Below are 67,447 nucleotides of genomic sequence, written 5' to 3' on the forward strand. Positions count from 1 at the left end.
TTGGAAATGTTCAGCATGACAACCTCCAAATCAGAAGCGAAGACAACAAAAATTTGGTTTTGAGTCCACAGGCTCAGTTCAGCCTGCACATGGGCTTGTTGGCCTTTTCAATGATCTAAAACTTTATAGTAATGGCCAACATTGTATCTCTGAATAACTATTTCAATTTACTAAATGTTTGAAAAGTTTCAAAGAACAGTGAATGGATGGACAGCAGGAGACACCCCTGCACACTTGTCAGAATGGCCAAGTCCAGAGTCTGACCACACCAATTGCTGGCAAGGACGCGAAGCCATGGAACTCTTGTTTATCTTCAGCCACCTGGGAAGATAGTCCGTGGTTTCTTCCAAGATTAAACACATTCTTACTCTCATCCAGCAATTGTGTGCCTGCTTATTAACCAACCAACTGGGAAATGTATGTCCCTACATATGAACGTATGTAGCAGTTTTATAATCTCCAAAACCAGAGGCAACCTGGATGCCCTTTGTGCTAGTCAGCTTTGCATCCTATGACCAAATACCTGAGAAAATCAACTCTGAGGGAGAAAAGATTCATTTTTGTCTCATGGTCTCAGAGGTTTAGTCCATGGTTGCTTGGTGTTGAAGAAGTACATTGTGACTGGGCACATCTACATGGTAGAGAAGGCTGGTTTACCTCAGGATGACTGGGAAGTGACCAGAGAGGAAGAGGAGGTGCTAGTGATGCATCTCTTCCCCCTCCAGGCCCCACCTCCTGAAGGTTCCACCAATTCCCAATGGTACCACAGGCTGGAGACCAAGCCTTCTACACATACACCTTTGGAGGACATGCAGGATTCAAACTATAGCCCATCTTTGATGGATGAGCAGGTAAATAAACTGTGACATAGCCATACAATGGACTGTTATTCAGTCATAAAAGAAATCACCTTTTCACCATAGAAAGACACAGATAAATCTTTCTGTGTGTGGGGGCGGGGTCTGGATTTGAACCCAGAGCCTCATGTATTTCAGGCAAGCACTTTACCGCTGAGCGACATCCTCAGCCCCATACCCCATACCCCATACCTCTTAAAGCCAGTTTGATAAAGTCACATACTGTAAGGTTCCAATCGTAGAACATCCTGGAAAAGGGAAAATTGTACAGAACGTTAACAGATCACTGGTTGCCCGCTGGAGTGGGGAAGTGCCATTGAATAGGTAAAGGTCAGGGAATTTTTTTTAAGGGAGTGAAATTGCATATGGGCCTGTAATGGTTAAGAGAAGACAATAAGCATCTGTCAGTGAGTGAACTCTAATACATGCGAATGTTGAAGAATCATCTAGGAGGTTGGTGGACCCCAGGATGCAGTATGGAGTATGACCAAATAATCATAAATGTACAAGGGAACCTCACCAAGGCAGGTGGGGAACAGGGGCTGGCCTGGAAATGAGTAGAATCTGGAGGCTGAAGGAGGAGGAACAGCACCTGCGCAGGGGGGTTTCGCTGACACAATGTTATTTGTAGGCCTGTAGCTCAATGATGCCGAGACCAGTACACATGTGCGCCGGTGTTGAACAACCCAGCGAATAGAAGCTGGGTGGTGGGAGTCAGGTTTCTCCCATTGGCATGAAAAGCTACAGATAAGCAAGGGGAGAAGCTCGAAGGATCCATGTGAAATGGATCGGAGTTGGAGGCATCGTGTGAACTCCCGTGTAGCTTAATATAGATCCAGTGGCTTTCATTCAGAAATCTTCATGAATATATAAATGGGGTAGTATACACACCCACGTCTCCTCGGTCCATCAGCTGAGAAGATGGAGATGCAAGCAGCACCCCCAGCCCAGAAGCAACAAGCAACTTGGGCTGTGGCCAGACCTTGGTTTTCTAATACCATTCTCCAGAAATATGAACCCCAGTAAAAATGGTAGGAAATACAGAAGAGAAGCCTGGAGCGTCTAGCAAGACCAGGAAGTAAGAAAGTGCTAAAAGAAACAAATACATATACAGTGTCTGGGAGGACAGAGGGCTACAGGAGTCAGCTGAAGAGCAGCTGAGGGGCAGCTAACTTTTTTTTTTTTTAATATTTTTTAATTGTACATGGACCCAATATCTTCATTTATTTATTTTTAGGTGGTGCTGGGGATTGAACCCAGTGTCTCACACATGCTAGGCAAGTGCTCTGCCGCTGAGCCACAACCCCAGCCCAGCTAACCATTTTTATACAAATTATTTTGTTTGATTGTCATATATTTATTAACGTATTAATGGATTTCAGCATGATATTTCCACAAATGCATATGGCACACACTGATTAAATCAGTCTAACATTGTTTTTTCCTCTCCTCATTTCTTTTTCTCCTCTTTTTTCTATCAGGGATTGCACACAGGGTACTTAGCCACTGAGCCACATCCCAGGCCATTTTATTTTTTATTTTGAACCAGGGTCTCACTAAATTGCTGAGGGCCTCACTAAGTTGCTGAGACTGGTCTTGAATTTGCAATCCTTTTGTCTCAGCCTCCTGAGTTGCTGGGATTACAGGTGTGCACCCTGCGCCCAGCTCCTCCTCATCTCTTTATGTTGGATCTTCTTAGACTCTATGGTGGGTTAGCATGAGCTAAAGCCATGCAAATGTGCTGCAGAACATCAAACTCGTTCCTTTTATTCTGTCTAACTGTGCTTGGTACCCATGATCCTCTCCCCCACAGGATATCTGTCTTTTTCTCTATCTACCTATTCATCTACTGATTGATAAACAGATGTCTGTCTGTCTTTCCTATTTGTTCTCTTCCTCTGGAGAACCCTGAATAAATACATAGAGGATGCTAAATGTGGGGTACACAGGCAAGTCTGCACCATCTTCACAATGATTCCCTGAGCCTGAAGCTATTCTTAAATACAACAAGTGGACATAATATGCGACCTGGATGATGGTTACACCCAAGGGGACATACACTCAGCTGTACATTTAAGATTTACACATCTACTGAATGCACGCTACTCTTAAAATACTTACAGTGGATTTAATGTAAACCTCTGAATTTACAGAGTCTGGAAATCAGCTTGGATAGCTTGGGCCTGCTCTTGCTGGCAATGGCCAGTGGGAAGGGGCACTTGGCTCATCCTGGTCAGCCTGCTTGCTGTTCCTTGCCTGGCCCTGATCCTTGCTCCAGCTGTTGTCTGTTGGGACCTTCTGGAATAAAGCCCTTTTGGGAGGCAGGTATGAGGGTACTTCCAGTGCAGCAGACATACTGAACCAGATGAAGACCACCCCAGGGACCTCTGTGGCCCAACCACAGGGCCTGCCAGCTGAGCCTGAGTGGGCTGTGCTCTCCCCTGACTCCTATCCATCACTACCTCCAGTCCTGCAGGGACATCATCTTGGGCAGTGATACCATCTGTGCCAGCTGTGAGGCTCCCCGAGAAGCCACTGGCCAGGGCAACTCACGCTTGTCCCCAGGCTGCCAGCTTGGCAGGAGGGATTGCCTAATTGAGGATTAAGGATTAATTGGGATCTACCAGGCGAGTGGTGCTAGGGCAGCTGCAGCCAGTCCTGGCACCTCAGCAACCGTGCTCTGGGCTGGGCAGGGCACTGGTGGCTGGCTGCCTGCTCTGGCCCAGGGCCTTGGTGTCAGCACCAGGGTGCTGAGAGCTCCCAGCCTTTGATCGAAGGTTAGGGCTTGTCCTCCCTCCCAGCACCAGGTCTTTCCTGCAGCTGGAAGAGGCAGAGATCCGTCCTGGGTATACCCTCACCTGACCTGTCCTAGGCTAAGACTTGTCCCAGGGCCCCTCCCGGGTTGGCATTGTGGCTTTAGAGTCCCTGGGCCTGGATCCTTCATCATCACTGTGTGTCCCTCATGCTCTTGGAGCCCTCTGGACCAGGCAATGGAGCTGGGTTAGCCTGGGCACAATGAGGGGGTGGGTCATGGCCAGGTCCTGAACAGGATGTGGCAAAGATAAGTAGGACAGAACAATGCAGCAGAGTGTGGAGAGAGAGGGCGGTGGGGCTGCAGGACTCCTAACAAGACACTTAGGCGAGATGCTGTGATTTGGAATGTGGATTCCAAAACTCACATTGAAACTGAATCCCCAGTGCAACAGCATCAGGAGGAGGGCCCTACAGGAGGCCATTAGCCCAGAAGCCTCTGCCTGGTGGATGAGATTAGGTCTGCAGGGGACTGGGTAGGCATTTTGCCCCTTCTGCTCTTCCCCACCTGAGGATATAGTGTTCAGCACCCCCAGAGGAAGCAGCGCCCAGGCGCCATCCTGGAGCAGGTAGAGCCAATATGCCTGGGCTTTGACCTCAGACTTCCCAGCTCCAGAACCATGAGCGCTGCCTTCATGCTGTTTATAAAGTGCCCATCTAAGGGATTTTGTTACAGCAGCAGGAATGGACAAAGACGCCTGGCCTCTCAGCTGCCTCAGTTGGGAAGGTATGGCTTTGAAGTCTGGGGCAGGCTTGAAGTGAGGTGCGTATGTGGATCCCCCAGAGGCAGAGCTGAGAGGAACTGGGGCTGTGAGGAAGGGCAAGGCGGGGGTAAGCGAGCTTGCTCACTCCTGAAGCCAAAGGCCAAGTTCTGGAGGGGCCTCTGAGCATGGTCTGCCCCAGGCTGCTGCAGGAGTACTGGGATTGAGCTTGGGAAGAGCCCTGCCGCTGGAGCCCCGCTCGGGATAAGCGGAAGACACTGGAGGCCAACACACACCTGACCTGCACAAGCAGTCCCATGATCCAGAGAGGAGGGAGAGAGGGTCCCCACCCGCCTGCCGCTCACAATCAAGGGGGCTTGTGGCCCAAGAGGACAGCCCAGGCCTCAGCTCTTCGGGGCCAAACACTGGGCCCCCCCCCCCCGGATAAGCAAGCAAGGGGTCAGAGCCATCTCCCTGGCTTGAAGAGGCTTTATTGTCAGGGAAACATGGGGTGAGGGCCGAAGACAGACAAGGGCACGCACAGGCAGGAGCCTGGCACAGCTGTCCACATGGGCTTCAAGGAACCCGCTGGCAGGCAGAGGCTGAGGTCCTCGCGTCCTGTCTGCTTCCTGCAGCTTCTGCACAGGCTCAGCGAGACATCATTCGCACAAATTCTGCCAGGGCAAAGCCAAGGTTTTAGGTCCATCCTCCGACCCCACTGAGGGTGAGGCCAACAAGCCTGCCTTGGGGTGGGCCAGAGTGGGATTCCTGGATCAGATGGGGAATAAGCCTTAGGACCAGGAACAGGGAACTTTGTCTTATGGACAAAAAAGTTCTTGCAACTGAACCTTTTTTCATTTTTGCTCTGGCCACTAAGAAACTCAGGAGCAACTTTGGAGAGTGCTTTTATTTTTATTTTTCTTTGGTGGTGGTGCTGGGGATTGAACCCAGGGCCTTGATGCATACAAGGCAAGTCCTCTACCAGCTGAGCTACATCCCCAGCCCCTGGAGGCTGCATTTCTACATAGTAATGTTCCTTGGCTTCTGATTATTATGCAAGCTTTGTTTTTCCTTTATATGGAAAGTATCGGGTTCAAGATGCGCTGCCCAGATTCCAGTGTTGGCTCCCTTGTTTCTTTGGCTAAGCTCCCAGGCTTTCCTGAGAGCTGACTCTCCTGCCTAGGGGATAACAGTGAGTCCCTTCCTCCTGGGCTCTCAGTAATGATTGACTAGGAGGGACAAGGGTGTGCTCAGCGCAGGGTCTGGCACATGTGATGACACTCCCTTTGTCCTTGATCTCTTAAGAACCTTCCAGGGCCTGCGCTGCTAAGTGTATCAGGCGGTACCTTCAAAGTCCACCAGGCCATCCCCGTTGAGGTCGATGTCCTGCAGGATTTCGTCCACCTCCCGCTGGCTGAGGCGCTCCCCCAGCAGGACCTTGAGGGCCGCCCGGAGCTCCCCCACGCTGATGCACCCGTCCCCGTTGGTGTCGAACTGTTGCGGCGTTGGTCATGGCATGGGGTCACCAACTGGGTCTGCCCTGCTCAGCCCCCGACTCGCGCAGCCCCCCAGCCCCAGGCCCACCTCCCGGAAGGCGTCCCGGAGCTCCCGGACGCCAATCATGTCTGCCGTCTCTGCCAGCAGCTTGGGGCCCATCAGCTCCACAAAGTCCTCGAAGTCCACTTTCCCGCCACCTGGGGGTCACACCCACCTGCTAGAGACCCCAGCCTCTGCCCCCAGCCCTCATCCCAGCCTCAGAAATGGGTCCTTCCCCCCTCTGTTTCCTGGGCATCAGCCTCTAACTGAGGCATGGATTTGGCCAGGAGGAAGAGGAGAGCCACTCTTTAGAGCTCCCTGGACGCTCCTTGCTCCTCCATTTCCTGACGTCGCTCAGGTCTTGGCGCCATGAGCCGCTCTGGGGCCTCACAGTGTCTCCCTCTCTGTGGAGGGCAGCCCTGGCCTTGCCCCACCTCTCTTGGAGGATGGTGGATTTGGGGGAGGCAGAATGCTTGCTTCGAGAACAACCTAGCCCCTGGGCCCTGGGGACAGCCTGCACGGTCACCTCAGTGCCTGGCCACCAGCTTTCCTGATCCTGGCAGGGTTTCTGGAGAACTAGGGATGGGACGGTTTGAAGCACGTACTGATTTGCTGCGAGATCTCGATGAGCTCCATCTCGGTGGGCATGTAGCCCAGGGTCCGCATGCAGGCACCCAGCTCCCGGTAGCCGATGTAGCCGTCCCGGTCTCGGTCAAACTCCTGGAAGGCAGCCTGCAGCTCTGCCGGGCAGGGTGGGGTTAGTCCCTCCTTCGCTCCCGCTGCATCCTAGCCTGGATCAGCCCCTTCTCCTCCCCTGGTCCAATCGTCCCCTCCTTCCAAATGTCAGTTCCCACTTGCTGCCTCAGGAACTTTGCACAAGCTGTTAAAAATTTGTTCTTTCAGTGAATATTTAAGGAGCATCTTCTATATGCCAGGGTCTGCTCTGGGCACTGGGGATGTAGCAGTGAATAAAAAAAGAAAGGAAGTGCCAGGCATGGTGGCGCACACCTGTAATCCCAGCCACTTGGGAGGCTGAGGCAGGAGGATCACAAGTTCAAGACCAGCCTCAGCAACTTAGAGAAACCCTGTCTCAAATTAAAAAAATTAAAAAAGGCCAGGGATATAGCTCAGTAGTAAAGTACCATGGGTTCAATCCCCAGTACCAAAAAAGAAAAAAATTAAATAAAAGTTTTACAGGACTGGGGGGTGTAGGTCAGTGGTTGAGAAAAGGAAGGAGAAAGGAAGAAGCAGACAGACTCCTGATCTCAGGGGGCCTCATTCTGGAACACTCTCTGCTCCAAATCCCAGGCTGCCATGTTTTCCAGAGCCCAGCACAGGCTGGGCCCATGGGGTCACCCAGAGGTGTTAGCAGAGTGGACGAGACCAGAGAGCTGACGGCTAGAGGGGGGTCCGCCTGCCACCCCTCCCTGCTCAGTCTACCCCCACTTCCTCAGACCTGTCCCCCTGGCCTCCCTCCTGCTCCTGGCTCCTCCTGGAGACTGCTGAGGTCCCCACCTGGTGCCCCGGCCTGTGCACCCCCAGCCCCCTCCCCTCTCAAACCTTTACCTTCAATCTCCTCGGGTCGCAGCTCCCGGTCCTGGAGAACACAGATGGGTTAGGCGTTCCCTGGACCACCCAGCGGCTGCTCCTTTCCTTCCTGTCCCTGGGGTGCCCACCCAGCCCACCCCACAGCATACCCAGGGGCCTCCTGGTGCCCTCTCCCTGCCACCAACCCAGGTTGTACCTAGTGCCTCCCTAGATCACCACCCCATTTGGGGGCTCCTTTGGGCAGAGGTGCATCAGGTAGAGGCTCTGGTGTGACCCTGCTGGCATCAGTGTCACTGTGTCTTGTTCTCGGCCTGGCCACTCTACTGGCTTACCCCTGAATGGGTCACCTTTCCTTCCTCCTCCTCCTCCTCTCTTTTTCTCTCAGTCCTGGGGATGGAACCCAGGGCCTGGCACAAGCCAAGCAAATGCTCACCACCGAGATGTTCCCTGCCTCCGGGGGCTGCTTCTCTGGGTCCCCACACCTGCCGCCCTCCGGTGTCCCAGCTCTTCTCTGTTCCTGGAGCCCCCTCTGCCCTCACCCCACCCCTGGAGTGCCATGTGTTTGCTTTGATGTCACCCTGCGTCCTCTCTCTCCCGTTCAAAGCCAAGGGCGTTGGGCTGGCGGCTGCGGCCGTACATACGAGTTGGGTGGCGGCGATGCTGGGCCGAAGGAAGATGCAGGCTGGCCCCACCAGGCTGCCGAGCACCGAGTAGCCCTGGGCACTGCCGGGCTCCTCTGGACTGGAGCCAGGGCCAGGCTGGGAGCTCCCTAGCGGGAAGCCAGGCCACTGCCAGGGGTCCTGCAGCGGAGCCGGCCATGAGCTGGGGCAGTGGCCTGGTGGCTCCTCCCCAAGCCTCGAGTCCGCCTCTGGAACCCAGCGCCAGGCAGTGGGCAGGGGCCCAGGGCACGCAGGAGCCTCGCCCTTCCACCCTCTTGTCTGGGCAGGTCTGTCCCCAGCTGTTCAGCTGGGCAGACTGAGGCCCAGGAAAGGCAAGGGACTTGGCCAGGGTCACTGGGGAAATGAGACCCGGGTGCCAGCTCTGGGCCACGCTGGCCATGTCCGGCTAGTGGAGAGCAGGGCCGCAGCAGGAGCCAGCAGCCCGTGGGGGCCACCCGGAGTGGGCCAAGCCTGGGGTCGTCCAGGAGAAAATGACACTTGAGGGTGGCGAGCCAATGTCCCCTCCTTCCCCACCTTTCACTCCAGCCCGCCCCACGGACCCTTGCCCGCCACCTGCGCCCTCAGGGCCACCCCGGCGCCTGGCCCGGCTTCTCCCCCTAGGTCTCCTACCTTAGGCCCCCGGCGCCGGGGCCGCTTGGCACAGTTTCCCATGGGCCCCTGAACCATGCCGGGGCTGTGTCCCGGCGGGAGCTGCCGTTCCTGCCAGCCTTAGCCGCTCCCAGCGACAGCCGAGAGCACCGAGGGATTTTCCCAGGGTTTTGTGGGGAAGATGGGGCGGGTGGGCAGGCGGGGGGCCTGGGCCCGGGGCTTGGGTCCTAATCCAGGATTATCTCTGAGCATCTCCAAGGCAGGGGGGCCACTTGGGGCCTAAGGCCCCCTGGAAGGCGCAGCCTGGCTCTGCTGGCCCTGAGGGTCTTCCCGAGCCCCCTCTCCTCCCACCTGCCCCTGACCTCTCCCATCAGGAGAAGCTTCATGTCTTTGGGGGTCTGGGAGGAGGAAGCGGGCTCCCAGGTGCCCAGTGTCCGGGCACCCTCTCCCTCAGGACAGTAGCTAAATCCCACCAGCTCTCAGAGAGAGGAGGCCACTTTGGCCCAGCCCAGGAAGCCCCCATCCCAGCTGCAGGGGCCACTGTTTCCTCAGACAGCCTCTGGCCTGCCTGCCTTCGTGCCCGTCTCCTGGGTCAGCCCTGGCCCTTGTCCCCGGGCTGAAGGGGCTGAGTGCTGGGGGTGGCCGCTCAGTGAGGACAGAGGTGGGGAGAGGCTCCCCAGGCCTCTTCTGGCCTCCTGACTCCTCTGGCCATGTGGGTCCTGGTCTCTTCCTGGCCCTGCCCTTGGGTCTGTTCTACAGGGATCCCCCTTGAGGCTTAGGGTCCCTGTGCTCCCTCAGTCAAGGACGGTACCCCCTTACCTGCCCGTAGGCCGCCTGCACCTGAGCCTCAAGCTCCTGGAGGAGCGCCCTCCTGCTGGCTGCTGGGCTGGCAGGGGCCTGGCTGGGCCCTGCAGTGCCTGCAGTGGGGCTGGGGTCCTCCGAAGGGGTGCTGCTGTCTGCCGGGCCCTGGGGCAGGTCCATGACCTGGGGCTTGGCACCTCCTCTGGGCCTTGCTGTCTCCTTGTCCTGTGGGTGGGTGGCTCAGTGGCTTCCCCAGTGTCCTCCCTCTGTGGCTAGTTGAGCCCAGGCCTTGGAGGCCCCGGCTCCCTCCCTGGCCCTGGTGGCCTGGCACAAGTCCTCCTGGACCTCCTGCCTTCTTCCACGTTGCCGACCCCCAGGCCTCAGGTGGGCTTCTGGCTGCCCCCGGGGCTCCACCCAGGCCCTGCAGACCTGGGTCCGTGCCTTCCCATCTGATATGGCTTCCTTCTCCCACAGGTCCTGCGTCCACCCCTCTGGCCCGGGGTCCCCAGTTCTGTGTCCCACTCACCCTCCACCCCAGCCCCTGCCACCGTCTCTGTGTCTCCCCCGAGTCTTGGTGGCCTCCACCCGCTGCTGGCCACAGCCTCCTGCTCCTCCAGGGGAAGAGTGCAGGGCTGGCAGCCCCTCGGCCTCCTGTGCCCTGCGCCCGCCCTGCTCACTCACCACTTGGACCTGCCTGCTCCTCGACTCCCAGAATGAGGTCAGCTGTCCTGCCCTGCCCTTCTGCAGCCCTTCATGATTTATTCACCTGCCCCTGCACCAGCCTTTGTCGGAGGGAACCAGATCCCTCCTGCTGCCTGCCACCTCAGCTGGGGGCTCTGCCTCTCTCGGCCTGGTTGGCCATCCGTTCATGGTTCCCTCTGCAGTGTCTGAGGCCCTATGGGATCCTGCCCTGGGCCAGCCGCTAGGGCCACATGCTAAACCCCTCCTGTCCTGAGGACCTTGCTCTCAGGCACGTCTCTCACAGAGAGGGCCACCTAGGAGCCTCCATACATTTGCGACACTGGCCCGCCCCTCAGGGAGGCACTGGGGAGGAGGCGAGGGGTGGGGGATCCTCTAGGTGTCCACCTCCAGTGTCTGTCCCGGCCTGGTCCTGGGTAAGTGCTGAGGTCAACCATGAACTTCGGTGTCTCAGGTGCTGGAATCGTCAGGGCACGTTGGGTGGAGGCCCTCAGGACAGCAAGAGGAGTTAGTGGCATCTGGAGAGAGCAGGAAGGAGTGGCTAGAGGTCAGAGGACATGTCAGAGGGGTCGAGCCTTCAGCCAGGGTCCGCTGAGTACCCTCCCGGGTGCTTTGTGCCTCCTGGGTGCTGGGAGCCAGTCCCTGCTTCTGTAACCTCCCCCTGGTGGAGATACACACTGGGCAAAGCGGGTCACCATAGCTGGGGAGGTGCAGTCAGGGGTCTCACAGCTGTCAGGAGGGAGACCTTGCTGTGACTGGCGGCTGAGAGGGTGATGGGGTGATCGACAAAGGGAGAGGGGTGGCCGTGCAGGCAGAGGTACAGCCCCCACGCGCCCTCCAGCCCCGCTGGCCAGGGGTGGGAAGAATTCTGTGATCATTCACATGGACTCAGCCTTTCACCCCCTTGGCCCCCCTGCACCTGGAGACAGGGGTGCACGGTCCCCCCAGCAGCAGCACCCCGTAAACACGCCTCAGGTTACAGGACGGAGCGGCAGGCCTGGGTTCTCCCAGGCGCTCGCTGTGTCACCTGGGAAAGCTATGTCACCTCTGCAAGCCTTGGTTTCCTTATCTGAATGATGGTGGTTGACTAGTGTCTGCCTCTGAGAAGGTGGGAAGTGGTGGGAAATGCCTGTCCCCAAGAAGGACCCATAGTCACCGGGTGGTGGCTGGTCGGAGGATGGCAAGTAGTAAGAGTTTTCAATCCCAGAGCAAAGGCACTGACTCCAGGGGAGGAGGAAGTTGGCTTGGAAATGCCTCTTGGCTTGTGTTCATCATTCAGTGTCCTGGAGTGTCCATCTTGGGGACCTCCACTTCCTTGCCTGAAAGGACTTAGCCACACTGGGGTCCCAGTTCTGGTGTGCAGGACAGGGGGCTCAGTGGTTGGACTGATGGGAGGGGGGTGCATGAGGAGTGTGTGAAGGACAGTTCCCTGGTAGATGGTCCTGGGATTGGGGGGCATGGGCTTCATGGGCTGGTGTGTGAATGGCTGGTTATTGGAAGGATGGATGATTAAACAGATGGATGGGTAGATGGACAGATAGATGGAAAGGTAAATGGATGGACAGATGGTTGGATGGTTGGGTAGGTGGAGGATAAATGGATGGGAAAATGCATAGATGGATGGATCAAGGATTTGATTGGCCAACTGGTTAGCAGTTGGCTGGCTGAATGATTTGATTGGCTAACTGGCTGATGATGGATGGATGGATGATTTGATTGGCTAACTGGCTGGTGATGGATGGATGGATGATTTGATTGGCTAACTGGTTGGTGATGGATGGATGGATGATTGCACAGATAGATGGCTGGGTGGATGTTTGGTTAGATGAATGGCTAGATGGGTGGGAAGGCAGAGGATGAGTAGGTGGGTAAGGAGGTGGATGTTTGGATGCACTAGTGGTTGAACATTTTTCTTAAAGTATTTTTTCATTATAGGTGAGCATAATATCTTTATTTTATTATTATGTGGTGCTGAGGATCGAACCCAGTGCCTCATGCATGCTAGGTGAGCGCTCTTCCACTGAGCCACGGCCCCAGCCTGTGGTTGAGCATTTGATTGCTGGGTGGATGATCATTGGGTGAATGGACAGACAGATGAATGGAAGTGGCTAGATGACTGGGTGGGTATACTGCAGGTGAAGGTCTTATATTCTTCATCAAGAGAGTCCCTTAGTATTCTGTGTGGTATCCCAGCAACTGGGGAGGCTGAGGCAGGAGGATCCCAAGTTTGAGGTCAGCCTCTGCAACTTATCGAGGCCCTAAGCAACTTAGCAAAACCCTGTCTCAAAATAAAAAATAAAAGGCTAGGGATGGAGCCTAGTGGAAAAGCACCCTTGGTTCCTGGTTTCAATCTTCAGTACAAAAAAAAATATATATATATATATATATATATATATATATCCCTTAGAGTAGAAAAGAGTCCCTCAGAGTAGAGACCATGTCCTCCCCCCTTGGATGTCTCCGATGGTGTCAGCCCATTCATTGCAGGACCCATGGTATGAACGGAGACCACGTCTGTCTCTCCCTCACTCTGAACTGCGGTTGCTCTGATGGCAAAGGGGGCGCCTTCTCCTCCACTCTGTTCCCCACAAGCCAAACCCAGAGCTTGGCGCCTGGTAAGCTGCACACAGAGGATGACAGAGGTCCCCCTTCACATCCCCTATGACAGCTGAAGCCAGCCAGCCAGAGGATGGTGAGCGTTGGGGAGGGTGTAGTGGGATCCTCCAATGGTATGGCTGCCACGCAGAGTCGGGCGGTGCCTCAGATGGAGTGACCGTGCCACCCAGCAAGTCCACTCCAAAGTGTGGACACATGGGAAATGAAGACCCAGGCTCACGGGGAGTAACTGTGTGTCATTGTTCCTAGAAGCGTGATGCATGGTGGCCAGAGAGGGAAACCACCTGAGTGTCCATCGATGGGGGAATGAATAAACCAAGTGCTAGGTCCATACGATGGAATCGTTTGGGGCCATAAAAGCCTAGAAGCCCAGACACAGCCACACCAGGGATGGACCTCAAAAATGTTGTGCTAAGTGAAAGATGCCCGTCACAAAAGTCCAAATGCTGTATGATTCTGTCCACATGACGCGTCCAATATAGGCAAATCCATGGACGCAGAAAGGGGATTAGCGGTTGCCAGGAGCTGGTGGGAGGGAGGAGGAGGAGAGACCGCTAATGGGTGCAGGGTTTCTTTTTAGGCATGGTGAAACATTCTGGAATTAGATAGTGGGGACACAATTACACAATGCTGAATTACTAACCCCACAGAGTGTACATTGTATAAGAGTGAATTTTACATAACAAGGCTGCTTACGTATGTAAAGCCCACCAAAAACAGGTGCCAATGTACGCATGGATTGGAGGTTGGAGATGGGCAGTGGGAGATGCCTGGTCTGTTGACCTGGGACCCAGAAGAGGGGGCCCAGGGCAGTCACAGAGCCATACCACAGCCTGGGCCTGTGAAGCCAGAGGACTGTGGATAAAGGAAACCAGCTACCTGAGTGCCACAGCAGAGAGCAGAGCCATTCTGAGGGATAGCCTGCACAGGTGTCTGGCTTGACAAGGACTATAGAGGGTGTCTTGCTGAATCAGTCAGCTTTCCATTTCTATAACAAACAACCTGAAATACATCAAGTTAAAAAGAGGAAAGGTTTTTTGGCTCCTAGTCTCACCACGATCACGTGGTCCCATTGCCTTTGGACCTGGGATGAGATAGATGGTTTATCATGGTGGGAGAATGTGGAGGAAACTGCTCATCTCATGGACAGAAAGCAGAGAGAGGGAGAGGAAGGGGGTGTGATCCCCGGAGCCCCTTCAAGGGCCCGCCCCTGTGACCTAACTTCCTCCCACTAGACTCCACCTCTTAAAGGCTCCACCACTTCCTTCCTCCAGCAGCACAGACAGCAGCCTAGTCTAAGACCCACAGGCTTTTGGGGGACACTTGTCCATGTCATTGCACCTGCTCTCCTAGTGATGCTTCTGCACAGCGGGAGGGTGTGTGTGGACGAGAGCAGCTGAGGGGAGCCGAGCCTTGGTACCCTCCTTTGTATAAGGGGGACAGGATTCCCTCCCTCCCAGGGTTTTCCTGGAGATAAAATGAGATCATTTGTGTGAAAGCTCTGTAAGCGGCTCCATGCCGGGCAGATGTTCCCCCAGCTGTGAGTGGGATGAGAGCCCAGCTCAGCCACCGCCTCCTCCACCCGGCCCCGCCCCAGACAGCTACGCTCCAGTCGGGCTGGGGAAGTGCTACAACCCTGCGCCCTGGCTGCAGGGGGCGCCCCTGCATGGGGTGGGGCTCTGGGCTCTGGGCTCGGGGAGGGAGGCTCCCTCCCTGGGGCTCTGGCAGGATGTGCCTGGAGAGCCTGCGGGAAGGGGGCAGCCAGGGGGACACCAGGCAGGGGAGCCAGGGGGCAGGATGGAGCCCTTCCAGGCCCAGGAGGCCCTGCCTGTGTCCCCAGCCCGGCCTCTGTGGGAGGCGAGTGGCACACTGGGACTCAGCAGGACCACACAGGGGAGGGAAAAGGAGGCTTTGCTCAGCCTTCCTGAGTTCTTAGTAGGGAGCCCCCCCCAAACACACACACACCAGTACCTGGCACCCCCCCACCACCAGCATAAAGCAGGAGATGCCAGAGAAAGGCAGGACGCAGGGCTGTCTCCGCCTGCGGCAGGGATGGGGGCACAGGAAGGCGACACAAGGCAGGAAACTAATGAAGCAGGTTGGTCTGCAGGTTCCTGGGCGGATGAGTTTTCTCCAAGAAAGGAGAATTTACATCCTGCCTTTAGGGAGAAAGGAGGGTGAGATAAAGAGCTTTTCCTGTGCTTGCTGCTTCTCAATTGCCTTCAGCTCAACAGTAATTTTATGTCACAGAGGCACATACGGGGGTAACACATTCGAGTTTCCTTCTACCATAGGGTCTCAAAGAGGAAAGAATGAGGGCTAAGAGTGAGGTCCCTGGAGTCAGCCAGATCAGGCCAGCTGTGTGACCTTGTGCACAGCAGTCAACCTCTCTGTGCTTCAGTTTCCTCTTCTATAAAGTGTATGTCAAGTTCTCAGTCTTCAGTCCCTAAGTATTTGCTCTTGTCCCAGAGATAGGATGGGAAAATGGATGTTTATTTGTTGAAATTGCATTCATTTCTGCAAGAAGCATTTACTGAGCATCTATTATGTGCTGGTGCTGGGGATCTAGGGGTGTGCAGGGTACTCAGTCCTGTCCCCATGTGGCCATGAAGAGCTGTGACATGTGTGTGAGGCTGTGTGGTTGCCTCTGGCAAAGCCACTGCCCTGCTGGCAGGGTACACCCTCAGGTGGGCAGGTGGGCCTGTGGCCTGCCTGGCCCTGTTGATGCCACACCCAGCACTTCTTTGCCTGGGACCTGCCGCACCCGGCTCCCAAACCCGGCCTGTGGCTGGGGTGGAGCCAGGGGTGGAAACAAGGCCTCTGGTCCACTGCCCACTTCCTGCGGCACTTGCCCTGCCCTGTCCATGGGTGAGCAGGGTCTGCCCGGGGCGGGTAGGCCCAGGCAGAGCCACCCTCCATTGCTGGGCCTGGTCCCCGTCTCCCTGCCCTGGGCCCTGCAGCCAGAGGGGCCTCATTGCTGAGCTTTCCCTGTTCCCCGAGCCACCCCTCCCGGAGGTGCAGCCCCAGCTCCCTCAGGGGACCGAGGCCCAGGGAGGGCTGTTCTGGCCTCAGTGGCCCCGGGACCCTGGGTGGGGTCCTGGCCTCCTCTTTTCTCCAGCTCCTTCCCTTCCCAAGCTGGGGTTCCGTCCTGTCTCCACTCCCCCCGGGCTGCCGTGAGGCAGGGCCTCTGTGCTGTCCCTATGCCCTGTCTTGTCCCTCCACCCGGGCATGGCCTACTGCTGCCCTGCTGGGGCCAGAGCTGGAAGGAGGGGTGACCTTGGATACCTGGCCACAGGCCTGCTCAGAGACTCGTCTGTGAGTGACCACACCTTGGTGGGCCTGCGCTGGGCCTCAGGAGTGACCAGGGTGGCAGTAGCCTGGCTCGGCGCCCCTCACAGACCATGCTAGGTCCCAGCTGTGCAGGCAGCTCCCCAAGTTCCAGAGCGGGGACCTCACTCCTGGGTCACCTGGGCTGCTCCTTCAGTGAGTCCTGTGGCCTGGGGTGGCCCCGTCCAGAAGGATTCCTGCAGGTGCTGGCACCACCTCCTGGGGCCTCATGTCCTGAGGCCTGAGCTGCAGCTCCCCAAATCCTGCCCAACTGGAGAGTGGCCAGGTGCCCCGGAGAAGGCCCAGGGCCTGGGTTCCAGAGGGCCGTGGGGTACGGGGTAGGGCCTGCCGTCCCACCCTGGCAGAGCTGTGCCGTGCCGTGGGTCTGCAGTGCCCAGTATGCAGACGGCCACCAGCCCCTGGAGTGCGCAGTGCGGGTGAGGCCGGGGGCTTCCGAGTCGACCCCCTGCCCCTTGCTTCCCGCTCTGGCCACATGCGAAGCTGGAAGGCCCAGGCTCACGGCGGGCAGGCAGGTGGCCTTGTTTCAGGAGTGGCAGGAACTGGCTTCAGGAGAGACCTGACCCTTCTCGGCAATTAGGAAAGGGGTGTCTGGGGAAGCCCAGGGTCTAAGAGGGTGTGGCAACCAGGGAGAGGGCACAGGGCAGTGGTGGGAGCACCCAGGACCTGGGCCACCCCAACTTCTGCAGAACCTGAAGCGAACAGAGGCCGGGGGAGAACAGAGGCGCAGGGGGAGAACAGAGGCTGGGAGAGAACAGAGGCCGGGGGAGAACAGAGGCCCCGGGGAGAACAGAGGCCGGGGGAGAACAGAGGCCCAGGGGGAGAACAGAGGCCTGCCTCCTCCTCTCGTGCCTCATGCTGGCCGTGACACATATGGACGCCAGCCTTCATGTCCGAATCTGTCTGGGTCCCCACAGACACCCAGCCTCCAGCCAAGGGAGGCACACACCTGAGCTTCGGTTCTCCTTTGCGGGGACAGGCCTGGGGGACAGTTGTGAAACAGGCACGGCTTTGGCTGGATATAGGCCCGTGGGCCTGCAGACTGCTAGTAGCCAGGGTGGGCAGAAAAGTGCCCCCAGAGCAATGGACCAGAGGGGCCTGCCCAGCCAGGCCTGAGGCCTTTGGGCTTCAGGGGAGAGGATAGAACCTGAGTCCACTGCCTGGCCACTGGCCTAGAGCTCTGTGACAAAGACCTGCGAGAAGTGGCACTGGTGGCCGTGGTGGAGGACAGGCTGGAGGAGCCCATTAGGCACTGCGTCCACCTTCTCCATAACCACGTGAGCAGGGGCTGTAGGCTGGTGCGGACGGTCGGGTGTCACCTTGGTCAGTCTTGGTCAGTCTGCTCCCAGCTGAAATCACTCCTGTTGGTAGGAGGCGGGAAGGCCCAGTGTGTGCAGGAGCGTCCAGGACACCTGAACTTTGAAACCCTGCTGGCCCAGAACCTGGGGGGCCAGGGCTTCTTGTGGCTGCCCAGGTGAGCGCTGGGTCTGGCCCCTCCCAGCCTGTCCTGGGTCCATTTCTCAGAAGGGCAAACGGAGGTCTGGAGTGGGCCAGTTCACCAGAGCAGAGCCAGAGCTAGGGAGCGGCCAGTGTCCTGTCCCTGAAGCCGCCACACCCCCTCCTCACTCGGTTCAAGCCCCTCGTGCCCCTGCCCTGCAGACGCCCTCGCCGACCGCAGCCTGCTGGCCCTGGCTGGCTGGAGGACCCCGGCTCTCAGCGCCTGGCCCAAGGCCTTCCTGGCCTCTGTGCTCCTCAGCGTGCGGTTCTGCCCGGCCTCCCCTGGGAGAGGGGTGCCCTGGGGAACCCTCAGAAACAGTGAAAGGAAGCCCTGCTGTGGCCATGGAGGAGCTGGGGACCCTCCGCCCTTTCCTGGCTTTCCTGGGGAGGGCGAGGCAGGGTGGGTGGGCCACTCTGCAGGAGAGAGAGCACAAAGCCCCGGACCCCTGGTCGCACCCAGGGCTGCCTTCAGGACAGGGGTCATGGTCTGAGCAACACGGCAGCGACCTGGACCTGAGAAGAGACGGAACAGCTGGGCCGTGGGAGGGTCCATCCAGGGCCAACACAGCCACCGGAACACTCCCACAGCTCGTGCTGCCGGTTCTCACGGGTCACCCACAGTCACAGACACGTGGACACACAGCCGGTGTGCAGCCGGCCAGCAGGCCGCGGGTGTGAGAAGCCCGGGACAGCCTGGAGCCCGGGGTGCCTCCTGCTGCTCGGGGGCCCCCGGGGATTGAGGGGCTCCCTCAGCTCAAAGGATCCTCACCCTAGCCCTGAGGGACCCTGCTCCTGCCCAGTCCCAGCCCCAGCCTGTTCTGTCTCTCCTGAGCACCTCCTGCCGAGTCCTTGCGCCTGCCTGACATTGTTGGTGGTGAGATGAGGAGGACTGGAGGGGACAGGAGGGGTAGGTAAATGGCCTAACGATCGACCAGAGATCCGAGGCTTTGGCCACATTCCAGAGAGAGGCCAGTCCTGTCCCGCGGAATCCCAGGCACACATCATTGTTCCCAAGGTCACGCCTGCGTGACAAGCTGCTCCAAGTTCCAGTTGACTGCATACGACCTTCTGAGGATGACACTATCACCGTCAACTTGGTCCTTGTCCCTGAAGCCAATCTAGCAGCGAGGACATGGTTTTGAGAAAAAGGAAAAAGAAGTTTTTCTTGCTTTGCCAGCACAGGAGGAGCACAGGGGCCTCCTGTGCTGGAGGCTGCGGTTCTGCCCATGGAGGGGAACAGGGTCTAGGCGTGACTCAAAGGCTGCCTTTCGCGTGTGCTCGGTTGGAGTGCGAATTCACCTGTTAATCTGGGAGAAGGTCGTTTCTGAGACCTTCTGCTGCCGTCCCCAAAGTCTGAATCCCTTGGGTCCTGTGTTGGGTGTGCGCTCAGGGACAGGTAGCTGCCTAGGATGGGCAAGAAAGGTGACCCCGTTTCCCCTGAGACCAGGGAGGGGGAGGGATTAGGCAGGAGCCGGGAGAGAGGAAGAGAAAGAAACGTGTCATTTTAGAAATAAGTCGCAGTGGCAGAGCAGCAAGAGTGATATTCAAACATAAAGTGGACACTGGTCCAGCCCCAGGCCAGGAGGGGCAGCGTGACCCCAGTACACGGGCGTCTGCCCCCTTCACCCAGTGCAGACTGACTCCCACCAAATGGTCAGTTGCACGGCGCACAGGGTCCAAGGAGTGTGGCCAAGGAGTGGGGACACTGCAACCCCCTCCCCAGTTGTGATCTTTTCTGATACCAAGTAACTGCAGAAGGTCCAACGCGGTTACTCTCCCTAGTTACGTGGTGGCGGGAGGTCAAGAGAAAGGCTGGGCTTCCAGACAATTGGGGTGGGGATGGTTCTTCTTCTTTTTTTTTTTTTTTTGTACCAGGGATTGAACTCAGGGGCACTCAACCACTGAGCCACATCCCCAGCCCGATTTTCCATTTTATTTAGAGACAGGGTCTCACTGAGTTGCTCAGGGCCTTGTTTTTGCTGAGGCTGGCTTTGAACTCGAGATCCTCCTGTCTCAGCCTCCAGAGCCGCTGAGGTTACAGGCGTGTGCCACCACACCCAGTGGATGGCTCATATTTCAAGGGGGAAACATTTAAAGACAGGGCCTGGACTTGCTCCCTGGCTGGGGAGGTGGGGCGTCTGGTGACCAGGAGAGCCACTGGTCAGCAGGAGCTCCTGGCCCTCCCAGCAACTGTTTAGGAAGGATGGGGCGGGGGGGGGGGGGCGGTTCAAGGGGCTGGCCTCAGTTCACCCAAGGGTTTGTCCTTTCGTGGCGGAGCCCAGACTGTGAGGTAAATGGTGCATCCAGACTCCGGGGTAGATCCAAGGCTGCTTTCAATACTTTTATTTATTTTGTGGGGTGCTGAGGACTGAACCCAGTGCCTCACACGTGCCAGGCAAGTGCTCTGCCACCGAGCCCCAGCGCCCCCAAGGCTGCTTTCAACCTGGGATCAGGGCTCAGACCTGGGACCAGGGCTCAGCCTAGGGCTCAGGGCTCACTGTGGCCCCTGCTCCTCAGTGGAACCATCGGGCAGGGGAGCTGCCGGAATCTGGCGCCAGCTCTCCCAGCCTCACCTCCAACGGCAGCTATTCGGTGGCCCCCTCCCCCTGTGAGTGACCTGAGGGCTTGTCCCTCTTCCAATGGCCGGGCGGCCACTGGTGCCGAGCACCTTCTGCGGGCCAGTCTCTGTTTTACAGACGAGCTGCCGTTTGCAGCAGACGGACAGCAAGCAGGCATTCTTTCCCAAACCGCCCCACAAAATTCTCTCGGTTATGTCCTGGGAGCTGAAGTGGCCAAAATGGCAGTTTAAGACATCAATATTAGTTAAATAGTAAACATCCCGACCCGAACGAAGTCGGAGCCACAGGCATTTCTGAAGCAGAAGCACAGGTCATGTCCAACCTCTTGCTCGCGGGCGAGTGAGCTGGCCACCAGGGGCTCGTCTCCCCCTAGGGGATGGCTGGTCCCCGAGGATGGCCTGGTGCGTCTCTGGGAGTTGTTTTTGGCAGTGACCCCACACTTGAGCTCCAGACCTTCCCACTGGACACTCGGAACAGAGCGAGGGAGGGGCTCCTTGCCTTTCCTGCGGGGACCCTGGCCCCAGGCAGGAGCTCACGAGCTTCCCGGGCGCTTCTCGGGGGCCTGTCCTTCTGAGCAGCAACTGGGAGGAAATCAAGTGAAGGCTGCGGCCGCCCATCAGCTGTGCCTGAACTGGGTTCTGGTTTCCAAGCGTTGAGAAGGTGGTGGCCTCGCGGAGGTTTGAGGCGGTACTTTTAGTGAGTCTTCAGGGAGATCTAGCGACCAGGCCACTCTGGTGGAAAGTTACCATTTTGAGACTTTGAAGCAGCTGTTTTTTCCTGCTGTTCCAAAAATAGGGCTACTGCGACCTTTGACTCATAAATCCAGCCAAGCCACAGTTGCACGCACAGCTGGGACGGCTGCCCGGCTCCGGCCTGGCAGTCTTGGGTATCTCTCCCTCCCAGCTCACCAGTTCCCAGCATCCCGCTCGGGTACCGGGTCCTACCCTCCAGACACAGGCACTGACATGTGACCCAAGGCCGGCCAATCACAGAGCCTCAGTTCTGGCCACGGTGATTGGGCCAAGGGGCCAGCACCTGATTGGAGATGGACTAATCCGAGTCCATCCTTGACCCTCCCAAACATAGGAGGCCAGAGGCCAGGAGCTCCCACTAGGGCCCGAGCTTCCATTCTGGCCAAGAGGCTGTGAAATGGGGTTTCAAGCAGTCGTTGACGTTGGTTATGGTGGAGAGAGAGAGAGCGTACTTTTAGGTCCCTGGGACCAGTCCCTGAGAGGCCAGCTCTGCCCCATCCTCCCCCTGGTTTGTTTACAGGAGCCATAGCTGCTCCTTACTGCAGTTGAGGTTCTGTGCTCTCAGCTGAAAGAGACTGTGATAGGCTGGAAATATGTCTACAGACAGTTTCCCCCTCAAAGTCTAGAGCCTCATGCCCCACCCTTTGAGGTGGGGACAGACCTAGAGACCCCCCTCTAACCGCAAGTGTGTAGAAGTGATGACGACACCCAGGACCAGGCTGGGAGAGGCCTTGTGGCCGCCGTCTTGCCCACTCTCTCCAATCATGTGTTTTGGAAGGCAGCCGCCATGTCATGAGGATGCTCAAGCTACCTGTGGAGGGGTCAAGGTGAGGAGGACCTGAGGTTTCTGCCAGAGCCAGCACTGAATGGCCATCCACGTGAGTGCGCCATCTTGGAAGCCCCAGTCAAGTCTTTGGGTGAGGGACGCTCTGGCCACTCTCTTGATGGCCACATCATGGGAAATTCCAGCAAGAACCACTCAGCTAAACCCCTCTGCAACTTCTGACTCGGAAACAGAGGTGATAAATCCTCATTGTTTCAAGATGCTTGGTTTTGTAGTTGGCTATGCAGCCACCGATGATGCAGACAGCACCAACCTAACAACTAGACCTACAAGTTTGCAACTTTGTAAGGATGGGAAAGCATACCTGCATGTCTGTTCTGCCTTTCGCTTTCAGGACAACATTTAATAAATTACATGAGCTGGTCAACACTTCATTATGAACTAGGCTCCTGTTCGATGGTTTTGCCCAGCGGTCAGCTAACGTGAAGTGTTATGAGCACATTTGATGCAGGCTGTGCTGTGATGTTTGGAGATTGGGTGGGATAAATGCATTTTCAACCTGTGATGGGTCGTTGGGGTACGACCCTGTGGTAATCCAAGGAGCGTCCTTGTGGAGTCACAACCAGCCATTGCCGTCAAGCTGTAGTCTGGGGAAGAAGGTGCGTGGTTTGCTGGGCTGAGGTTTAGCGACCTGAGCTTTTTCGGGGTCTGGTTTCCGGGGTTGAGTCCTGCCGTCCTCTCTGTTGTCCTGGGCAGAGCTTGCCAGCTTGGGGTGAAGGCGTATCCTCCACTCAGGAGTCTTTCTTTGATGTTCCCTGGGGTCCCTATTGTCAACCCAGTGAGGCCAGAGAAGCAACGCTGAAAATCCCAATAGTGTTCCATCGAAGTTCACTCCTATCAAGACGGTAGTGAGGAGAGTGGATGCTGAGCTTGACTCCAGGTCTCAGCTTGGCCCTGGGGTCTTTTTTAAAATTCGTTCTTTTTAGTTATACATGACAGTAGAGTGTATCTTGCCATATCCTACATACCTGGAGTATAACTGCCCCTTCTTGTGGTTGTAACATGACGTGGAGTTTCACTGGTCATGTAATCACATATGAACTTAGAGAAGTCATGCCCAGTGCATTCCACTGTCTTTCCTATTCCCATCCCCTCTCCCTTCCCTTCATTCCCCTTAGTCTGATCCAATGAACTTATATCTCCCATCTCTATCAGAGAGAACATTCACCTTTGGTTTTTGGGGATTGGCTTATTTCACTTAGCACAATAATCTCTCATTCTATCCATTTATCAGCAAATGCCATGATTTCGTTCTTCTTTTTTTAAAATATTTTTTTAATTGCGTTGGACATAATACCTTTATTTATTTATTTTTATGTGGTGCTTAGGATCGAACCCAGGCATGTGCTAGGCAAGCGCTGTACTGCTGAGCCATAATCGCAACCTAATTTTGTTCTTAATGGCTGAGTAATATTCCGTTGTGTGTATGTATATATATAATATATATATTATATATATATATAAAGAAAATGTGGTATGTATGTGTATACATACCACATTTTCTTTATCCATTTTCTTTATCCATTTTCTTTATCCGTTATAGGGCATCTAGGTTGGTTTCAACTCATTGTGAGTTGAGCTGCTATCAACATTGTCTGTGTTACTATCATATGCTGATTTTAAAAGTCCTTTGGGTATATGCTGAGGAGTGGGATGAGTGAGTCAAATGGTGGTTCCAGTCCAAGTTTTCTGAGGAATCTCCACACTGCTTTCCAGAGTGATTGCACCAATTTGCAGTCCCCTCAGCAGTGGATGAGTGTGCCTTTCCCCGACATCCTTCCTGAGGCCATGGGATCTTGAGCTAGACGTCTAAATGAGACAATGCACCTAAAACACGCAGCACAATGTCTGGCATAGAGTAATACGTGCTCTAATAACTGGCTAAAATAAAATTCAGTGAAAACCCAGTTTGGGGCTGGGCTTGTAGCTCCGTGGTTGAGCGCTTACCTTGTGGGTGTGAGGCACTGGGTTCGATCCTCAGCACCATGTATAAATAAATAAATTAATTAAATAAAGATATCGTGTCTATCTACAACTAACTAACAACTAACTAAACCCAGTCTGGAAGACATCACAACCTTTGGCTTCGTTGCTATCTCAGCAGCTTGAGAAAATAGCTGTTGCCAGGTATTTTGTACAAATAAGCAGTGGAGCAACAATTTGCTTCTTTTAATACATTCATCTCACCTCATGGCAAGAAAGAAAACAAAACAGCAAAACCCTGGACTGACCCCTGGGAAAGGACTTGGCATTCGAGATCTTCAGCCAAGTCATCCATCAAGCACTTGAGTCTGGTTGAAACAAAGAATAAGAAGTTGCGATTTCCCCTCCAAAGGAAGTTATTTCAAACCACATTTTTTTTATTAGTCTTGAAAATCAACGTTACTCAATAATGAGAACCAAATTGATTATTCTCATCACATCGAACAGGTTGAAAACCTATTTTCCCAGACATAGTCCTCAGTGTGTGATTCTTGTGCTTAAGTAGTCTATTGGGGTTCTCCAGAGAAATGGAATCCACAGACATACACCACCAGGAAGCTGGCGCAGCTCGGAGGTCTGAGAGCCAGTGAGGTAGCCGCACCAGGTGGGTCTCAAGGCCTGAGGACAAGGCAAGCTGATGGGGTAAGTCCCAGTTTGAGGGCGGGAGAAGACTGATGTCCCAGCTCGGCAGCCAAGCAGAAAGGGAATTTGACTTCCTCTACGTTTTTGATCTATTCAGGGACTTCATGAAAGATGGATGATGCCCATTACATTAGTCTGTTTTCTGTTGCTACAACAAAATACCTGGAGCTGGATGATATATGAAGATAAGAGGTTCATTTAGCTCACAGTTTTGGAGTCTGAGAGTCCAAATAGTTGTTGCTGACTTTGGGAGCCCCCCATCCCATCATGGCAGATGGCATCACAACGGTGGGAGCACTTGGGAGAGGAGGAGCTCATGTGCCCAGATAGGAAGTCAGAGAGGAGAGGCCAGGCTCACTCTTTCACAACAAGCTCTTGCAAGAACCAACCAGCAGCCCCTGAAACTGCATCAGTTCCTTCCTGAGCAGCACCCTCCACGCCGCCCTGAGCTCACCGCCCCCACCAGCCTGGTCTCTTAAAGTCTCCACACCGTCCCCCGGCCCACGAAGCCGAAGCCCCGAGGGACGCGGTCAGACACACCACCCACACGGGGAGGGCCAGCTGTGAGCCCTTCTGGAAGCCCCTTCACAAACATCCAGAGAGAGCTACTGGGCGCCCATGGCCTGCTCAAGTCAACACCCCAAATTAGCCACCCCTCAAACCTCTGGTAAGTTCCCCTTTTGGGTAAAAGGTGCAACTCATGTTGCACTCAGTCTTGCATCTGAGTCTCCCGCCATCTTCCCTAGGTTAGCCTCCACCACCTCTCGTGCTCCTGCCCTGGATCGCTGTCCTCCTCTCTCCCCACGCTGCCAGCCTCCCCGGCCTCCCCTGCAGGTTCTAGGCCTAGCCCGGTGCCCCTGGGCCTAGAAGTCCTGCCTGTGTCCTGTGAGAGCCGACCCGGCTGCCTGGCTTGGGCCTCGAGGGAGAGACGCTGTGGGTGGCCCAGCGCTGCCCTCACCCAGGTGTGGTGGCAGCTGCCCTCCCCGGGTCCCTGCGCCTGCCTCTGCGCAGCCAAGCGTGTTTAGGCCTCCCGCTTTGCAAAGCGTGTTCTCTGAATCAGAGCCTCATTTACATGTATGCTTCCTTATCACACCAGCACAGACCTTTTAAGAGAAGGGGCTGATTGTTTTTTCTTTTTCCACTTTTTAATTGGGCCATTATTATTATTTTTTTTTTTTAGCTGTAGTTGGACCTTTATTTTATTTATTTATTTTTGTGTGGTGCTGAGGATGGAACCCAGGGCCTCATACGTGCTAGGAGAGTGCTCTGGCACCGAGCCCCAGCCCCAGTTGGCCACAATTTACATGGAGTGGGCTCACTTACCTGAGCGAACAGCTCAATAAATCTTTAGATATGAGCACCTGGGTCTAGGTTTACCTGTGGACCGTGACCAAGGCCAGGTGTGGAACATATCCAAAAGGACAGGGGGACTCTCTGCTTGCTGGTGTCACTGGGTCTGGGAAAGCCAAAAATTGACACAACCCATTTGTTATTTCCATATAACAAACCACTTCAATCTTTTTGTTGTTGTCGTCGTTCATTTTGTTTTATTTTTGTAACAGATATGGAACCTAGGGGTGCTTAACTACTGAACCACATCCCCAGCCCATTTTTTGTATTTTACTTAGAGACAGGCTCTCACTGAGTTGCTTAGGGCCTTGCTAAATTGCTGAGGCTGGCTTTAATCTTGTGATCCTCCTGCCTCAGCCTCCTGAGCCACTGGGATTACAGGCGAGCGACACTGCACCTGGCCCTCTTCAACCTTTACTGGCTTGAAGTGTTATGGTGTGCATGATCAATATAATCAAAAAGTTATAGACATAGGTTATAGGTATAAGGGAAGATAGAATAGATAATCAATAAGCAATAGATATAGATTAAAGACTATTGGAATAAAGTAAGATAACATAGGATTTAAGCCATAGGATAAGCCAATGTGTCAGTATAGTTATAAATAAACATAAGCAAGTAGGTTAATATAGATAAGGTTAGACTAACAACTTGATCTTGTAGCTTTGCATAGGATAAGGACATAGGGTTTACAGGTATTAGTAAAATGACAGATGAACGTGTGTGAAGACCATGAGATAACTGTAGTTTTAAGCAGGCATCAAATAAGTTACTCTTACTGAGTGTGCAAAGCAATTGCTCCTGTGGAGACTCATTAGTCACTTGCGACAACTCCCACCTTGCTGGGATTACAGGAATAGGGACACTGTAGTCATTTGAGTAAAAAGATGTGACTATAAAAACTCCATCTTAGTTTCTTTTTTACTGTCCCTGTGAAGAGAGAACTGCGAGCCCCATTTCTAGGAAATAGAAACTAAAGCTGTTTTCTTATAGAAGATTGCTTTTCTGTACTGTGTACCCCACACATTGTACCCTACTCAGGATGCAGCAGTGGTCGCGGTGAGCTACGTCCTGGGTGTGAATACCCTCGTGGGGCTAAGTAGATTCTCGCTCCTCCGACCCCCTGCCCAAATTCAGGATGCGACTGTCTAGCACCTGCTTGAGCCCGGGTCTGTGGTCAATTGAACTGCAAAGCTAAGGCTTTTTTAGCTTCTGTTTACCGCTTGCTTGCTGCCTGGAAGAGTCCAGTCCTGCCCAGAGCCCACAGGTCCCACTTCTCAGTGTTTTAATTTCTGGGATTGGCCAGCTTCCGTGACGATAAGCAGGTCACTGAGTTGTGGTTTTTGTGCTTAGATTCTCCTTAGATGGACCAGGAAGCTGCTGCCCTCCCACAGAGCTTGAGCCTGCGGTGGGTGGCCGCCCCTGGCCAGGTAAATGAAGCTCTCTTTTGATTTGAAATTCGGACTTGAGTGCTTTCTGGAGCGGCTCCCCATAACTAGTTGTGTGGCTTGGCTGAGCGTCTCTTCTGGGCCAGGCAGGGGCCTCTGCTGGAGGCCTGGGAGCTCTGCCCCTGGTCCTCACTCGCCTGGAGGCCAGCCGGAGCCTGACCATGTGCTGGCCTCAGGCCTCCAGAGCTTTCTCTTTGGTACCAGCCCATGGCTGAAGCAAGCCACACAAAGCCAGCCAGCCTCAGGAGGGAGACCAATACCTTCTCTCCTGGTGGAAAAGCAACGAAATCAGAAGCGGGAAGACTCTGTGGTCCTTTCCATGGTGTTCTTCAGGAAGAAGGCCAGTGACCACAGGTAGGGGATGGGGGAGGGAGTCAGTGGGGGTGCAGCTCAGTGGTGGCGTGGGCCCTGGGCTCCCCCCAGCACCACAGACACAAACGAGGAGTTGGTGGGGACAGTTCTGGGGGCGACTCTAAAACTGGAATGGAGACAGGGAGTGAAGAATCAGAATGACGCTCTCCACCGTGCAAAAGCACACAGTGAAGAGAACAGAACCGGCGGGCCAGACAGACAAGACAGACGGCAGACAGGAACCGCATCAGCCATATCAACAGGCGGCCCACGCGAATATGCTCCACTAACTTTTCCCCATTTTCATTCATTTCTAATTGCTGATGGATCTTTTATTTATATATGCAGTGCTGAGGATCAAACCCAGGGCCTCGCACATGCCTGGCAAGTGCTCTACCACTGAGCCACAACTCCAGCTCCCCCCACCCCATTTTTTTTTTTTTTATTGTAGAAAAATATAGATAACATAAAAATTTCCACCTTTTTTCTTTTTTTTTTTTTGGCAACACTGGGGATTGAATCCAGGGGCACTGAACCACTGAGCCACATCCCCTGCCCTTTTTACTTTTTATTTTGAAGCAGGGTCTTGCTACATTGCTGAGGCTGGCCTTGAACTTGCGATCCTCCTGCCTCAGCCTCCTGAACCACTGGGATTACAGGCGTGGCCACAAGCAGCATTTGCCGTTTTGTGAGGCTTATATCACTTAGCAAGGTGTCTTCAAGTTTCACCCAGGTTGCAGCCCAAGTCAGAATTTCCTTCCATTGCCAGGTATAGTGGTGCACTCCTGTAATCCCAGAGGCTCTGGAGGCTGAGGCGGGACAATCACCGATTCGAAACCATCCTCAGCAACTTAGTGAGACTGTACACAACCAAGTGAGATCCTCTCTCAAAATAAAAAAATAAAATGGGGGGCTGGCTTGTGGCTCAGTGGTAGAGCGCTTGCCTAGCACGTGTGAGGCACTGGGTTGGATCCTTAGCACCCACCTAACAAAATAAATAAATAAAATAAGGCATCGTGTTCATTTACAACGAAAATAAATATTTTAAAACAATAAAAATAAGCCAGGCTGGGGATGTGGCCCAGTGGTTAAGCACCCCTGGGTTCAATCCCGGGTACCAAAAAAATAAAAGAATTTCCTTCTACTGATCTCTCACAGAGACGCCAAAACAATTCAGCAGAGGAAGGAGAGCCCTTTCCACACAAGGTCTGGCAGCAAAAAGGCTTCCACAGGCCGACAGAGAAATGTCTTCTAAACCTCACGTCTCCCACGAACATTAACGGGAAGTGTGGGATTATATAACTTTAAGAGAAGAGATGGGAGAAAACACTCAGGATCTGGAGCCAGGCAAAGATTTCTCTGACTTGATGCTGAAGTGTGACCCATAGAAGGAAAAACGAATAAACTGCACCTTACAAAAACCAAAAAAGTTTGCTCTGGAAAACACCCTGTTAAGAGAATGAGAAGACGAGTTGGGAGTGGGAGAAATATTTGTGTCCAGTGAAGGCCCGGCCTCCAGAAGAGTCCCCGCCTCCAACCGTGTTGCTGTTCCTGGTTTCAGTTATTTGTGATCTAAAAATATGAAATGGAAAATTCCAGAAATACAATTCATAAGTTTTAAAGTAACTTTGATGACAGTATATTGTCATAATGGTTCTAATATTAGTTACGGCTGTTAATGTCTTACTGTGCCTAATTTGTAAATTAGACTTTATCTATAGGAAAAAACACAGAGACAGAGGGTTTGGCACTCTGAGCTTTTAGGCAACCCCTGTGAGACCCTCTCAAGACGGGAGACCTCTCTTGAGAGCCCACAGTACTGAGCCCTCAGACATTTCTATCTGAACATATTTTTCTAACGATGACACACAGTGGGTAGTAAGCACAGGAACCTCAGCCGGGTTCAACCTCAGCCGGGCAGGGAATGCAAATTAAAACCACCAGGAGACCTCCCGACACCTATCAGAGCTGCTAGAAAAATCACGCCTGGACTGGACTGCGGACGCTGGCGAGAGTTCCTGGAAGCTGGTTGCTCTTCTGTTGCTGGTGGGAATGTAAATCGGTACCTTTGCTCTGGAAGACAGTTAGGCAGATCACCATTCTACCCAGGAAATTTTGCACTCCTGGATATTTATTCCAAAGAAATGGAAACTTAGGTTCACACTCGAAAAACTTGCACATGAATGTTGATAGCAATTTTTTTTTTTTTTTTAATTTTGGGGACTGGGGGAGAGAAGGGGAATACTCAGGACTGAATTTGAGCAAATTATATTTCATGTTTTTAAAATCATGTCAAATGAATCCTAATGGTGTGTATAACTAAAAAGAAACAATAAAAAACAAATTCTGGGGGCTGGGGGTGTAGCTCAGTGGCAGAGGACTTGATTCACATTTCCCAGCACTGTAAAAAAAAAGAAAGAACAACCTAGAACGCTTAACAAATTTTACACGTCATTCGTGTGCAGGGGCTACGCTGATCTTCCTGGTGTCATTCCAATTTCTAGCAGTTTTACTCATAATAGCCCCAAAGTAGAAGTAACCCAGATGTCCCTCAAAGGCTGCTGTTAATGGCGTGGACAGCTACTCAGCCATGAAAAGGGATGAGCTGTGGATACTGGTGACAGGCTGGGCGAATCTCTGCAGAATCCTGCTGAGTGGGAGAAAAAGCTAATCCCCACAGGTTACATACTGTTTGATTCCATTGATGTAACATCCTGGAAATGACAAAATTATGGAGATGGAGAACAGATTAGTGGTTGCCTGAGATTAAGGACAGGGGTCAGGGGGAGCAGGAGTGGTTATTAAAAGGTGTCTGTGGGCCTTGTATGAAGCTGCTGAATGAAGACTGTGCTGTGGATCTAGGAACCACCCAGGGGAGGATGCAATTGCATAGAACTCAGACACCAGGCCAACCCAAACTGCGGAAACCCAAGCAAGATCCACAGGTCATGTCAACATCAATGTCCTGGCTGTGACATCGTAAGATGCTATCTCATCCCAAAATGAAATGTTTAAATAGATTCAAACACTCTCGTTTAAAGATGGAGACTGACAGAATGAAAAACAAAAGAAAATCAAATCCTAGTCTGTTAACAAGGAACACTCTAGAAGGGTAGTAGAAGAAGGTGCCCCACACAGGCATCAACCAAGAGAAATCTAGGGCCAGGCCAACCTAGAAGAAGACAATAAATAACAATTAGAGAAGCTTCCAAAACATAGAGGGACAGGCTGGGGGCAGCTCTGAGGTAGTGCTTGCTTAGTATGTGCAAGACCCTGGGTTCAATTCTCAGCTCCACAAAATAAATGAATCAATTGAAATAAAAATACAGACGGAAATTTGTGAATGGGAAAAAACGTTCAGTATTTATCAGGAAGTTGTAAAAATTATGAATTTGTGTGCATCTAATAACATGACCTTGAGCTAGTAAAGCAAATCATGATGCTGAGACACAGTGTCGATCATTCTAAGAGTGTGTGTGTGTGTGTGCCTGCACATACATGCTTGTATTTGTCAATTTTGTGTCCTTTATATTTCCTTCCAGGGGCTGGGGATGTGGCTCAAGCGGTAGCGCGCTCGCCTGGCATGCGTGCGGCCCAGGTTCGATCCTCAGCACCACATACAAACAAAGATGTTGTATCCGCTGATAACTAAAAAAAAATAAATATTAAAATTCTCTCTCTCTCTCTCTCCACTCTCTCTTTAAAAAAAAAAAAAAAAAAAAAAATTTCCTTCCAGACTGTAGGGGGGGCGTATTTTGACCCTCCAGTAGTTGACAGAATAGCAGGAAAAACTGTCAGAGGAGCTCTGAAGATCTGAAGGCCTGCAGAATACACCTTCTTTCCCAGGACATGAGGACGTACATACTCCTCTGTGCAGCCTTATTTCAAAATGCTTCAGTGGATTGAAATCAAGGCAGGTTTTCTGCACACAGTGCAAGAGAGCCGGAAACCAGTTACGGAAAGATGACTCAGGTCCGCGTAATGAAGAGCCTGCTTCTTGGTGTACAGCAGACTCCAAAGTGTAGCGTGCGGTGCTCCGGAGAGGACGTGTGGGGAACTATTGTTCAGGCACACACCCGTGTGATCATCGCCAGCTCACGGCATAGACCACTCCAGCATTCCAGAAGTTTCCCTCATCCTGCCCCTTAGCTCGTACCTCCCAGGCACTGTGCTGACCTCCAACTCCACAAAACTAGTTGGTGCCTTTAAAATTCCACTTACATGAAGTCACATCCCGTGCATCCTGAGGCAGCTTCTTTTGCTTAGTGGGATGTCTGGGGGACTCCTCCTTGCTGGGTGAGGGGGTTCAGACCACAGTCCACCTCTCCTTTCTCTCTCTCACGGCTTGACATGCGGGTTGTCCCTGGTCTGGGGCTGTTATGGATCAAGTCACGATCCTTGTAGGAGCCCTTTGGTGGACCTATGCACTCTTCCTTGAGTTTGTATTAGTGAGGATTCTCCAAAGAAACAGAACCCATAGTGTGTGGGAGAGGGAGAGAGGGGAAGAGAGGGGGTGGGGAGATCTCAAGGAATTGGCTTACATGACTGTGGAGGCTTGGTAGGTCCAGGCAAATCCAAAGTCTGCCAGGTAGCCAGGCTGGAGACCTATCACCAAGCACTCTGCCGCCGAGCTGCACCCTCAGCCCTCATTTTGGCTTAAACTTGCATTTCCCAAGATGTTGAGCCCTTCTCCTTCTCCCTTCTCTTCCTCCTCCTCCTCTTCCTACTTCTTCCTTCCAGGGATTGAACACAGAGAATTTAACCACTGAGCCACATCCCCAGCCCGTTTTTAAAAATATATTTTATTTAGACACAGGGTCTTGCTGAGTTGCTTAGGGCCTCACTAGGTTGCAAGGCTGGCCTTGAACTCTGGATCCTTCTGCCTCAGCCTCCTAAGCTGCTGAGATTACAGGTGTGCACCACCACACCTGTCTCCTTATTCTTCAAGACTGTATAATAGCAGCCTGTGAATGACCTCACGAGCGCAAATTGTTCTAGCGTGCAGAGCTGGGCTATGGGATCCTTGGCTAGACATTGTATTTCCCTTCAGAGTTCTTAAATATTCCCTCCAATGAACTTAAGTTTGCTGTGTAGAAGCTGCTTTGTCATTAAAAAAAAAAAAAAAAAATGAAGAACGTCAACAGAAATGTTTCACTTTCCAAACTGAAAAAATCCTCCCCATTTCCTGCTTCTCTGTAGTTCTTGTTCTCACCCCAGGTTGTATGTTAATCAGAGAGGTTCAACCGAGGTTACAAAGTCCCCAAATAACAGCTGCGGAAATAGCCAGGAGGTTTTCCCCACCCAGCACCGCGTCATCCTGACTCCATGGTGTTAGGGTTCCGCCTCCTTCCTGCCGTCTCTGTCTCTGTGGCCTCCCCTCCTGTGGGAGGCAAGGGTGGTCTCTGAGCAAGCCCTCCCAGGAGGCCGTTCTAGGTGGGACCCCCTGCAGTGGCAGAGTGGCTTGGAACCTCTGACTTGCAGGTGACAATGACCTCTAGTGATGATGTGCCACAGAAACGCTCTGACCCACAGCTGCCCATGTCATCAAGGGTTTTTTGTTCTCTCTCCCGAGTACTTCATCTAACCCTCTTAGAATCCGGGGGGCAGGGGGCTGGCTGCTCCCTGGAGCTGGTTATCCCAGGATGTCTTAGTGCTGGCCCCGGGAAGCTCCTGCTGACAGTGACTAGGGCCAGGCTGCAGGGTCCCTGGCACACAGGGGGCTGGGGTGCAGCGCCGGGGCAGGGCTTGCGGAGGCTCCCCAACAAACAAAACCCACAGCCCTGCCTGGCCGCTCCGATTGCACCCCCCCCCCCCCCCCCCACACACACACACACACGGCACAGGGCAGGGCTCCGGGGCGCCCTCCAACGCATCCTCTTTCTCTCCTGTCAAAGGCCCCGGGGCTGCAGCCCCCCAGACACCAGTGGAGAGAAAATGGAAGGGATGCCGGGGACCGTTCGGTTGGTTGCCTTGTTTTGCCGCGTTTGGGTCTGCTGGCCACCTGCCAGGGGCTGTTGGTCCGCTGCTGGGACTGAGGGGGACTCAGCCACCACGTTAGGTGGGGACTCACCACGGAGGCATCTGCAGGCCTGAGCTTACCAACGCCCCCTTGTGGCCAGAACCTCACCGCGGTGGCGACAACTCAAGGCACAACTGTCAGTCACCATCATGTTGGATTTGGGGCTTCAATGTGCCTGCCATTCATGGTCACAGTGTCCTCATGTTTCTTGGAGTTTTGCATCGGTTCAGCCAGTGATGCCATTTGTCACCGAGCAGCTGGATGCAACCAGGCATCAAAGACTTGGAGAAGATGAGAAGACCCCGGGGGCCCGAGGAGCCGTGGTAAGACCCTCCGGAGATCCGTACAGGAGGCTGAGTCACTGCTCGATAGGAGTCCTTATCCACTGACTCATCAAATTCAAATGCATCAAAGTTCAGGTGACACAGACGCTCCACCATGTCTGCTGGCCACAGACTTTGTTCCAAACACAGTGGTAATTAAAGACCAAGGCCACCACTCAGCAGGCTGCTTCAAAGAGCCACTCACTTCTGTGGCTAGCTGGGAACACCTGGGGACTGACTGCAAAGATTTGAAAGCCCTGGGGAAGTCACTCTGGGCATCCACAAACTCTCCTGGGTTTTCCTGTAGGGACGAGGAAAGGGTTAGAGAGCAGGCAGTGGGGGTGGGGGGAACGAGGGCAAGGCTTTGGGGATGGCTGGGGAGTCAGCAGCCATGACCTTGGGGAGGCTGTCCCTGTCTGGGTGTTGTCTGCTTCTGGGGGGACGTTCCCTGTCAGCCGTACCTGACAATCTCTGGCAGGGGTGCAGGTCCAGAGTCTGGAGGGGCCCTTTGGCGAGTGAGATGGGAACCAAATTCAAGGCGATGGCATTTAGCTGCATGTGGGTGGGAGAACTGGCGTGCCTTCCCCCGGGGGCCAGGGCAGTCTTTCTGTGCCGTTCTCCTAGACTCTCCAGGGTTGGATTATCCTCGATTGGTGGATCCTGAGAAGATGCCTGTGCTTGGTGAAAATGCATGTCGGCTCAGTGCATTAGAGCCTCGCCCCTGAGTCGGGTCTGGAGCTACATGAGGTTCTGCAGCTGCATCTTGGCCCTCCTCGCACGCACAGCTTCTGTGCAACCAGGACACGCAGGCCACACAGAAGGAGGTCACGAGAACGTCTTCACATCCCCCTGGAGGTGGCAGGTGAGTGAAGCCCCCTATGAGGTACAGATGGCCCTTCAGGTAGCAGACACGTGCCACCGGAGACCTCATCATCTTCCCAGGATGATGACCCTGGTTATCAGTGATTTTAGTGGTTTTATTTAGTCACCACCCCACTGTCTTCCTACAGATTGTGTTGTGCCGTCTACTCCACCGTCAGCCATCTACTCCACCGTCAGCCGATGGGTGGGGAACTTGTAATACAGGAAGCTTCAAGGAGTCAGGAAAGACCAGGCACATCCGGCCCTCCGTGAATCCGTGCTTAAAACTGGGTTTACATCCCTTCCAAAAGCTGTTTTGTTTCTCCAACTTGGGTGCATAGCATGGCTTATTAAATCGGTTATCGGAGGCAATTTGACTAGGATCAATCGTATGGAGCCAATTCAAACTGCATATTTTTAAAATAGTTTTTTAGTTGTTGATAGACCTTTATTTTATTTACTTTTATGCAGTGCTGAGACTCAAACCCAGTGCCTCACACATGCCAAGCAAGTGTGCTATCACTGAGCCACAGCCCCAGCTCAAATTGCATATGTTAACAGTTTGTTTTGCTTTTTCTTTTCTTTTTTTACATATTTTTCAGTTGTCAATGAACCTTTATTTATTTATATGTGGTGCTGAGAATCGAACCCAGTGCTTCGCACATGCTAGGTAAGCACTCTACCACTGAACCACAAACCAGCCCCATGTTTTGCTTTGGTTTGGTTCTGCAGTATAGAATCCAGGCATTCTCTACCACTGAACCATATCTCCAGGCCTTTTGTTTTTATTTTGAGACAGGTCTCACTGAGTCCTGGCCTCCTACCCCAGCCTCTCAAGTTGTTGGGATGACAGATGTGCACCTCTATGCCCCGCTGAATGACAAGACATAACGTGGCCATGGGTAAAGATTGGGTGAGAGTTCACTCATTACAATAATGCCACAACTGACAAGAGGACTTGGTCGTCTCTGTTGCATGCAACCTTCCAACAGAATGGCTATATCAGGGCTATTAGGAGTTGCATGCCATTTCTGAAACACATATCAATAAAACTCACACAAATACTACTTGAAGAAAGTCCAGCATTATTCTTTGACAGGGCTTCTCATATAATTTATCAACTAAGCCTAATAAGCTTTTTTTTTTTTCCTTGTTTTTTGGTATTGGGGATTGGACTCAGGGGCACTTGACCACTGAGCCACATCCCCAGCCTTATTTTGGATTTTATTTAGAGACAGGGCCTCACTGAGTTGCTCAGCACCTCGCTTTTGCTGAGGCTGGCTTTGAACTCATGATTCTCCTTTCTCATCCACCAAAGACAGTATATTACAGGTGTGAGCCACCATGCCCAGCTCTAATAAGTTTGATACCTTTCTTTTTTTTTAAATATTTTTAATTACAGATGGACACAATACCTATTTTTATGTGGTGCTGAGGATCAAACCCAGTGCCTTCCACCTGCAAGGCAAGCACTATACCATTGGGCTACAATTCCAGCCCTCTTTTTCTTTTTTAATATTTATTTCTTAGAAGTAGTTGGACACAATACCTTTATTTTATTTATTTATTTTCATCTGGTGCTAAGAATCAAACCCAGGACTCACACGTGCTAGATGAGTGCCCTACCACTGAGCCACTACTCCAGCCTTCTCCATACTTTTCTTTCACAAGGTGAGAGACACATTTTTCAGTACTTTCCAGGGGCTCAACTGAAAAACTCCATAGTTAATTCTAAGCCAAAAATATATGAATTAATTAACTGATCAAAATAGGATCACAGGTCACCTTGAAATAAAAGTCATTTATTTAACCAGAATGATAATTTAACACTTAAAACAGGGCTGGGGTTGTGGCTCACTGATAGAGCCCTTGCCTAGCATGTGTGAGGTCCTGGGTTTGATTCTCAGCACCATATATAAATAAATGAATAAAATAAAGGTCCATCAACATCTAAAAAATAAAAAAGATAAATACAGAAAGTTATATAGTTTTAGGAAAAATCTTAGCTTCCCAACAGAGGCCTCAATCTTCTTAAGTAATCAAAACCCAATAGAGGTGACAGGGACGAAGGGGATGATCTCAGTGAGACACAGAACGTTTAGTTCCTCGGCCAATTTCCCACCAAGAGTAGATCGACCTCCAAGAGGACATTTTTGCTTTACCAAAGGGGACCAAATTCTAGTTTTGCATAAGTACAATTTCGAGATAGAAAAACTTGAGATTCTAACTTCGTCTGGATTGATGATAGGTGACATTGCTCAGGAGGTCCCCCTCCTGCAAACCTCCCACTACCTTGTCTCACCCCTTGGTGGGGGTGTCCCGTGCACTCCAGCCTCTCGTCTTAGAACAAGCCATCATTCTGCTTTGGGACCAAAATCTCTCTCTTTTCCCCTTATCAAAAACACATCTTCCACGTTAGTGTCACTTATCAAAACAACCCTTACTTTGTCCACGTACAGAATCGTCCCCCTTGTTATTTCTAGTTTTAATGACCATATATTGATTTCAAATTACCAAAAAAAAAAAAAAAAAAATTCTTTTGAAAGGATGACAGGATCACTTATGAAGCTTTGCCTAATTTACCTGTTCTTAGCTATTACACTTGAATTTCTCATCGAATATGTTCGCTACTGAAGGAATTCACGAAATGCCACCTGAAACACACACACTGGGGGCCTATTTTTGGAGAAGTCGTACTCTGAGCTCCCTCCAAATGCCCCAAGCCCCGATCTACAGAAGGAGCTCACCTTTCCCCAAAGCCTTTTCCTCTGAGGATGTTTCTTCACCCCTGACCACGGCCCATTCCAGCAAGGTCACTTGCCCGACCTGCCCCACCAGTGCTCTGAGCGACTGTCCGCCAGGTGGCGCTGCCGGCGGGAGTCGCTGGAGAAGGCAGGGGTGGGGCGGGGACCGGCGGCAGTAAAGGACCCTGAGCAGCAAATGACCCAGGGGACTCATCATGTGACGCCACAGGACACTCATCCCCACCCCCGTGCGGTGGACTGTGGAAGGAACCCCTGCTGGGAAGGCGGGCCAAAGACTTGGAGCCACCGATGGGCACCACCAGTCCCCACAGTCCACCACGGGGCCACCGCGCTCCTCCGTAGATTTGGGGGCACCAGCCGCGTTCCCAAGGCCTCCCAGGCAGCCGCCAAGCTCCAAGGGTCAGGGCTACCGCAGGATCCGTGGGTGGCGCTAGGCCGGAAAAGGCAAAGTGACTGGAGCTCGCAGGCTCCTGCCCCAGGTGACCACAGCACAGGCGTCTGACCCCCGCCAACCCGCCGCCCCGAGGTTCAGGCCTCCGGCTCCACCCCAGCCCAAGGGCAGCCCAGAGCCTGGCGTGAGGGTCCGTGCAGCCTCCCATGCCCTCTCCCAGGGCTGGATCTGCGTCCTCCAGCCTGCGCTCCCGGGGATGAGCCTGCCCGACCGCCAGCCCTGCCCTGCCCTGCCCTGCCCTGCCGTGCCCTGCCGTGCCCTGCCCTGCGGTGCCCTGCCCTGCCCTGCCCTGCCCTGCCCTGCCTCTGAACACAGAGACCAGGAGCCTCCGCCCACCTCCAGCAACAGCTGCTCATTGTAATCAGATTTCAGACCTAAATACCACCACTTGCCAAGACAAAGATGGAGACAGAAAGCCTCCAGGGAAGTCAAAATGCCAGACAGGCGTGTGGCAGTCACCTGTAGGGTCACCCCTCAGGGCCTAGGCCGGAGGATCACAAGTTCAACACCATCAGGCACGATATCCTGTCAATAAATACATAAAATAAATGGTCTGGAGATGTGGCTCAGTGGTGGAATGCATGCTCAAGGGTTAAAAAAAAAGTCAATGGTGCAGCTGGTTATATGGGCTTGTCTTTTGATTATTGTTCTGAACTTGTGATTTTGACCAAGGCACAGAGGTGGTTAAAGAAACAGATCGTGTTGATTTAATCTAAGGTCTCAACACCACAGGACACACATCTTCCTCCCTTGTAATTTTTTTGTTTGTTTCTTTGGCTGTACTGGGGATGGAACCTGGGGTCTGGGCATGCCAGGCTGTACTCTGAGCTATACTTTAGCCCTAAACAATTTTTTCCATCTTTGAAGTGGGAGAGTAAGAAAACACCTAGGAACTTCAGTTCAAGCAGAGGAGGGCAGGGGAAGACAGAATGTGAGGTGAGAGCTGTCAATCAATGTAAACTATTTTCTCTAACCCATTAGTTATCTAAGCTTTCCATTTGCCTTTTGTAAAGTCTTTTTAAAAAGACAAAAACAATCTTTTTTGAAATATCTCTAGAAGCTTCTGCTCATCAATAGGCATCCCTGGGTGAGCAGAATTTGGGAGCCTACCTTTTTTATGTATGTTTAAATTTTGGCATTGGGGATCAAACCTCATGCATGCTAGGCAAGTGCTCTCCCACTGAGCTACACCCCAGCCCTTTATTTTATTTGTAGGTAGGATCTTGCCAAGTTGCCCAGACTGGCCTTGAACTTTCAACAAAATCGCTACACATGTGAAGATCTTGATTAGCTTTTATCCACAATTCTAGAATTGGGCGGCTTCATGATAGACCCAACCTGATCTTTTATTAAAATTGGGAGCCATCTTGCCACAAAGCCATGAAAAGATAATTTCGGCTTTACTATAAATTACTGCAAATTCTGAACCTGCTTGGAATGCCTGCCCGTGCCTTGAACTCACCCATGCCTGGCTCTCTGACCAGATAGCAGCCCTCTCTGAAACTTTAGTGACGCCTCATAAATATTGGCCTTCCCTGGCCAGACAATGACCCTCTCTGAGGCTCTAATGGTCCTCATAAATTCTGATGTTGGGGCCAGCAAAAAACGTAAACTACCATTAGTGTGATGCTTGTCAGAGTTCTGTTATCTGTAACCCCCCCTTTGTGTAACTTTCTGGGCTATAAAGCTGGGCTGTAGGAAAGGTGGGGGTGCTGTCTTGTTCCCGCCGTTTGGGGAGGGAGAGGCAGCCCGGCCGGTCGAAATAATAAGCTTGCTTTAATTTGATTTTAATTGGAGTCAGTGGTCTTTTCTTGCGTCCTGGTCTAACATTCAGAACCAGAGCAGGTTCAGGGACCCCCAGGGCTGCGACATGGTCAGGCAACGCTATGGACAGGAACTGGAAGCCACGTCCAAAGACAGTTGATTGGTTACAGCTCAGTGTTTCGCCTTTTTTGAGTCAGCTGGCTGCCTGCGATTGCCTGGGGAGGACTGGGCCCGGCCACGTGTACCGTCAGGTCCCCGCACCCTCAGGCCCCCACGTCACTTAATTCAACACCCTCTTCTCTTCCTCATGCCCACCTCCCCTCCCCGCTCCTTAACTCTCTGTGGCTCCTCTCAGTTATGCCCACGTCACTTAGGCTTCCAGGGACCCAGTGGCACTGAACCACTCTTTCCCTCCTGTCGGCTTGTGTCCTAGGTTTGCCACCCTGGTGTGACTCCCTGGGTCGCGACCAACCCTGAAGAATCACCAAGGCTAGGAGGAGAGGCTCCTGATTGGCTCCCCTGGGGTCACGTGTCCTCCCTTTGGGGAGAAGAGGTCAGTTTTACTTCCGTCATGTTGATTAAGTCCCTCCACCAAGAATGAGGGGTTCAATTATCAGAGGAAAGGGCAAGAGATGCTCAGCTGACAAAGACTTCCGATGGCCTCTGTGCCATCTTTGTCACACTGGGCCGGCTGCTCTGGGCAGCTTTTTCCTGTGCTTCATGTTATGAGAACAATGGGTAATGAATGAGGTGGAGAAAATGTGCTCATCAAAAATTCCTAAGGGGAGCTGGAGATCGGCCGGGACTAGTTTGGCCAGAGGGAACATATCTGTGCCCCATGGATGGCTGGCTCTTCCTGGGGACAGGCAGGCAGGAGTGGAGGTACCAGGGGAAGGATAGGGAGGCCAGGCTGTGCCTGACGTCACCTCCTCTCTGTGCTCTGCCTTGACCTTCAGTGGCGAGCTGATTCCTCACAGTGCCAGGAACACTGGACTTCTCACACTCATGAGAAAGTGGACTCTCCATGATGGCGTCTGAAGAGGGGAGGAGCCCACAGGCCTGGTGGGCAGCAGGACGGAGGAGAGAAGGGGGGCTCGAGGTGCTCCGGCCTGGCTGTCGGGATTCACGCCAAGTTTTGCTTCAGTCTGTAAGGGCCAGAGGCCAAAGAGATCCCAAGAGCATAGTTCCCTCCAGTTTTCTGATCGGGAGGATGGTAACAGCAGCATGCGTTTCCCAAGCCAGCAACCAGAGCTCTCATCCCCACGCACCAGCTGCCGGGGATCAACAGTTCAACCCAGTTCTGACCCTAAACTGCCCTTGATGGCCACCCCACAGGCTCAGGCCTTGGTCTTACATCCACCACTGTCCTGGGCCTCCTATGCTGCTGACCAACTGGTTATAAATTGGGGGATCCAATGACCCCCTCCACTGGTGCATAATTTGCTCCACAGGCCCACAGAACTCAGGCACACACCTATTAACAGTTTATTACAAAGGATACAACTCAGAAATGGCCAGATTTAAACCCAGAAAATATCTTAGGGACTGACACTATCATTTTGTTATAGGCAACTGTTATAGGCAACTGTTATAGGCAACTATGGTGCCTGAGAGTCTCAACCCATACAATGGAAACTCCTGGAACATTAGAAATAATTTAGCAGAATAATATTAGCATAATTTTTAAAAATCAAATCATATAGAAGAGCGAATGAATAGAAAGACTCCTCTGCTTTCCTCCTTCTCCTCCCCAGCCTCTGCTTCCCTGGAGGCAAACACATTTATATCTGGTTCATTCAGCAGTTTCCTCTTGCTATTTTATATGGGGGGGGGGGCACTGGGGGTTGAACCCAGAGGTGCTCCACTGCACTATATCACCAGCCCTATTTAAAAGTTTTACTTTGAGACAGGGTCTCAGTAAGTGCTGAGGCTGGCCTCAAACTTACAATCCTCTTGCGTCAGCCTCCCGAGCCACTAGGATTACAGGCATGTACCACCGTGCCCAGCCTCTTGCTAGTTCTTAACCCATCTGCTTTGAGTATTACTTGTTGACTTCCTGTTTAATAGATGAAAATGTAGCTCATTCATACACCTCATTCCTCACAAGGTAGGTTAGTCAGTTTCTCTATTTTATTACTGTTGCTGAGATCCTAGGATCTAGAGTGTCCTCCTTAAGGAGTGCTGCTTCCTGGACTTTAAAAAAAATATGCCTTTATTTTTATATTATAAAATACAGACATTATTTCATAATTCTGTACTTTGTTAGGTGAATGAATGTGAGCTACTACTTCTCTCAGCCTTCATTTCTCCATTTCTGGTCATAAACTCTTTTATATTGTCAAGGTTTATAGCAGAAATAATCTGGTCTATAACCATAATTAAAGATTCTACAATTAGCTTGTAAATTTGATTCTAAAAGCTGAAAAACTAGTCCCTAGTGAGCTCATTATGGTGACCTGCATCATTCCCAGTGGAGTGGACGTGTCGTCATGCCACTTTGTTGTACAGCTTTTTAGTTTTCAGGAGTTTCCAATTGCCTTTCTTTTTTGCTTCTTGCCGTACTCAAGTGTACCATATCTTCATTATGCTTCAGTCTTTCCGTTCAGGTATTCCCTCTGCCTACCTTTCCTTGGAAACTTCCCCTAGGGACCTTTTCCCTCCCGTTTTTCCTAGACTGCTTCCTACTCTTTGGGCCTCTTACGTGGCAGTGTCTGGGAACGTCCCTGGCCTATTCCATTGTTTGGGGCACATGAGGACTGGTTTCTAAGTGTGAAGGGAATTCTGAAGGTGACAGATTACCTGGGGTGCATGTTAGCTGATAGTGGGACAAAGGGATGTTTCTCCTGTGACAGATGAGGGAGCTGTCCCTGGGCTTCTTCAAAGGGTCCTGGCCTGAGAGGGGCCACCCCAGGGGTGACCCTGACAGAGCAGGGGATCCCTGATGTTGGGCTGAAGGGGGAGTTTTCAGCACCCAGTTAGAGGACAGACATTGCCCACGTCAAGAGAAGGATCTGGGTGCATATGCGTTTCCAAGGATCTAAAAAAACTTTTCCATGAGAAAACCAGTAACCGTCCATCCTCACCTGGGCGTGTTGCTGCCAGTAGGCACCTGAACCTCTGAGCAGGTCAGTGCGCTGTCCCTGCCCCTCCCCTGGGAAAGGGACAAGAGGATGGTGGGAAGGCCAGACCCCTTCCAATCTGGGCCTCCAGATCAGGGGTCTGATCCAACCTGAGGCGGGAGAAGCTCCATGCTGGACGGGCGTTCAGAACGTCGAGGGCTGAACTGGACCAGACCTTCAGTGCTGAGCACCTGGAAGAGCTTCTGTGGCTGCAGAGCAGTCGGGGAGGTGGGGGATCCGTCCCCGACCTCTTCCAGGGCGGGTGAAGCAGCAGGTTCAGTGAAAAGGGGATGTGGGTGTAGCTTGGCCAGTAGCCCTCTCCCCCACTCTGAGTCATGAGGGAGGGCTCCTGGCTGCCCAGTGTACCCCCAGGACGTGTCTCGGAGTGTCCCAGTGGCTCCCCTCTGACTGGACTCCACACTTGGTGCTGGGATCTGGGGATGAACTGGGCACTGCAAGGGGGCCAGTGCTGCTAACACCGGGCGGTTGCTAAGCAACTCCCTGCAGAGGCAGAATAGAGGACCTTAGAAGTCCTCATCTAATGCTGCTGCGGTTCAGGACTGCTCTGTGGGTCAGGGGTCGGCCAAGTTTCTGTAGAGGGTGAAGAGTTTAACTTTAGGAACCACACAGACGGCTGCCGTCTGCATTTCCTGCTCTCGCAGCCCAAAAGCAAACACAGATGCCACCCCGATGCTGAGCTGGGGTGGGCTCCAGTCCGACTCGATTTACAAAATCCACACGTCACTTTGTCCTTTGGGTTTAAGTACATTTTAAATTTATAAAATAATATAAAAAATAAAGCATTTAAATTTGTGCTTTATTTGGGGGGAGATGAGAGTCTCAGTATGTTACCCAGGTTGGTCCTGAACTCCTGGGCCTGATCCTCCGGCTCATCCTCCCAAGTAGCTGGGACCACAGGCATGTGCCACGGTACCCCAATTCATATCCTTCTGTTCCTTAAGTTTATTTCCCTCCTTCAGTCTTTTGCGTCATTCGATTCATCCCAGCCGTTATTGACTTTTGCAACGATTGTTTTTATATAATCCACTAATTCCTCTAACTGCCCATTTCTTATTGCCAGCTACTGTTCTATCCTTGTGTATTTCTTTCTTTTTCGATTCTTATTTTTTGGGGGGAGGGTACTGAGGATTGAACCCAGGAGGCTTAACCACTGAGCCACATCCCAGCTCTTTTTTATTTTATTTAGAAACAGGGTCTGGCTGAGTTGCCTAGGGCCTCACTCCGTTGCTGAGGCTGGCTTTGAATATGATCCTCCTGCTCAGCCTCCCAAGCCGCTGGGATCCCAGGTGTGCGCCGGACCTGCATATTTCTATCCTGTGCCTTCTCTCTGTGTGGTCCACGAGTTTTGCATCAGATGATACACCTGCTGCCTGACCTTCCCCGATACCTGATGGAATTGGTCAGTCTGTCTGGTAACAGGGACGGAGATGAGCCCAGGCACCAGGAGACCATGGTCACCCTCCGCACAGTGCCCAGGGCAGGGCAGCACTGGGGGAGGGGCTTCCCAGGTTCTGGGGGTTTCAGGGGAAGCGCGGAGGGAGAAGCCTCAGGGGGGAAGCCAGTCCATCCTCCGCTTCAGCACAGTCTTGCAGCACCCGGGGACAGCTCAGGAGGGGCCGCAGGCAAGCTGCTGCCCGCGGACGCCCCAGCGCCAGGCAACAGCGAAGAGGAAAGGAGGAGGTCTTGGGAGTAATGATGGAGACGCACTTCTTAGAACCGAAAGGTGACCGGAAGGCCAAAGGGCTGAAGTGAGAGGCTGTTAGACCAAGAGCGCCCCAGCGAGAGGACTGGACAGAGTCCCCAGGGCAGGAGAGAAGATGCCACGTCTCCAGGGAGCGCCCGCGCGGGGAAAGGTCAGAAGGTCCGATTACGGGAACCAGGAGGACGGGCTCCATGGGTGTCAGACTCCTCTACAGGATCCGCCGGCCGGGCGCGAGATGGAGCCGTGAAAAGGCCCGCCACCTGGGACTCCGAGTCCAGCCCGAGGGGTGTGCAGGGGGCTGCGGCTCCCGGCCTCAGGTGGCCACGGGGACTCACGGTGAAGACGCTTTGGGAGGAAGTGATCAAAGTAGGAGGGAACTCGTGCAGTGCCGCGGCATGTGTGGATGCAAGGGTGCACGGAGGACGGAGAAGAGGGTTTGGTTGTGTTTGAAACATTTACAATCGAAGGAAAGGAAAAGGCTACCCATCCGCAAGGACGCGCAATGAAAGTTCCAGGTGACACCAACGTAACGCGGAGAGGGGAGGTCTTGGCATGAGGGGAGGCCCAAGTCTTTGTACCCTGCTTACTCATCAATATGCCGCCCCCCACCCCGCCCCCGTCAAGTCTCTGAGTTAAAAAAAAAAAAAAAAAAAAAAAAAAAAAAAAAAAACTATCATCAGGACAAAATTGGAATGTATGATTTTTATCAATAGAAAACAATTTGATCCATCAATGGAGACAAGGGATAGGGGGAAAAATTTCAAGGAAAGTAAAACCAGATGGCACCGTGAATCCTAATACAACAGGCATTACAATAACTGTAAATGAATCGAATTCACCTCTGGAAACAGAAAACTTCAGTTAGATTTCTTTTCTATTTGTGTATGTTGGTACCAAGGACTGAACCCAGGGGCGCTTAACCACCAAGCCACATCTCCAGGCCTTTTTAATTTTTTTTTGTTTGTTTTTTAATTTTGAGATGGGGTCTCTCTAAGTTGCTGAGGGCCTTGTTAAGTTGCTGAGGCTGGCTTTGAACTTGCAATTCTCCTGTCTCAGCTTCCTGAATTGTTACAATTATAGGCATGTGCCGCTGTGTCTGACTAGCTTTCTTTTTAAAGATTCAAAAATATGCAAGGTCTATTTTCTGAAAAAAGTTTTAAATAGTGCTTAAAGAAATTAAAGAAGTACTCAGGAGAATGAGGAGGGGATTGCAATTGAGGCCAGGCTCAGGAATTTAGGGAGACCCTGAGCAACTTAGTGAGACTGTCTCAAAAGAAAGAATAAAGAGGCCTGGGGATGCAGCTCAGTGATGTAACCACTGGGTTCAACCCCCAGTCCAAGAAAGGAAGAAAAACAAACGGAGAGGTGTTCCAATGCTGTTCTGGTGCTTGTATTGCAGAGGTGGGGATGGAACCCAGGGCCCTTGCACATGCTAAGCAAGCCCTCTACCACTGAGCCACATCTTCAGGCCAACCAGCATTGTTAAGGTGTCAATTTTCCCTAAATAAATTGCACTAAAGATTAAGTATAACCCTAGTCAGAATTCCAATCAGATTCTAAAATTCACATGGAAGAAACAGAAGAAATAGAATGTTTCAAGGGCCCCGTCTCATTCTCACGATGCACACCGAAGTCTCAGCGGCTTCACGGAGCAGAAGCTCACTTCTCATTCACGCAGGGTCTGGTGCAGATGGAGGAGCCATCCTGGGTGGCGTCCCTCAGACAGTGGCTCACAGATCCAAGTGCCTCTCACTATGGTACTGCTGCTCTCTGGGGCTTTCTTGGGGTCCAGCCTCCAAGCCAAAGAATGAAGGGGTGACCAGTGAGGAGACTGTGGGGGACACTTCGTGGTCATCCGTGGAACTCTGCCTCCATTCCACGGCCTGGCACCCAGTCACATGGCCTCGGCCTAGGAGCCAGGGAGTCTGGGAAACGTGGTTTTATTATTTAATGCTCAGGAGAGGTCAGTGAGGTTGGTGCCCTGGTGCCCAGGTCATTCCACGCACGTTTACAGCAAAAGGAACCTTCACAGATGACATCATTATCTATGTGGAAAACTCTACAGAATCTAGAAAACTAGAACTTGTGAGTACAGCAAAGCCACAGATCACATCATCGGGCGCAAACCCGTTATAAGTTTCTATGCTGGTGTTATGGTTGGATCTGAGGTGTCCCCCAAAAGCTCCGGCGTGAGACAATGCCAGAAGGCTCAGGGGAGAAGTGCTTGGGTTGTGACTGAGTCCCCTGATAGGGATTCACTGAGTGGTGGCTGGAGTGGGGGTGTGGCTGGAGGGGTGGGGGTAGGGGTGTCCGTGGGGTATATAGTTGTGTGTCTGGTGAGTGGGGTCTCTCTGCTTCCTGATCACCACACTCTTCCCCTACGATGTTCTTCCTCACCTCGGGCCCCGAGGAATGGAGCCGGCCTTCTATGGACTAAGGCCTCTGAAACTGTGAGCTCCAAAATAAACTTGTCCTCCCCTAAAATTGTTCTGGTCCTTTTAGTCACAGCAGCAAAAAAGCTGACTAAAAGAGCTGGCAACCAAAATTATCCAATGAAAATTTAAAAACCGTCACAAATTTTAAATAACCTTTTAAAAGTTATTAGAATTAAAATGTCTGACATATAAGGGCAAGCAATGCAGTCAATATTTAAAAATCAATTATTCTGGTACATCCTAGCAATAAAGATGAAAAAATGAGATTTAAAATATACCATTTATCATGGTATCAAAACCAGAAATACGCAAAGATAAGTTTAACAAAATAACACAAGGTCTGTATCCTACAAAAGTATAAAATATTGCTAAGGGAAAATAAAGAAGACCTAAATAAATGAAGACATGTACCAATATTATTAAGATGTTAATATTCCCTAAATTGTACTAGAGATTAAATGTAATCCCAGGATTCCAGATTTTATAAGGAAAGGATTCCAGATTTTATAAGGAAAAAGAAAATAATTAGAATAACCAGAACAAGTTTTAAAAAGAATAAGATTAGAGGACACTCATACCTGATTTTAAGGCTTTATAAAGCTACAAAATTAAATAAAATGTGGTGTTGAGCAGACAGACACATAGATCAATACAATAGACTAGAGTCCAGAAGTAGACCCACATATATTTGGTCAACTGATTTTGCATAAAACTGCAAAGGAAATTACTGAAGAAAGGACAGTCTTTTCAACAAATCATGCTAGAACAACTGTATGCCTGTATGCAAGAAACAAAACAAAACAAAATCCTCAACCCATAGTTTGTATCATATATTACAGGAGTCAGCTTTCCATCACTATAACAAAATAACTGAGATAATCAGGTGATAAAGAGAAGAGGTTTTGGCTCACAGTTCTGGAGGTTCTGGTCTATGATTGGTTGTTCCCATTGCTTTGGGCCTGTGGTGAGGCAGCACATCATGGTAGGAGTACACATGGCAGAGCAAACCCACTCATCTCCTGAGGACCAGGAAACAAGAAAGAGGAAGAGATGGGTCCTACAACCCCCCCGTCAAGGACAGGCCCCAGGGACCTAAGAGCCTTTACCAGGCTTCACTTCCTGAAGGTTCTACCATCTCTCAATGGTGCCACCCTGTGGGCCAAGCCTTTAACACACGGGCCTTTGGAAGACATTCTATTTCCAAACTGTAGCATGTATAAAATTCAGACTGATTGTAGACGTAAGTGTAAACTTCAAGGTATAAAATTTCTATAAGAAAGCATAAAATCTTAAAATTTTTTTTCTTTTGAGATGCTATCTCATTATCTCGCTCAGGCTAGTTTTGCACTATGGGCTCAAGTAATTGAACTACAGGTGTGCGCCACCATATCAGCTCATAAATCTTTTTTTTTTTCTTTTGGATTAGGCAAATATTTTTTAGATATGACCAAAAACATAATTAAAATTGAAACATTGATATATTTTTCTTTATTGTATCAGTCTGTTTTCTGATGCTCTGACAAAATGACTGGGGCTGGGTAATATATATTTTAAAGAGAGGTTTCTTTTGCTCTCAATTTTGTAGACTGAAAGTATATGATCAGGTGGCCCCATAGATTTGTTCTCTGGAGAGGCTTCATGGTGGACAACATCACAATGGTGAGAGGCTATGGGGAAGAGACCCCATGGTGAGACAGGAAGCCAGAGAGATTCAGGAGCCAGGTTGGCTCTTTGTATAACAACCTACTCTTGCAGAAACTAAGTTCCCACTAAAACTACATTAATTTCTTCCCAGAGCAGCAAGAACCCCAATGACCTCACCTCCTCCACTAGCCCCCACCTCTTGAAGTTTCCCCCACCTACAAATGCCACCACACTGGGGACCAAACCCTAACACACTAACCAAAATTATAAATGTCTGCACTGAAAAAATAACTTATTCAGAAAAGATAAGCCAGAGTAGAAGACATTATTTTTAAAAGTCATATCTGATAAAGGATTTAAATCCAGATTACATGAAGAATTCTCAAGTCTGAATAATAGTAAAACCTACAGTTCAATTAAAAATGGGCAAAAGATTCGAACTGACATTTCAGCAAAGAAGATGTACTGATAAGCACATGAAAAGAGATTCCCCATCAACTAGTGAGGTGGTGCATGCCTGTAATCCAGCAGCTCAGGAGGCTAAAGCAGGAGAACTACAAGTTGGAGGCTAGCCTCAGCAACTTAGTAAGACCCTGTTTCAAAAAGAAAACAAAAGAAATAAACAACAACAAAAGAAAGATCTGGGGATGCAGCTCAGTGGTAAAGCAACCCTGGATCTAACCCCAAGTACCACCAAAAACAAAACAAACAACAAAAAAGCCTATCAGAATGGCTGGGGAGGGCTGGGGATGTGGCTCAAGCGGTAGCACGCTCGCCTGGCATGCGTGCGGCCCGGGTTCGATCCTCAGTACCACATACAATAAAAATATTTAAAAATTCTCTCTCTCTCTCCCTCTCTCTCTCTCACTCTCTCTTAAAAAAAAAAAAAAAAAAAAAAAGAATGGCTGGGGAAAAGGCTGACCATATTGAATTTGATGGGGATGGAAAACCACAGCCACTTGTCAACAAGTGGAGGGTGAAATATGCTCTTACCATATGGCTCAGCAACCCTGCTCCTGGGATTTTATCTAAAACAGCGAGGACTTGTGTTCCACGTAACCCGTGTGCAATCAGGCAAAGCAGCTTTAGTCGTAATTGCTGCAAATCCCACCCTCCAACTGCTGAACGGATAAAGAACTTCCTTCAGTGTAGTATGATTCAGCAATAAAAAGCAAACAACCAAGGATCCTCCCAGGAGCATGAGTGAATTTCAAATGCATCACACGAGAAGAATGAGAATCCAGATTCTACAGATGGGACGATTCCACTTCTAGGACACTCTGAAAGAGATGCACCCACCAGGAGAGAGAGCAGCTGAGTGGTGGCCAGGGACTGGGGGCGGAGGGCTGACATATATGCAATTCATGTGTCCCGTAATGTGACGATATGTCTATGTCTATATCTGAGGGTCTAGGGTTCCAGTCCCTGTCTGGTGCCAACTCGGGAACCCGCACAGCTGTCCATGCGGAAACCTGAGGGGGGTGAGGGATGAAGGAAAGGAAGACAGACACACCTAGAGAAAACCTGGACCCGGTGGTTCAGCCAAGCCCTGGCGAGGGCGGACGACACTGGAGCTAGCTCAGCACATTTACTATCCAGGTTTTTCATCAGATCTCTCCACCTCTATATAATACATGTCCCACGATAGCACTCACTGAATTGCCTGGCCTGGCCTCAAACTTTCAATCCTCTTGCCTCAGCCTCCAGAGTAGCTGGAATTACAGGTATGTACCACCTTTCCTGGCTCAAGAAGGGTTTATTCTGTAATTCATTAGAAAACACATCAATCACTGGGCACAGTGGCACATGTCTGTAATCCCAGTGGCCGGAGAGGCTGAGGCAGGAGGACTGTGAGTTCAAAACCAGCCTCAGCAACAGCGGGGTGCTAAGCAACTCAGTGAGACCCTGACTCTAAATAAAATGCAAAATAGGGCTGGGGATGTGGCTCAGTGGTCAAGGTTTCCCGAGTTCAATCCCTAGTACCCCCCCAAAAAAAATTTAAAAAAAAACACATCAATCTAATTCTCCACACTAATAAAATAAAGGAGAAACTATGTGATAGCATGAAACAATGTAGAGAAAACTCTTGATGAGATTGTTATTTTTTAACTTTTGAATGTTTATTCATTTTTATTTGTTCTACTCAGTTGTACATGACAGAAGGATGCATCTCAATTCATTGTACACAAATGGAATGGGACATTTCCATTCTCTGGTTGCACACGATGTAGAGACGCGCCATTTGTGATGTCCATCTCATTCCACCATCTTTTCTACCCCTATAACCCCTCCCCACCCTCCCCTTTGTAGGAAGCCCCCTAAATGCATGCACCTTGAAGTCCTGATGCACCATGGGGATCTAAAAGGTCACTGTAGTCTGGTGCGGTAGTGCCATGACTTGGACTGGTCTTTTCCCAGCGTGGCCCTAGGAGTAGGCAGACCCTGGGTTGAGCTACACTCTCCTATTCCTTTGTAATCCTACCTACCCCTTTGCCCTGTTTGGGATAGAATGCTCCATGGAAACTCCCTTTGTGTGTCCCCTTCTCTTGCTCTGCCCTTGGGTGTGGCCTTCCTAGATGTCAGTCAACCTGCTGACAGCAGACATCAGGAAGCTAGACTCAGCCCCTTGAAACCTGAAACCTGACCCCTGGCCTCATTTGAATGGCTTCTCCTCAATAAAAGGGGTCAGCACTTGCTCCTCTCTCTCTCTCTCTCTCTCTCTGAACTGCTAAGGTTGCAGAAGCCAGCACAGGACCCAAAGAAAAAGGTATTTCTCTGTCTCTGTGTGATTATTTTGTGCAGCCCAGTTCACCTGGAGTGACCCTGACTGTTTAGTCATGAGATGTGACACTCCTTTGCCCAATCCAAAGACTGTCCATTCTTCCCATGCCCCCCCCCCCATCATAGATCAGCATCCACTAATCTGAGAAAACATTCGGTCTTTAGTTTTTTGGGATTGACTTACTTCACTTAGCATAGTATTCTCCAACTCTATCCATTAACCTGCAAATGCCACAACTTTATTCTCTTTTAAAGCTGAGTAATATTCCATTGTGTATATTAACCACAGTTTCTTTATCCATTCATCTATTGAAGGGCATCTAAGTTGGTTCCACAGTTTAGGTATTGTGGATTCAGCTGCTATAAACATTGGTGTGGCTGTGTCACCATAGTAGGCTGATTTTAAGTCCTTTGGGAGGAGTGGAATAGCTGGGTCAGATGGTGGTTCCATTCCAAGTTTTCTGAGGAATCTCCACACTGCTTTCCAAAGTGGTTGCACCAATTTGCAGTCCCACCAGCAATGTATGAGTGTACCTTTTCCCCACATCCTCTCCAACACTGATTATTGCTTCCATTCTTGATAATTGCCATTCTGGCTGGAGTGAGATGAAGAGTATTTTTGATTTGAATTTGATGAGACACATTCTTTTTTTAATATTTATTTTTTTGGGGCTGGGGATGTGGCTCAGGCGGTAGCGCGCTCGCCTGGCATGCGTGCGGCCCGGGTTCGATCCTCAGCACCACATACAAACAAAGATGTTGTGCCCGCCGAGAACTAAAAAATAAATATTAAAATTCTCTCTCTCTCTCTACCTCTCTCTCTCTCTTTAAAAGAAAATATTTATTTTTTAGTTTTAGGTGGACACAATATCTTTATTTTTTATTTTTATGTGACACTGAGGATCGAACCCAGTGCCTCATGCATACTAGGCGAATGCTCTACCACTGAGCCCCAGCCCCAGCCCAAGAGAGACACTGTCTTACTAACCTAGGAAGAGAAGGGAATTTCTTGAACTGATGAGGCTTCCATGCCAAAAATCTAAAGCTGGCACTAAACATGATGATCCTCAGCCTCAATAGAAGAAGTAAAGGAAGGGAGAAAGGAGACAGAGAAAAGGAAAAAGACTGTAGCTGTGAATCTAAAAGCTCCTGTGGTCAGACTTACTCTCCAGATCTAATTTTCCTCTCAAATTTCTGAGAAATCTGCAGATGTTAGAGTTACTGTACATTTGCTCATCTATAAAAATTGCCCTATTTTGATTAAAGCTCAAATGTACTGTTCACTTGTGCAATGTATTTTCAGATTAGATAAAACAAAAATGTGTATTTTACAAATCTGTACTATAAACCCATTCCAAGCATTATCTAGGTAGTGCAGATAATGTCGATCTCAGGCTCCTAGAAAGAACCAGAACATCATAAAAAACCTGTGACCCATGATCAGAGAACTGATGTTCCCAAACACTGCCCAAGTTCACCCCTGGTAAAGTTTTCTTTAAAAGAAGAGTCGTAGCCAGAAGAAGTGGCACATGCCTGTGATCCTAGGAACTCAGGAGACCGAGGCAGGAGAACCCCAAATTCAAGTCCAGCCTGGGCGACTTAGTGAGATCCTGTCTCAAAATAAAAAATAAAAAGATCCGGGGGTGTGGCTCAGTGAGAGAGTTCTAGGGGTGGTTTCAATCTCTAATACTTTAAGGGGGAGGGGGGGAAGATACAAAGTATCTAGAATGTAGAAGAATGAGCCAAAAAAATTTTTTGAGCCAATTTTTTTTGACAGAATATTTGCTAAAGGAAAGAGAATCTGAACAAATAAATATTCCATCAAGATGTGCGTGTTCGGGGATGTGGCTCAAGCGGTAGCACGCTCGCCTGGCATGTGTGCGGCCCGGGTTCGAGCCTCAGCACCACATACAAAGAAAGATGTTATGTCCGCCGAGAACTAAAAAAAATAAATAAATATTAAAAATTCTCTCTCTCTCTCCCTCTCTCTCTCTCACTCTCTCTTTAAAAAAATAAATAAAAAATAAATTAAAAAAAAAAAAGATGTGCGTGTTCTCCACATTCATCTCCCAATGTCATACGATGCTAACCAAAGTTCCAGTTGGAGTTCCCTGAGAGATTTGATAAATTTACTAAAACATTTTGCTAGCTGGACAAAGACCCACAAACCACTAAAAAAAAAAAAAAAAAAAAAAATCTTGAAAAATAAAAGAAAGAAATGTCTGGAGGGTAGGCTTTTTTTCCTCCAAGATTGATAAAACCAAAATAATAAAAACATTTGTGGCCTTGGCACAAGAACAGACAAGGAGAGGATGAATGGGAGAGAAGAGAGGACCAGCAGGCAAGCTGGCAGGGAGAGGGACTTGACATCTGATAAGCCAGATGACGTTGGAAGAGACAGCTCTTTATGTTCAGAAAACCAAAACTGGATTCCTACCTAACAGCCCGTGCAAAGGTGGCCCCTAGATGGGTGGCTGTAGACGTGAAGATGAAAAGACAAAATTAAGCTGGGCATGGTGGCGCACGCCTGTAATCCCAAAAGCTGGCGAGACTGAGGCAGGAGGATCATGAGTTCAAAGCCAGCCTCAGCAATGGTGAGGCACTAAGCAACTCAGTCTCTAAACAAAAAATACAAAATAGTGCTGGGGATGTGGCTCAGTGGTAAAGTGCCCATGAGTTCAATCCCCAAAGGAAAAAAAAAAAAAAGACAAAATTAACAAAAGACAGTGCAGGAGGGTACTGTTGCAGTGGGACAGGAATAAAAGACTTAAAAGTTTCAAAAGCATAACACGTAAGCACCGACACCCCCCCCCCCACTTTCTGCAGAAAGAAAAAATTTTAAAGAAAACTTGATGAATTTGATTATGCTAAAATGAAGAGTTTTGTTTAATGAAAACACACCGTGGGCAAAATTAAGAGGCACTTAACAGAACAAAGAAGGTGTTTGTGATGTCTAAAGCCAATAGGACGGTAATATCTAAATAAATGAAGATCTTGTGCAAGTCAACAGAAAGTCGGCAAAAACCCCAAAGAAAATGGCCTGAAGATCTGAACAGGCAATTTCCAAAAGACAAAAATTAAATCCAATAAACACAGGAAGAGATGATTCAAATCCTTAGTAATGAAAAATGGGGCAGAAGGGGTCTAAGAGCTGGATGTGGGGTGGTAGGTGGGTCCTTGGGGAACCATCTGGTTCTACTTATGCAAATCAGGGTTCCAGACCTGGGGTGCACCAGAGGTTTCCCTCCCAGCCAGCCTGCAGACACTGGCAGAAGTGAGAGTGGAATGGTGGGTAAAAATGCATAAATAGATGCATGCAGATAAGGGAGAGACCTGCCTAGACCAGCCATATAATGGACTAGGAACTGAGGAGCATGGTAACATCCCCCATCTACACACGCCCCCCCCCAGAGCTTGCAGGCCGGCAGGGGGGCCCAGGACCGCTGTGGGAGAAGAGAGGAGCCCACAAGTTTCAGTGACTCATGGGAATATCTTATGGTCTTAGGGCACAGGGACAGAGTGGAAAATGCTCCTGCACATCCCAGTGCAAACGAGGAAACTGACTTGGGCTAATCTAAGTTAACAGAGTACTAGAGGTGAGAAGGGGGCAGTGACCTGGGCTAGGGGAGTGGCAGGTGAGGGGTGGGGGGAAGGTGGGAGGGGTGAGACCAATCATGGGCACTCACGCCCCCTGCTTTTATGGCCCAGATCCTGGCTTCAGCCTGTAGGAGAAAGGCCAGGGTAGGGGAGTGGCTGCAGGAGCAAGCAGTCCCAGCCAGAGACCCGCCCGAGGTCCCCCTGCCCCTGGCAGTTCTGGATAGCCCAGAGGAGACCTCCTTTGGCTGCGTGTTAGAGAGAGAGAGAGAGAGAGAGAGAGAGAGAGAGAGAATGTGAGTGTGAATGGCTCTTTGTGTGCATGGATGTGTGCGCCTGAGCATGTGACAGCAAGCTGTGAACTAGTGTGTGTCTACTGGCTAGTGTTCCCAAAGGAGAAGGTTACTTTTGAAAGGGCCCCAGAATTGGCTGCAAAGAAACAAAGTAGCAAAAGGGCACAGCTTTCAATATATTTTATATAAAACTGCAACATAGTTTCTTTGCTTTTTTGGGGGGGGGTAGTTTATTGAATTGAAGGTCATGCCTTGAGGATTGGGGAAGGAATTGCTTTTAGCTTAAACAAGAAAATTAAAGAAGAAAGATGAAAACAGATCGGGTGTTAAGGGTGGGAGGCACCGGCAGGACACCTGTAGGGAGGAGGCTGGTTGTGTGCGCTTGGGAGAACCCGGGCAGAGACACACAAGGCAGACCTGGAGAGTGTTCTCTGGCCCAAGCACAACCTTGGCCCAGCCCTTTCTGGGCAGAATTTTACCTCTGCTCCCAAACAGTGCCTGTCCCTACTTGTGCCACCTCTGGCTGGGCCATTTCCAGAGGGCTCACCCTCTGTCCCCTCACCAGTTGGCACAGGGGGATGGCTGCCCCTTAGCAGCTCTTGGAATCCCTCTGAGCTTGCGGAAGCCCCAGCGGGACTTTGTGGGCCACACGTGCAGGCGCAGGTGGGTGTAGGGTCTGTCTCCTCCCAGCCCTCCACCGAGGGCCCTGGCCGCCTGCCAGTAAGGAAATGAGGCTCCGCCTTCCACACCCATCTATCGTGGTCTGGTACCGAGCGCCTCCCGCGACCCCCGTCTCTGTTCTGGGTGGGCTGTGGACGGGGATATGCAAGAGAAAGAGAGGTGCTCTCCCGAGTGCTCCAGGCTCAGCTGAGTCCTGTCTGGGTTTCTTTGTGCCTGGTGGGGACCCCATCCCACGGGCTCCTGGACTCACGAGGCCCAGCAGGGAACATGTGACCCGCAAACGCGGCTGACTGGCGTCCAGCGGGCGGGGACAGGACGAGCCGCGGGCCGCAGCTGGTCAGGACTCAGCGGCCAGCGCGGTGACTCAGCAGCAGGGGCGGAGCGGGGCGGGACGCCCCTTATAAGGCTCGGCTGCCACTGGGCCTGCGCCAGAGCTCCGCCACCGAGGTCCACGCACGCAGTGTCGGTCCCGCTCTGCTGACCGCGCAGCAACCAGTGAGTCCGCGTCGTCTAGTCTCCAAGGGCTCCCGGGATGCTGTTGGCGCGGGGCCCGGACTACCCGGGGACTCGGAGTTCCTAGCACCGGGCAGCTCACACCCAGTGCCTGGAGTGGAGTCTCAGGGCGCCCCCAGCGCGGAGCTGGGAGCTCTCAGGGGGCCCAGAGCAGGGACTGGCCCAGGGGTGGGGGCGGGTGCACTCTCCGCCCAAGTCCCCACTGGAGCGGACGGAGTGCACCCGCCCCACGAGACACGCAGGGATCTAACTGTCTTCTCTGCCCGCTCTAGTGCCGCCCTACACCATTGTCTACTTCCCGGTTCGAGGTAGGAGTCTGGGGCTGCAGGGATGGGAGGTACAGGGTGATATCTGCAGTCCCTGGCCCCTCGCCCACCTGCAAGAGGCCCCACCCACCCTTTCCTCTCCATGTGGCTGCAAGGCCTGGTCTCCTTTGCCAGGCCCAGGTCTCTCCCCCGTGCTCTGTGAATCAATAGGAGTCTCCTTTCCAGTGACCCCTCCCCTCGCTTCTTCCTCTGGTTCCCCTGAGGCTGGGTCTCTGGGCTGTCCCTCAACCCACCCACCCCCGTCCTGACCCCCACCCAGGGCGATGCGAGGCCATGCGCATGCTGCTGGCTGACCAGGGCCAGAGCTGGAAGGAGGAGGTGGTGACTTTGGATACCTGGCAGCAGGGCTCTCTCAAGGCCTCCTGTGTGAGTGACCATACCTCTGTGGGAGCATGAGCTGGGCCTTAGAGGGGCTGCAATTAGGGCAAGTGGCAGTCAGGCTTGGTGCCCCTCACGGAATCATGTCATCCCCCAGGTGTATGGGCAGCTGCCCAAGTTCCAGGACGGGGACCTCAACCTGTACCAGTCCAATGCCATCTTGCGTCACCTGGGCCGCTCCTTGGGTGAGTCCTGAGGACCATGTGTGCCCTCCCAGCGTCTTCTTCCAGTCTGGAGTGGATGCAGTTGAGACATGCAGAGGCTGTGCCCTTTGCCCAGGGGGCTGCCCAGGCCCACCTCCCTCCTTGCCCTGGGCCAGGCTGCCTCTCAGGAGCTCTGAGCACCTGCAGTGTGTTAGGCTCAACTGTGCCTCCATCTGTGTCCCCTTCCTCTCCCAAGCTGAGGCCCACAGAGAGCCACATGCCTGTGTTGATCAGGCGCCACTCATGCTGTCTGTTCCCCTGACCCCCCAGGGCTCTATGGGAAGGACCAGCGGGAGGCAGCCTTAGTGGACATGGTGAATGATGGCGTGGAGGATCTTCGCTGCAAATATATCACCCTCATCTACACCAACTACGTGAGCCTGGGCACTGGGAGTAAAGGAAGAAAGGGGCTTCTAGTGTCCTGACCCCCCACCCTCATGTGGTTCTGGTTGATCCCTATGCCAGTCAGGTGCCGAGGCTGGGTCAGGCTCAGTGCTGGGGCCCAGGGGCCACCATGGGCAAGACAACCCTCATCCTCATTGCCCAGGGATGAGCCAGACTAGTAACAGTAGAGATGGTAGAGTGTAAGCCCAGGAAGCCTCTGGCAAGACATGGGTCCCCTGGCCTCTGCTGGGCCGGGACTTCCAAGAGCAGCCTGAGGAGGAGGGTCTGTTGCTAGTTTCTGGAAGGAGATGCTGGCAGTTTTGATGGGCAGGGCATGCAGATCTGGAGCATCAGGACCAGTTTAGCAGAGGCCGGGAGCATGCAGGCACTCACCAGTGTGTGTGGCCTGGGTGTGGAGCTGGAGCCTGAGGAGATAGAGGTGGGGGACAGCAGGCCAGGTCCTGAAGGCCTTGGGCTCTTGTGTGGGCAGTGGGACCACCAGTTCTAAGCAGGCTGTGTCTGCTTGGGAGATCTAGAAGAATCCTCCAGGGAAGCCAGCTGGGCAGCCTTTGCAGATCCCAGCGGGGAGAGGAAGGTGAACAGAGCGGAGCATTAGCTGAAGTGGAGGCACTTGGAGTAACCTGGGGAGCAGCCAGGCTCCCGTCTCTGGCCTGCCCACCGTGGGCAGCAGAGGGGGTGCATCTTGGGGGCAGCAGGGGCTTGGGTGCGGGTGTGGAGGATGATCGCAGCCTGGGCTTCCTCCTGGCAGGAGGCAGGCAAGGAGAACTATGTGAAGGCACTGCCCGGCCACCTGAAGCCTTTTGAGAACCTACTGTCCCAGAACCAGGGGGGCAAGGCCTTCATCATTGGGGACCAGGTGAGGATCTGGCCCTTCTGGGACACTGCCTCCTTGTGAATGGAAACCGGCAGAACCATTCACACAGCCGAGTGGGGTAGTCCTGGGGGGTGGGCTCCGCTCTCTGCCTCCTTCCTCCCGGCCTGCACCCACCAGCTGGGCCCACCTTCCCCGCAGATCTCCTTTGCCGACTACAACCTGCTGGACTTGCTGCTGATCCACCAGGTGCTGGCTCCCAGCTGCCTGGACGCCTTCCCCCTGCTCTCGGCCTACGTGGCGCGCCTGAGCGCCCGGCCCAAGCTCAAGGCTTTCCTGGCCTCCCCCGACCACGTCAACCGCCCCATCAATGGCAATGGCAAACAGTGAGGCTGCAGTGAGGGCTGCCGGGCTCTCCCAGAGGCGGGCTGCTGGCTCCCTTTACTTGATTTCAATAAAATTTCCAAGACAGATGCTGCAGCGTGAGCATTGTTTTTGGGGCAGAGGGCTCTGGGGCCCTCGCTTGTCGGGCTGGGAAAGGTACAGACTGGAGAAACTTGCATCCAAGGACCCAGAGTATCTTCCTGGAGCCTGCAACCCAGGCAGTTTACTGAAACAGGAAGCAAGAAAGACAGGAAATGAAAGCAAACAGGAGGCGAGTACTCACAGCCATCGTCCAGAGGACACCACGGTCTAGTTGGGGGGATGTTCATGGATGTGATTTCTAGTCCCGCAGGTGCATGCTAGAGTGACCCTCCAGGACATGAGAGCTGAAGGGACTCGACAGCTGCGGGTGTTATCCCCCTGGGCTGGGCTGGTGGGGGCCTCCCTCCTGTGGGGGGCTCACCTCGCTTCCTGGGGACTTGGGACTTTGGTGCATCCTGGGCAACAAGCCACACTAGTGTCCCAGTCCAGCTTCTCCAGAGAAGTAGAGCTAGTAAGCTGCTGTAGGGAGGCAGAATTTTTTCCTCTGAACTTTGGCTGGCACTGAGAATTATCCTGAGAGATCAATAGGAGGAAAGCGTTCGGGTTTAATTAGTAGAACTTGAACATGGCACGGGAACCCCAAAACACAGCTAGTGTTGAACACCTGTAAACTGAGACAAATAGCAGAAAATGTGATGGCCCAGTGGCTTGGGCTAGGGCAGTTAATTGAGTAAAGTGACCATGAAGATAGGGTTAGTTTAATAAGGTTGGTTTGTACAGATTTTCCTTGGCCTCCGTATTCTGTCCTTCATGAGAATGGCACTGTCCTCTGTCTGTTTCTGTTGCTGTAACAGAACACCTGAGACTAATTTATAAAGGAAAGAGGTTTGTTCGGGTTCATAATCCTGAAATTCCAAGAGCATGGCACCAGCATCATGGCCAGCTTCCTGCAGAGTGGGAAGTGGTCCTGGAGTGACCCATCCCTGCAAGGAAAAAAAAAAAAAATCCATGATGGTTCCACCCCCATGACCCAATACCTCTTAAAGGCCCCTGCACCTCTCGATACCATCATGTTGGAGATTGTTTGAACAGGAGTTTTGATGAGGACAAGCAGCATTCAAGCCATAGCAGCATTATCCACAAGGGCATTTCATCCCTTGCTTTTAAGCAAAGGAAGGTCACAGAGTCACACACCTGCTGTATTTCAAGTCTAGGGATGCCAGAGGGGCATCTGTTGGGGTGGCACATCCGGAACTCCTTTCCCACATCCTCGACTGCCCTGGGCTTACAAAGGCCGAGTTGGTGGCCACAGAGAGGAGGACCAGCTAGCGGCTGAGCAGTTGCAGAAGGAGAAAAGAACAGGTGAGAATCAACACCAGAGGTCAAAGGGACCGCGTTTCCCCCAACGGCTGACTGGCCTCCGTCCCCGGGACAGATCCATCGACCAAACGTCCATTCATCTGATGGAGAGAGATTATCTTGCCCTCTAAAATGTGCAGATTAAACACTTTGCCCAGAACAATCCAACAGGAGCAGCGTGGGGCTATGTGAGAGCCCCTCAGGTCATCGGAGGTATGCTCTTGAAGGGGACTGTGGATTCTGGCCCCTTCCTCTTTCTCGTTGCTTCCTGTCTGAGCTCGTCAGAGGGCAGCACTCCCTGTGACCGACTGAAATGCCTCCCATCCGGTGGATTTGGGGGAACACGTTCAGACTATAGCAGTTTGTAATAGGGCAGCAATTGTGTGCCCACTGGCAATAGGAGGACCACGGGATTCCCAGGTTGTGCCAACACCGTGGCAGACCAAAACACATCTGGAGCCGGTGACAGTGGGGCCGTGTTTCCTTCTTCCAGTTCGATGGCTTTGTAGCTGGCGGATTATGCCTGCAATGTTTCAGGGGGCAAAAGTATGGCCCGGCCAGTTGGTTTCCCTGGAAATTCCACCTTCAGGAGCTGTTACAACCCAGAAGGAAGTCAGGACAGGTATCCAACAGGCCTCCGTGACTGGCGAACCATGTCCCCAGCTGCCAGGCTCTCAGAGGGCGGCAGGGGAGCAGGATGTTAAGTGTTATGGGGACCCAGGTGATGGAGGCTGTTAGTGGGGCTCGACATAGGTGGCCTGTCATCCTGTCATCGGGAAGAGCTGGGATGGATCTTGTGAACCGGCAACAGAGCTGACAGCCTGGGGACTTGCTTAAAAACATGGGGGGGGGGGCTTTGGCCCTTTCTTCTCTTTTGTAATAAATTCCTACGAAGCCTCGAAGCCTCGTGTGAACAGTAAGAGGAACCTGGAAACTGCACCAACGAGAAACAGCAGCCGACCCAACTAGGCTTCTCACTCAGCAGTCCCATCGCTTTCTTTGCCTGGCTCCTGAGAATATCCATAAGTTTCCCCGGTGACCCTCCCAGAGGAGCTCCGGCCACTGTGACCTGGTGCATCAGCTTAGATCCCAGCCCCCCACCCCCGGCTCTCTCTGCACATTTGCAGGTTGTCACCAACCGCTTGAGTGACATTCTCCAGGTCTGTCTGAGCACTGTGTGTGTGTGTGTGAGATGTGGGGTTGAACCCAGGGCCTTGTGCATGCGAGGCAAGCACTCTACCAACTGAGCTGTACCCCCAGCTCCCGAGCATTTTTGATCTGGACTGAAGTTATAGAAATTGGGCTGGGTCTGGCCTGGGGATATGACTCAGTTGGTAAAGTGCTTTCCTCTCGTATGCACAAGGCCCTGGATTCTAATCCCCAGCACCACAAAAAGAAAAAGAAAAGAAAAGAAAGAAAAAGAAAAGAAAAGAAAGAAAGAAAGAAATTGGGCTTGTCCTGTGGTAGGAGCTGAGGAAGGAGTGGGTGCCTGAGCAGGTCGGAGAGAAACTTAACTGGGCCTTGTAGAGCTACCTGGTGGTGAGTTTCCAGGAAGACAGAAAATGATGGTTTTATTTAAATCGAGGGAGTCCTAAGACTCAGAACCTATGCTTCTCTAGGAAAGAGGGTGAATCTTACAAAAAACAATTTAGAATTTTACTGGCCACAAGGGGTGGGTTCTAACTTAAAGTTGCTCATCTGTGGGTTCCATGGAGAAGGGGAGGGGGGTCTTTCAAACCTCTCAGAGTCCACAGGGTGGTTCTGGCTTTTTGGCAGGCAGAGGCTTTAAGCTTTCTTTCTCTGTCCTAGTTGGGGGTGGGCCCTTTAAGAGGTGGGGCTTAGTGGGAAGTCCAAACTGGCAGCTGGCCTCCTGGAGTCAGGACAGCAAGTCAAGCCCTCTTTTTTTTTTAGCTTTCGGGGAACACAACATCTTTGTTTATGTGGTGTTGAGGATGGAACCTGGGCCGCACGCATGCCAGGCGAGCGGGCTTCTGCTTGCTTGAGCCACATCCCCAGCCCAAGTCAAGCCCTCTTGAAAGCCTCCACTCTCTGGCTTCCTGTTTTGAAAAGCGATCCCTTCCTTTCTCACATGTTCCTGTCATCTGCCCTGGGACCCTCATCCCATCCTGCATCATGCATTTGAACTTTGAACCTCAAACTGTGAGCTAAATTAACCTCTTTATTTTATAAGGTTAGCTTGCCTCAGGTATTTTGTTATAGCAAAACAAAGACAGAGGCCCTAAGAAATTTTCTGGCCATCTGTTCCCTCCCTGGGGATATTTCCCCCCAAGACCATCTGGCCAGTTGGATAACTGCAGGGTAATCATGGGTGGAAGAACACCCCTTGCCAGTGAGTGTTTCTTGCTGGGGATGGAACCCAGGGCCTTGCACACTCCAGGCAAGTGTTCTGCCCATGAGCTGCATCGCCAGCACTAATTGTTTTTTCCCTCAAAATAGAAGTCCTTCCGATTCAAAGGGTCCACTGAGGCCACTGCAGGGAGCTTCGAGGCTTTTATTCCAGGGGTGATGCTGCCCATCACAAGAAGCCTTTTCAAAGAAACACCAGGAGGGAACTTTCCAGGCTTAGGAAGAATCTGTAGCATGGCCACAAGAAGTATCCCGAAAGCAGGTGCACGAGATCCAGCCTCCATGATCCCAGCCTCCACTCCCAACAGCTGTGCAAGAAAGCAAAGTCCTTGGTTGTCACAGGTGGTGAGAAAAGTGTTTGTGAAACAGTGGGTCTCCCGCGGAGGCACCAGGTGGGCCACATGGGACAGTGAGGGTGGAGATGAGGCGCCCTCCCTGGGGACTCTTATCAGGACAATCTCCCAGGGAGTCAAACAAAGAAAGCCTGTGTGTCCCTCAGACCTTTGTTCCCTGTGTGTTCTGCTGGCAGCCCCACACCAGCCAAGACTTGTGTCCCCCTGCCTGGCAGAGGCCAGACGGAAGATTGTCACTGTCACAAAGCCAACGGGTGAAGAGGTTGTCCGGTTTGGTTTTCACGGGAATGGCAGAAAGTCTGCACAGAGGCAGGCCTGGCAGGGGGCGTGACCTGCCTGGCCATGAGGGGGGCTCGGGTAACAGGCACAGGACCCACATCTGGGTTCCATGTCCTCCTCCTCCTCCCCCCAGTGACGGGAAGGACAGGGACTGGAGAAAGCAGTGACCATCTCTGGGAGGAAAGGGGGCAACAGAAACAAGAACAGTCCTGACAGACTCCGGCGGGGGCTCTCCCCAAAGACCTGGCTCTCCCAGAGGTTTTCTCCTGAATTTTGGAAGGGAAGGAGACAAGGAGAGACTCTTGCTAGGCTTCAGCTGGACCTGGCGCAGAGGTCTGGGAGCGGGCCGGGCTGAGCACCCTCCCCTCCCGCTGGCTTCTGTCAGGAGTCTCAGCTTCAGCAGCCTGGAGCAAGCCAGGGAACCCTTCTCCTTGTTAGAAACCAGGGGACCCCAGAATTTACCTCTACCTTGTTCCCCCTCTCCTTTGGCTAGGCCTGAGAACTCAATCAACATGAGCCAGACCAGCCCGAGAGCCTTAAATTGACTTCATCCAAACTTTCCAAGGCGCAGAAGGCTTCGTGGGGATGAGAAGACCAAAGACACACGGTTAGCGAGGGAGGCGAGCGCGAGCTGGACCAAGAGTAGCTAATTGTGAAAACAGAGGAGGCTGAGCGGCTTGGGAGGTGGGTAACTGGATGGAGAAGAGGCTAGGGAGAGGGGGTGGGTTTAATGAGGTTTGTCGGTGGATCTCCCTTGGCCTCCCTCTTGCATCCTTGCTGGTGGGAATGAGGTTTTCCTTCTGTAGACAGAGGGCAGCGTTCACGGGGGAATTTCACCTCCTGCTTGTAAGTCAAGGAAGGACGGTCAGAATGATCCCGTACCTGTTGTCTTTTGAGTGTCTAACTCAATATAGTCAGTACACCAGAGTGGCATATTCTGGAGCAGCATGTTCTTAATGCCTTCTGTATACACACATGTGCATATGAAGAAATCTATTATAAGATATGCTCATGGAATCATGGAGGCCAAGAAGTTCCACGATCGGCCATCTGCAAGCTGGAGACCAAAGCCCTAGAGCCAGAGCGCTCTCCCCAGACTCTCAGGGGGTCGGACAATGCGTGCCCACTTTGGAGAGGGCTGCTGCTGCTGTACTTCAGCCCACCCATTCAGATGCCAGTCTCCTCTAAAATCACCCTCGCAGACACACACCCAGAAGTCACATTTAATCAGCTATCTGGGCATCCCGTTGCACAGCCAAGCTGACACATGAAATTAACCATCACAGTGGACGGTCCAGTGGGTCTCCCACCTTGTCTCATGTCCAGTTTGTGGAAGGAAGGACTGGAGCAAAAAGATGAACCCACGGGCTGGGGTTCTGGCTCGCCTAACATGTGCGAGGCCCTGGGTTCGATCCTCAGCACCACATAAAAATAAACAAGTGAAAGAAAGGTGTTGTGTCCAACTACAACTAAAAAATAAATATTTTTTTTTAAAAAAAGATGAACCCAGCTTGGTAACTGGGGAAGGGGCATCCGTAGGGGCAGAGGAGCCAGGCGAAGCAGAGGCCTGGGGCAGGCGCAGGGAAGGGCAGCAGGGACCGGCCGGACAGCACTCCCAAGAACAGCCAGAGGAGCAACGCCGTGGTAGGCTCTTGGCCAAGAAACCTCTCTAGGGAGCTGTGCCCAGGCCAGAGCGTGCCATTAACCCCGGGGACACCCACATACAGGAGCCCTTAGGGACTCCAACCGCCTTCCCTCCATTTCCAAGAAAACTTATCCTACTGAGTTGAGCCTTTCGAGGAAATGTCCCTGTAGGGTGGCGGGGAGGCATTTGTGTCCTGGCCGCCGTCTTCTGCCCTGGTGCCCTGTGATGGGCCCTGAGGCAGATTCCATGTCCAGAGGCTCTGGGGCCATTCAAGGTGTCAAAACATGCTGGCTTCAGCATCAGGGCGGGTGCCTGGACAGCTCGGGGAGCCTGGGACACAGAGCAGCTGAGGGCAGCGCCAGGCAGCCCCCAGGGGCTGGGAAACTGGGCAGTGGCTGCAGTCGAATTACCAGACCGAGGCCTTTGGATTCAGGATGTGCAGGTCAAAGGTTAAAAGTGTAAAAGTGCACCCACCCTTGCCAGGGGCTGAGGTGCAGCCTGCAATTCCAGCGACTAGAGAGGCTGAGGCCGAAGAAAGGCAAGACTGAGGCTAGACTCAACCATTTAATGAGACTTTCAGCTACTTAGTGAGCCGGGCACTGTGTGCGCGCGCGAGGAAACCCGGCTCTGACCCACCCCGCACGGTGAGACTGGAGATGTCTCAGATGGTGGTGACTTTGCCAGCCTGGGTCCCCAGTGAAGATGACATGGAGAGGGCCCCGACTAATGTGTAATGGACACGTGGTATGACTGAGAAATGGCCCTGACCTGGTACACTGCTGCCTTCTGAAGCTGTTTGCTCTGCAACGTGACCAGACCCTCGATGCTCTGCTCTGGGCTCAGGCCGAGGGGATCCAGTCAACCCCATCTGCTTTCAGAGTTGATCAGAGAAGGAGATGAGAGAGACAGAGCTGTGACTCTGGTGTAGTCCCCTCAAGACGCGGCCCCTCCCGCTCCCCCAAGGTCCTTTCAGTGATTGGGAAGTGACAGAATCTGATCTGAGGGGGAGGGCCCAGGAAGGCACAGGCCGAGGGGGCAGCCGAGAGGAAGCTGAGGGTCCCAGCCCTCTTCTTGATCTGGGCGTTGGGCAGCAGCCTGGAGGGAGGAGCAGGCCTGGGGTGCCCTATCCCTGAGCTGTGGGCATGACTGGTGCTGTTCCTGGGCCACTGGGGACAGCAAGGGGTGGCTCTGGAGCTGCCCCTTCTGACGGGTTGGAGATGGCTTGAGTGTGTCCCCCAGAGATTCGTGGCTCCATGTGGCTGTGTGAGACGAGATGGAAGTGGCAGCTCTGCCCTGGGAAGGAATGAATCCTGGTCTCACAGAGCCGGTTAGTTCCCACCAGGACGGCCAGTTCAGAAGAGCAGCACTGGCCCCTGCGGCGCACTGGCCCCTGCGGCTCGCTGGCTTCCTGCCTCACCACGTGATCTCCCGCCCCCCCTCCGCCACTGACAGGCTCAGACCTCAGCAGAGTTGAGCAGAAGCCACCCAGTGCTCTGGGACCTGCAGAATGGTGACCTAACTAAAGTCTCTTTTTAAATTACCCAGCCTCAGGTATTTTTTTTAATAGCAACAGAAAATGGACTTAAGATGCGGCCCAAGAAAGGATCCACAGTCGCACACTCGCTTCCCAAAGCCCACCCCCACCTCACCCCCCCACCCCACCCCACCCTACCCCCGCCCCTGGGAACTTTTGACCTGACCGGCTGTGCAACTTCTTCCAACCACAGCTCCGTCATTTCCCTCCAGTCTGCTTCTAGTTGCCCTCTGAAATATACACAAGGACCAACCGACCGAGAACATGCTCAGGCTACTGACCCGAGCTTGCTCTACAGGGAACCAGCCACTGTGGCTTGTGTTTGCGGAGATTCAAAGGCAGCCAGGGAACGAGAATGGTTTTCAGTCGACCCAGGGAAGGAAGGCTCGGGCATGTCCTGATGGAGGGACCTGCTCCGGGGAGCTGGGGGAGGCCGACTCGAAGCAGATGTCCCACTATACACCTGGCTTTTGCTGGGAGGTCTTAAGTTAAAAGCAAAGACAAAAACTAGCCCAGTGTCAGTCATCACCCAAGTCCTGGGGTCTGAGGCTGATCACCGCAGTTGTCTTTCCCGGAAGGTCAGGGAGGGAGCAGTCTCACTGCGGCTGGCCTCTGGGGGTTGGTGTCCTGGACTTGGTAGCTGCCAGTTGCAGACTTGGGCTCTTTTCCCATGTGGTCGGCCATCGTCCATCTGCACATTCACAGTCATTTCTCTGGAGACCAGTGACCCCACCGTGCCACCTGGAAGTCCTTGCTCAGGTGCTGGA

The 67,447-nt window shown here is 52.1% G+C and overlaps 2 protein-coding genes and 1 pseudogene across 4 annotated transcripts; 1 reads left to right on the plus strand and 2 right to left on the minus strand.

Moving 5' to 3' along the window:
* Positions 1 to 5,017: 5,017 nt before the first annotated feature.
* Positions 5,018 to 9,702, minus strand: Cabp2 (calcium binding protein 2). Of its 3 annotated transcripts, XM_076844827.2 has the most exons (7): positions 8,743 to 8,799; positions 8,095 to 8,253; positions 7,472 to 7,502; positions 6,511 to 6,645; positions 5,954 to 6,063; positions 5,716 to 5,863; positions 5,018 to 5,043 (listed from the first exon to the last, which is right to left on the minus strand). In XM_076844827.2, the coding sequence occupies exons 1-7, from the start codon at positions 8,797 to 8,799 to the stop codon at positions 5,018 to 5,020; spliced, it is 666 nt and encodes a 221-aa protein (XP_076700942.1). The 3 variants fall into 3 exon arrangements, with proteins under 3 accessions (XP_076700942.1, XP_076700943.2, XP_076700944.1); XM_076844828.2 differs by lacking the exons at positions 8,095 to 8,253; positions 8,743 to 8,799 and adding an exon at positions 9,541 to 9,702; XM_076844829.2 differs by lacking the exon at positions 8,095 to 8,253.
* A 20,345-nt stretch (positions 9,703 to 30,047) lies between these two features.
* Positions 30,048 to 30,161, minus strand: LOC143393215 (U6 spliceosomal RNA; annotated as a pseudogene).
* Positions 30,162 to 56,487: 26,326 nt separating this feature from the next.
* On the plus strand, positions 56,488 to 59,191 carry Gstp1 (glutathione S-transferase pi 1). Its single transcript, XM_076844830.2, has 7 exons — positions 56,488 to 56,576; positions 56,867 to 56,902; positions 57,180 to 57,286; positions 57,396 to 57,483; positions 57,772 to 57,875; positions 58,655 to 58,762; positions 58,919 to 59,191. Coding segments are annotated over exons 1-7 (633 nt in total). The 5' UTR covers positions 56,488 to 56,575; the 3' UTR covers positions 59,108 to 59,191.
* The last annotated feature ends 8,256 nt before the right edge of the window (positions 59,192 to 67,447 follow it).

Source organism: Callospermophilus lateralis, chromosome 2 (genome assembly GCF_048772815.1).
Source record: "Callospermophilus lateralis isolate mCalLat2 chromosome 2, mCalLat2.hap1, whole genome shotgun sequence".
NCBI classification, from domain to species: Eukaryota; Metazoa; Chordata; class Mammalia; order Rodentia; family Sciuridae; genus Callospermophilus; species Callospermophilus lateralis.

Bases quoted from the DNA above. Each gene is read 5' to 3' on its own strand.
- Cabp2 (XM_076844827.2), bottom strand. From the start codon at position 8,799: ATGGTTCAGGGGCCCATGGGAAACTGTGCCAAGCGGCCCCGGCGCCGG. The intron at 6,646-7,471 runs GTAAAGGTTTGA...CCTGCCCGGCAG, and splicing joins GCGACCCGAGGAGATTGAAG to AGCTGCAGGCTGCCTTCCAG. The intron at 5,864-5,953 runs GTGGGCCTGGGG...ACGCCGCAACAG, and splicing joins TCCGGGACGCCTTCCGGGAG to TTCGACACCAACGGGGACGG.
- Gstp1 (XM_076844830.2), top strand. The intron at 57,484-57,771 runs GTGAGTCCTGAG...CTGACCCCCCAG, and splicing joins TCACCTGGGCCGCTCCTTGG to GGCTCTATGGGAAGGACCAG. The intron at 57,876-58,654 runs GTGAGCCTGGGC...TCCTCCTGGCAG, and splicing joins CCCTCATCTACACCAACTAC to GAGGCAGGCAAGGAGAACTA.